The 70,749-nt window shown below is 50.5% G+C and overlaps 1 protein-coding gene across 2 annotated transcripts; it reads left to right on the top strand.

The window, feature by feature from the left end:
- Positions 1-30,569: 30,569 nt before the first annotated feature.
- On the top strand, positions 30,570-51,856 carry MEOX1 (mesenchyme homeobox 1). Of its 2 annotated transcripts, XM_077853418.1 has the most exons (4): positions 30,570-30,588; positions 31,605-32,122; positions 48,402-48,574; positions 50,213-50,476. In XM_077853418.1, the coding sequence occupies exons 2-4, from the start codon at positions 31,654-31,656 to the stop codon at positions 50,333-50,335; spliced, it is 765 nt and encodes a 254-aa protein (XP_077709544.1). In that variant the 5' UTR covers positions 30,570-30,588; positions 31,605-31,653; the 3' UTR covers positions 50,336-50,476. The 2 variants fall into 2 exon arrangements, with proteins under 2 accessions (XP_077709544.1, XP_077709545.1); XM_077853419.1 differs by lacking the exons at positions 30,570-30,588; positions 48,402-48,574 and having other exon boundaries at positions 31,209-32,122; positions 50,213-51,856.
- The last annotated feature ends 18,893 nt before the right edge of the window (positions 51,857-70,749 follow it).

Raw genomic sequence — 70,749 nt, 5'->3', positions numbered from 1 at the left:
TTTTTTTTTTCAATCCTGCCTGATAAACTCTTCAATAATCAGGATCCCCAGGGAAATTGCCCCCCCTACACACCTCACCCTGCTGGCCAGGACTCTGAAGTCAGGTAGGAGAGATGAAGCTGTGTTCTGGTCAGACAACAAATGCAAGCTTGGGATAATGTGAGGGTCTGGATGTAAGAGCTGGCTGAGCTTGAGAAGCCCTGGAAGCTTCTTCCAGAGGATCCTGAGGGATGGAAGTCCAGGTGAGCAGGGAGAGGGGCACACTGGTTATCCAAGCCACTAGGAACTCAGTGCAGACAAGAGGCTCTCATGCCTTCCTACAGCAGCAAATCCTTAGGCTGGATGGACAGGGGCAGGAAGCTGGGTTAGGGAGATGGAGAGACAGTCAACCTTGCAGGCACAGAAGCTGAGAAGAGAGGGACAGACTTGTCATCTGAATGCTAAGTGGTTGATTTGTATACTCACTTAGCAAGTATTTATTGCACCCTTGCTATGAGAGGAGAGGTGAGGATAAAGCTGGATACAGCTGCAGCCCCCCGCCCCATGGTGTTTATGTTTTACTGGGAATGTGATAGTTTGGATTATTGTTACAAAAATAGTCACTCCCCTACCTGCTCTACCTGTCCCCACCCACACGTTTGCACACTTGTTGTGGGGGGAGTATACTTCCCATTCCCCTGGTGTTAGACTTGTTTATGATGCTTCTTTGGCCAGTAGGATGTTGGCAACATGGTTTGAGCACCTTTAAATGTGCTAAGGCTTTGGGGCGCCTGGTTGGCTCAGTTGGGTTGAGTGTCTGACTCCTGGTTTCAGCTCATGTCATCATCTCATGGGTGGTGGGACAGAGCCGACATCGTTCCGTGCTCAGCAGGAGTCTGCTTTAAGATTCTCTCCCTCTTCACCCCCCCATACGTGCACATGCTCTCTCTCTTTCTCAAATAAATTAATTTTAGGGGCACCTGGGTGGCTCAGTGGTTGAGCATCTGCCTTTGGCTCAGGTTGTGGTCCCAGTGTCCTGGGATTGAGTCTCACATCGAGTTCCCCACAGGGAGCCTGCTTCTCCCTCTGACTGTGTCTCTACCTCTTTCTTTCTCTCTCTCTCTCTCTCTCTCTCTCTCTCATGAATAAATAAACAAAATCTTTTTTATTAATTAATTAATTTTTAAAAGCTGTGACTTTTAAGTTCCTGACATTCTTGGTGAGAAGAATATACCCTGGCCCAAGGAGAATGAAGAGCAGACCTGCACCCAGGTCTGGAGCTGTGCTACCCCAGCTGACTAATAGACTCATAAATAAGATGAATAAATGTTCTTGCTTAAGCCCCTGAATCTTGGGGAGGTTTGTTACACAGCGTTATTTCAGCAACAGCTGACTGAGACGGGCAAAGACAAAAAGTAAGCCACCTAGTAAATGTGATGTCAGGTAGTGACAGGGACAGGCATGCAAAGAAAGCTGGAGAGTGGGAAGAGAATGGCAGTGTGTAGCTGGGCAGCCAGGGAAGGCTGTTGGGTGAGGGAGCAGAAAGCTGGAGGAAGTTGGGAATGAATCATGTGGTTACCTAGAGCAGAACATTTCAGGCAGCAGTAACAGCAAGTGCAAAGGTCCTGAGGCAGGAATGAGTTGTATAGGAGCAAGCCTGTGTGGCTGGAGCAGAAGGAGGCATCAGAGGCAGGGTGGGAGTGACAGGAGATGGCTCAGGGAAGGAGCTGGGGGCACATCCTATGGGAAGGACATGGAATTTTATCAACATCATCTAGTATAATTTGTTTCTAGCTCTCTAATGAAAGCCTGAGAATATGTGAAAAGACAAAATGGGAGTGGGGGGGTCACTGGCTGAGCACCTCCTGGTTTGGGATCTGTACAGTGTAAGCCACACTCCAGCCAGTCCAGAAACCTCTTTCCAGCCCTCATTCTCCTGCTCTTCCTTGAGGTTCTCCTCACCTTGTCTCAGATGACCCTTTTACCTTGTCTCAGGGCTGCCCTGGTCGCCTCTCCAACAGTCCCTGCTGCCTTCTCTGCTTCACCTTCCCCAAACTGGAACTTCCCCAATGGCCAGAGCTTCCCGCTCCTCCCAAGAGCCCCCAGCGGAGCTCTTGAGGTGGGGACAACAACCAGCTCTCCTCCCCCATCCTGTCCCTGGGACCCTGGGCACTCTGTCACTAGCTCCCTGCTTAGACATGTCCCTGAGGTGGCCTGTGGTCCTCTCACACTGCACTTGGCTTGAACTAAGCCCATCAGCAGGTGAGGGGCTCTCCAAGGACTATCTAAAACCTAGGAGTTTCATAGACCCTTCTCCCAGGATGCATTCAAGTTCACAGGTCAGCACTGGCTGGGCCACTGGCTCCATTTTCCTAAAATGCTGACTTCGAAAGGTCACTCCTCAGCCCCTGCCTTGGGTGGCTGCTTTTCTCCTTGGGATGAAGGAACCCTCTTAGGCACTTTGCCCCTAGGTCTTCACCTTACCTTGTAATTAATAGAGCTTTACTGAGGGCCTACCTACTGTGTGCAGGAACTGTCCAGGGTGCTGAGGGACAGAGGGGCACCCAGCAGACCTGTGGCCCCTGTCCTCTCTAGAGCCTCCATCCCCCACCCTGCTCTTCCACCTCCTGCCCCTCCCTCAAGGCGGGGCCACTCAGGGCCTCAGTGACCAATGCTTCTCCTGCCACTTGGCCATTTGGCACTTAAGCATATCTTGTCTTTTTTATTCTTTAAAATGATGGTTTACTTTTTTAAAAAATTGTAGCAATAATGCATGCTTATAGTGGAAATATGGAAAATACAGAAAAGAAAGGGAAAAACCTGCATAATCTAAGAATACTTATGACTTTCTTTAAAAAAAAATTACGAGCGTCTTCAGCTGCTGGCCTTCTATACCCCTTCCTAGCAGAGAAGGGCGAGGCAGCCTTGGTTTCTCCAGTGGGAGATATGGCCGGCTCTAGGGACCCCTCAGTAATTTGGGTATGGGCTATGATCAAATCAAAGCTTTTTCTGGAATGGGAAGCATTTTCCAGGGATGGAGAAGAGAGAAGAGCAAGAGAATTGAGTTCTTCATGCAAAGTGGGCGGGGGGAAAGGGGGTCCCATGGAGAGGAGACCCAGAGTCTGGAAAGTCCAAGAAAGCAGGTTAGAATGAAGAGCAGAACCCTGAAAAGGCCCCAGGAGGCCCCAGCTCCTTCTTCACTTATGAACTGTGTGACCCCAAGCGAGTCTCTTGGCCTCACTGAGTGGCCCTGCTTCCCCCAGGAGAATGGGCACTGCCACACTTTGTAGGGAACAGCAGGCACGACAAGAACCCTTTGTAAACTGTAAAGCTCAACACAAATGGGAGGGTGTGCTGCCCTCCTGTACGAGGCCCTACTCTGATGGCTCACATCTGGTCTAGGCACTGAGCCTCTAGGGGACAAGGACCACATGTATTCATATTTCTCCTCTGTGCCCTCTAGTGCCCAGCACCGAGCAGGACAGCAATACAAACACATTTGTTATGCACCTACTGTGTGTTAGACACCCTGTGGCATCTCAGATGGAAGCCTGGAGCTCAGGTCCGCCCTCCACAGGACAGGGAAAACCCAGGCTCAGGTGACTTGAGCTCCCAGGTAGTGCCAGGGCCAGCACTCACCCGGATGGAGTGAGTGAAACAGGGAATACACGAAGTGAAATGGGGCAACAGTCAGCACGATCAACAGCTAATCTCTGGTGAGCCTTCACTTTGATTCTGCTCAGTGGCCAGAGCAGCACCACTATCTCTCCCTGGCTCTTAGGAATCCCCAAGGGGCCCCCCCAAGGTGCAGGGCATGGAGGGCAGACCCCAGGGCCTGGGTGTGGGGGGTGCTGGTGGGCTGCATAGCTTTGCTACCCCTGCTCCACGGGCTGCAGCCTCTCCCCCAGGGCACAGGACGCCACTCCTGGCCACCCTGGACCAATTTCTTACAGGCTGCTCTGGGATGGCAGCGTCCCAGCTCTGCTATAAATAGTGTCTCTCTTGGGCCCCAGACGGCCAGTTGGCAAACACTGTAATTTGCTGAAAAGTTTGGAATGTGTCTAAAAATGAAGAAGGCAAATGAGACCAGCCTTGAGGGGGTGTGACCGGTGTATCCATTTCAGAGGGGGGCTGAGCAGTTCTCCCTCCCCACGCCAACAGCTCTACGAAGGCACTGCAGGCCAGGCTGTGGGGAGACGGAACAAATGCAGTCTAGGAAATAAATATTATCATTTCCACCACCAGCGGCCAGGTCCTGTATTGGCCCTCACCCCTGACCTTCCTGTCTGAAGAAGGAGAAGGGGTTACTACCTCTGGGAAGGAGCTGCCCGCTGCTTAACCCTTTCTGGGGCTGTGCTAGCGACATTGAAGGGCTTGTGGTGACCATGGAAGGATGGTGAGAGCCAGAAGGAAACTCCCCAATCATTTTATCCAACTCCCCAAATTTGCAGACGAGGAAGGAATTTGACAAAATCTCACCAGCAAATTATGATAGAACCAGAACTCAGCCTAGGTCCCTGGGCTCCCAGTTTGGTGCCAAGTCTTGGTCCCAGAGTCCCCTATGAAGGACCACCTCTCTTAGGAGCTGGGGAAGGGTGCCGTAGCTTTCCAATCACGCTGAGCGCTGACACCTGTCACATCGCTATGCCTTTCCGATGTTCTGACCGGAGCCCCTTTGCACTCCCGGAGACTCAGCCACTGTTCTCCTCATGGCCCCAGGGATTCAGACTCATCCTCACCCACAGGCCAGAGAAAGTGGAACTCACCACTCTGTCCCCAAGCCAGGATCAGGGCTTTTCCCGACTTTGAGTGGAACTCACTGCCTCAAAAGCCATCTTTTACTGTTCTTTATGCTATCTTCTGAGGTTTTGGTGTTCCTAAAGGAAGAATCAGAAAATTGAAAATAGGAGTAGACTAAGAATGAGGAATTCTGAGATGGATCCCAGGATCCAGATTACTCAGATTATTCATATGTGAAACTATAAAAACAACAAAAGCTTCCATTTCCACACATTTGTTCTCTTTGTCCTCCTAACAACTGTCCACACAAGATACAGTCTTATCCCATTTGACAGATGAAATTGAGGCAGAGAGTAGATAACTTGTCCAGGACCATACTATGTTTTTAAAAGTTTGCAGCCCACTGTACTGGATGTTCTAAGGTCCCTTTCAGCCCTAATAATTCTGTCTTTGGTGGTTCCACACACAATAGGAATCAGTAATAGCCCAGTTGGTAGCTTTCGGCTCATGTCTGCTGAGAAGCTTGGTTTGAAGCAAGGACAAGCAGGGAGTAGGGACAGTTCACAACTGTGGAGACACTGTACATCTAGAAGGAGCCAGGATGCCACGGACTTGACCCATCAGCCAGGGCCCATCAGAGACAGCGAAGGCCCAAGCACCTGCCTCCCTGCTGGTCCACCCACTACCTGGCGGGGAACTATGGCTGAAAAGCGACATCTCGTGGTCAATAGCGGAACTGCACCCCAGCAGAACGCCGGGCTTCATTTCTAGCCTGGCTCAGGAGGACGATGAAAAATGGGGGGAAATATTATATTAAATACTCTGGACTTGAATGGTCCTCTAAATTACTTGTAGAGCTTCAAAGACACACAGGCACCAGGGTCTCACCCCAGACCGAGAGACCCAGAACCTCAAGGACAGGAAGGGCGGAATCTGTTTTTTAGGCCAGGGACTAGCTAAGAATCCCAAATATAGATGGCTTTTAAGGGGGTGCCAGAGTGTTGGTCAGAACCCAGTTGCGGACTGGTATTTTACTTCTGTAGGAGCTACCAGAACTTTCTAGGCAGCCAACAAAACTAAATCTTTTAGGCATCAGTTACAAAACGAAATTTAGCTGTAACTTCAGTTTGATTTGGTGCTATGTTAAGAAATAAAAGGCAGCTAGCAAAAAAAAAAAAAAGAAAGAAATGTTAATATGGAAATGGAATTGGTCATTTTAGATCAATGCCAATGAAATTTAGTCCACAAGCAGAGAATACAGAAGTCTCAACTGGCTGCGATTTTGTCCCCCCACCGCCCCCCACCCCCACCCCCAGGACACTTGACAATATCTGAAGACATTTTTGGTTGTCAAGACATGGGGGTGCTACTGGCATCTAGTGAGCAGAGGCCAGGGATGCTGTTGAACATCCTACAATGCACAGGATATGACAAAGAATGATCTGATCCAAAATGTCAGTACTGCAGAGGCTCAGAGTTCTGTTTTAGTTAGCACAAAAGGCTCAGTGGCTTCAGGCTCCTGAAGGTAGGGACTCTCAGACTCCTTCATCCCCCCCAGCATGACCTGGGGGCAGGTTGTCAGTACATACTGGAGTGGAGGGACAGTGACTTTGAGGAAAAGTATTTGATGTGGACACATCTGAAAACCTCTTCAATGTGCAATTCTGGGTGCATTGCTACATGACACAGACTTCCTAAAGCTGAAAAATCTCATTCTCTAGGGGGGGCAGTGCCCAACTAGACCAAATACGACCTGGGATATGGGGTAGAGTGGAATGGTAAGGAAAGTTCTGATCCCAGGATCAAGCAGGTTTAATCTCAGTTTGTCCAAGTTGTGTGACCTTGGGCAAGTCACACAACTTCTCTGGGCCTTAGTCTTCTCTAACAAGAGGCTAACACACCTCCTCAAAGAGTTAAATGGCATCGTGTACAAAACACGCTAAGCCTGGAGACTGACCCTGTAAGTGCTCATTAAAGGTTACTTGGTGTTACCATTATTCTTGCCTGGACTTGGCAGTGCGTGGCTATTGCCAGAGACAAGCTGTTACCCACGTTGTATCTGAACATGAGCAACCGTGAAGCATTACTAGCAAACGCAGCAGATAGAAGCAGAAGGCTCCTGGACCCACTGATTCAGAACCTCTGCAGGAGGGGCCTGGGAATATACATTTGTGATAAGCTCCCAGGAGATTCTTACAGCTGGGCACATCTGGGCAATCTGGCTTTAGAAGGACTTTGGAATGAGTCTGCCTGGCTTCACATCTAGGCTCTGCTACTTACTGGTTGGGTGATCTCAGGCAAATCACTTAATCTCTCTGTGCCTCATTTCCCCCAGCACTACTGGAGCATCCGGCAGGACGCAATAGATGAGAGCTGCACCCTCCCCTTCTCTAGCTCCGATGATCACTGATTTCCACCTTTATCTTCTACACAAGGCCTGGCTCCTGGTCCCAACATCTCCCTCGGATTTGTCCTTCTCTCAGCCCCCACTGGCCCAAGATGGGTGTATTTGTCACCTGCTGGCCTCCTCATGGGCCTCCCCAGCTCTCCTCCCCATGCTTCGGTGAGCCCATCGGGCAGTAGCAACAACAGAACCCGCGTTGAGGTTTATGATTTTCAAATCACTTTTCACCCCCTTTGCCTAATTGATTCCTCCCAATTGTCCTGAAGCATCAGCACCATGATCCCCCCGGAAACAAATAAGCCTGAGTCTGAGGCTTGGGGCAGTTTTGAGTGTCCCAGGCCACAAAGCAAGTTAACAGGAACATCTGTGACAGTTTTCTCATGTGAGCTGCAGCCTCTTGCCTCCTCCTCCAAACCCTAGCTGGATTCTCATCCCGCCCTTCTGCTATTCTAGCTCCCCTCCAGCGTGATCAAGTCCAAGTGCACAGGCCTGGTTTCAAGATCCATACAGCATGAAAGCATCTTCGCCTCCTGGCCTCTCCCTTTGCCCTGCTGGGCTCCTCTCTCTCCAGCTCATCCTCTCTGCTTATATTCAAGCTGTTCCCCTGCAGAGCACCCCCTGGAGAGAAAAGATAACACAGGGAGGAATGGAGGCAGAGGACTTGGTGGGTCCCCTTCATAACACCCTCCAACCCGCCCCCACCACATCAGGTCTCACTCCTTCAGCCTCTAACAGCCCCTCCACCTCCTCCAGGAAGCCTCCCTGCCTTGGTTGAATATTCACTGCTCAGCAGGGCAGTCACAGGTTCTCTGGGCCTCCTTTCTGCCCCACACAGACACCGCACACAGACACCTGCCATTGGCCCTTTCTGCCCGGCTCCTTCATTTTTTTCTGAGTTATTTCCATTTTCCCATCTGTCACATAAGGGAGTGAGTGGAGAGTGAGTGCCCCGTCCCTCTGTGCTAGAACCTATTCTGAGCCCATGAACAGAACACGCCACCTCCTGTCACCCCACCTGCCAAGGCATTGGCTGAACTCATGGCTGGCTACTCTGACCTCTAGGGGCACTTGTCAGCACTACAGAGTGACCCCAAGGTCTGCTTCCCGGGTCTTGTCGCCAGTGTCTCCCTGGGCAAACTGTGAATCCCCAAGTCGGTCCATCTCGTGCCCCCTTAGGATCCGCCCCCAGCCCCCATGGGCAATCAGTGTTAAACACACGGGTAGATCCTGGGGGTGGTGGCCGGCTGCACAGTGCTCCAGTGTGGGAGTCGTAGACTAGATGTGATGCAGGAGCTTGAAAGCTCTGTTTCTCCAATGACAGCTGGCTCTGGCTCCCGTCTGTGTCTCCCTCTGCCACGTGGGAGCTCCGCATTTCTGAGCAAGGGGCCTCACAGCTGCAAAGTGGGAGTGACCTCATCAGAGCCCCTCTGGGGTCAGGGGGCCCCCAACTGGGAGTGAGGGGCTGGGGGGAAGGCGCTGAGGAGCCGGGGACATTGCCAAGCGCTGCACTCAAACCAGGCTCTCACAGCGCCAGACCAGATAGTCTTACCCACACCCTCCAGGGGAGAAACTGGTGGATTGGGGGCCAGAGGCAGGACTGGAACTCACAGGCAGCCCTCCCTGCCTTCACTGCCTGAGCTCGGCCCTGAGGCCAGGGGCTCTTGGCCCTGGCAGCACAACAGAACTAATGGGCAGGATGGGGGGGAGTGGAGAGCTATAAACACCCCAAGTCCTAAGCAGGGGTGGGGCGGGGAGATGGGGACCCAGGTGACAGTATTTTTTTTTTAAGATTTTATTTATTTATTCATTCACGATAGACACAGAGAGAGAGGGGGCAGAGACACAGGCAGAGGGAGAAGCAGGCTCCATGCAGGGAGCCCGACACGGGACTCGATCCCGGGACCCCAGAATCACACCCTGGGCCAAAGGCAGGCGCCAAACCGCTGAGCCACCCAGGGATCCCAGGTGACAGTGTTTTTAAGGGTCCCAGGTGAGTCTGGTGTGCAGCCACAGGGAAGAATGAATGCTGAGAGCTGTGACAGCATTTTGCAAACCATCCCTTCGTGTCATGTGTCATCGTGTAGCTTCTTATCTGCCCGGAGCCTCTTTCCTCATCTGTGAAATGGGGAGAGTTGGGCTGCCCTGAGCTGGTGAGTTCAAGTGCTCCCCTGATTAACATCACAGCCCGGCCCAGGCCCACGCTGTGCCTCTGCTCCCTTCACCCCGCCCTGTTTGCTAAAGCCCCTCCCTCTGCAAATGTACCCCATCTTTTCCTCATTTGTGGTGCTCGTGTTTTCCCGCTTGAGCAGCATCTTCATCTTTGCTTCATTTTGGGTTTTGTGCTGTATCCCAATCAGTAAGCGACACACCCAGCACTTGGCACATAGTAAGTACTCAATAAATATGTGTTGAACTACCGAGTGAGTAAGTGAGTGACTGAGTGAGTGAGTGAATCACTGTACCTGGCACCACAGCAAGCCTCTGAGAAATGTCACTGTTATCGTTGCTGCCACCGTGACTGTGGTCCCCAGTCTTTGAGCCTGAACTGCTCACCTCCCAAGCTGTTCAAAAATCTCAGGCTACCCCGAAATCAAGCTGAGCGTTCCTTTCCCCTGGAAACATGCTTCCAGGCCTTGGTCCTCAGGACCTCTCCATCCCGCTGATTCCCCTTGGCCGGACAGTGCCCAGGCACCAGCCAGGAGAAGCAGCAAAGTTTCAAGATACCATTTGTAATTCTTTGCAGATGAAATGTCAGAAATATTGGAAAGGCAGAGTCATAAATCTGATCCTAATATAGCATAGAGCTTATTAATGAAGAATAAATCACAGAAGGAACCCTCCCCGGAGTGCTTCACCAGGGCCTGTGGGGAGGATGGCATATTTATGTGTGAGTCTATGGGGTCTTTTACTTTCTCAGATATATGGCCAAGGCAGATTTGTCAGGGCAGTAGCCTTAACATCAACCAATTATATTTTTTTCTTGTAAAAATTAATCTATTCTAGAGAAATCTCTTAAGCATTTATTGGATTAGGACCATATCCAAATGTAGAGAATTAAACATACACATGCACAGCCTGCAGCACGCGCCACAGTAAGATTTTGCCAGGCTCTGAACTGGAATGACGATACACCCTCCCCCGTGTGCTCCCCCATAAGAAACTTAAGAGCCCCACCGTCGTTGCACAGGTGGATGCACAGGTGGATGTCCTTACTCATGCTCACCTGGATTGAAACCAATGGGAGACAAGAGCCCTGGGTTCTTTTTTTTTTTTTTTTTAAGATTTTATTTATTTATTCATGAGAGACAGAGAGAGAGAGAGAGGCAGAGACACAGGCAGAGAAAGAAGCAGGCTCCGCAGGGAGCCCGATGCGAGACTCAATCCTGGGTCTCCAGGAGCACACCTTGGGCACTAAACCCCTGAGCCATCCAGGGATTCCTGAGCCCTGGGTTCTTATTCCCATCCGCCCAAAGATGACCACATCCGAATCCCCTAAATTCCCTAATGCGAATATGTTACCTCACATGGGAAAAGAGACGGTCCAGGTGTGATTAAATTATGGGCCTGATTTTTTTTTTTTTAAATGATGGGCCTTAAGATAGGTGATTATCCTGGATGGGTCCACTATAATCAAAGTGTCCTTAGAGGGGAAAGAGGGAGGCAGGAGAGCCTGAAGAAGAAGTGACACCAGAACAGAGGCCAGAATGATATGGAGCCCTGGGCCCAGGACTCCGAGAGCCTCTAGTTGCTGGAAGAGGCAAGGAAGTAGATTCTTCCCTAGAGCCTCCAGAAGGAATGCAGCCCGGCTGACACCTGGAGTTTCAGACTGCTTACCCCAAAAGCGTAAGATAGTGTATCTGTGTTGTTTTCAGCCACCAGACTTGAGGTAATTTGTTGCAGCAGCGAGAGGAGAGTACCAGTGTTAGAGAGAAGCTTTGTCACAACAAAATTCACCCGGGAGTGCCTTGCAGGCATTCCTGGGGGGGGGGTGGGGACTCCCCACCCTAAAAGTCACCCCACATCATCCCTGGAAGGGCAGCACCTGCTGTGGGGGTGTGCATGAAACCATTCCTCCCACCTGCTGCCCCCTAGTTTGTGACCCCCCCCCCATTTCAAACTGCGCTGTAATGGGATGGGGGTGGTTCTTCCATTTTCTTGGTCCTTTGCAGCTTCTCTGCAGCCTGACCCACCAGGGTCTTAGGAGAAGAAGCCACTCCCCCCAGGGGTTATCACTTCACCCTCACCTCTCCCACTTCTTCCCAAGGACTTCTCTGACCTCAGAGAAGCCACAGAAACAGCAGCCTTGTCCAAGGGCGAGCCCCCCACCCCACCCTCTCCCCTTCTCAGCCACTATCTCCACCACCCCTCATGGCCTCGGGAGCCAGAGAGTGGGGCCACCCGTTCTCAGTTCAACTTTGGGGGTCTGGATTCCTCTCTCCATCCCTGGGCCCGCAGAAGCAGACATGTGGTCAGAGAGCACCCAGGGGGAGCACCCAGGGGGAGCACCTGGGGAGCGACCCAAATGGAAGGGAGGAGGGAATGTGGCCATTTGTGACAAAGAAGCCAGCAGTGGCTGCAGTATAGTCTTTCTCAAAGTTTGGCTGGTGGCCTGCCCAGCCTGGCTGGCAGCTCATTAAAGCACATATTCCTTAATGCCTTACCCCATAAATGCCTTGCCAGAGTGGAGTCTCAGGGAGGTGGGGGGAGGGATGTGCAGCTTAACACACTCCCCGGCTGTGTCTCACTACACAGAAATTATGGAGCAGAGGGGCGCCTGGGTGGTTCAGCCAGTTAAGCATCTGCCTTCAGCTCAGGTCATGATCTCAGGGTCCTGGAATCGAGCCCCGCATTGGGCTCCCCACATGGAGCCTGCTTCTCCCTCTGCCTATGTCTCTGCCTCTCTCTTTCTCTGTCTCTCATGAATAAATAAATAAAATATTTTTTAAAATTATGGATCAGAAAGGGCAAAAATTGTGGAGCACCCTCCTAGCTGGGCTGAACCCTCCTAGTGTGGGGAAGTTATTGAACCTCCCCAAGCCCCGGTCTCTTCCATAAAGCAGGAGCTCTGATATGCACGTGATGGGAATTATGAGGATTAACACAAACCCATTCAGCACAGAGGCCGAGGCGGAGGCTGTGGGTGCCTTGCCCATATCCTCAGGACTCCATCCTGTTGGAGCTCACAGGACCAGAAGTCTGACTCCCTGAGGGCCTGGAAATGCCAGAGAACGAATGCCCCCATCCCACCCAGTAGGCTCACCCTGTGACAGAGTAGAGTTGGTCTATAAATCCCCCAGCTCCCTCACCCTTCAGGTGGGATAACTTGGAGGTGTGGCTCCCACACTGGCTCCCTGAGCTTCCCCCTCTAACCCCCACCACCCCATGATGAAGCCCTAATCACCCACGGGAACAACTTGCCTAATATCAGGCCTTTGTAAGATGCCTTCCCTTCCCTGCCACACTTTCTGCTCTCCTCCCAGAGTTTACTGTGAGCACCTCTCAGATAAACAGCTTGCCCTTAAATATTTGTCTCAGGTCAGCTTCTGGGGGACCCCAGGCTCAGGTGAGCCTTCATACAGAGTCTGACAGCCAGGAAGTGAGTCCTCTTTGGCTCTCGATGTGGACACCAGGTTAGCCCAGCCCAGGAAGTCACCACAGGGCCTTGGCTAGTGCTGTGGCCTCATAGAGAGGAACATGCCATCAGTGCTGTCCAGGGCTCAGCAAGGCTGGGCACCCACCTGACTGGAAGGTGGCCATCGTGATCTGATCCCAGGGGAGCCAAGTGGCCCTTTCCTCTCCCAGATCCCCAATACCTGCTAGCTGAGGGCACAGAGCTATATTCCAGCTCTAATAATCCCATCTGCCCTCATCCTGAATGCAATCACCCCAACTTCGACCATCTCTCATCCCATCTCCTCCTCCTAGTTCCTCCAACAAAGCAAACACCCCTTAGAGACACCTCGCCTCTAAATCTTGAAGCTGCCACACCAAGCCCCAGCTGCCTAGGCCCTCCGCCACATGAATTCAAGCCCCCAGGGGCATTGAGGTCACCTCCCAGAGAAATCCCTATGATTTCATCTTCTATTTAATCTTTATTTCTTCTCATACTTTTTAGAACTTCAAATAATTTCTCATTTGTAGTAACTAGGAAGCCATAAATCGCCCCTTTATGTCTGAGGAAAATCAATTGTTATTTGACATTTTACCTTAATATTCCCGACTTCCTTCAACTGTAATAAAGCTTCCATCTGCCTTTTATTTTACAGGCAATTAGTAAGTCACCTTTTAAAAATTTCTCCACATTTTCTATCAAATGAATGCCAGGATCGAAAGGGGAGAGCTGTTTTATGGGATTGAACTCACTGAGTAGAAGGGGTTTATCTGTAGCCTTCGAGGTACCAACACTCATTAATGGGTTTTATTGATTCGGGGGCTTTTTAACCCTTAGCAATAATACAGGTGTCACCCTGGGAGGGGGCGGGGATGTGGGAGGAGCAGGGAGAAAGAAGCCCACAAGGTTCTGAGCTCTGGGCCCACGCTGGAAATGTCGAGAAATGAGTTCTAACCCTTTGAAATGTGATCAACCACACTCTCAGAGGTAAATCACAGTGCAGATACCCTCTTTCTCCCTAGAGAGAAAGGGGGTTTTGTGGGGGTTTTTTGTTTGGTTTGCTTTGGTTTTTCTCAAATTACCCAGGGGAATGTGATACTGTTGCCCTCCCTGCCATGGGATCAAAAGAAAGGCTGGTTTGGGGGTCCAAGGACCTACACGTGGTTCCTAGGTCTGCCTCTTTGAGCCCCGGGGCTTTGGGCAGGTCATGGAAGGAAACTCTGAGGTTCAGTCTCTCTGACTGCAAAGTGGGGGGAAGAATCTCCTCCCTAGCACCCTACAGAGCCCCCCGGGTTCTGCCCAGCAGACCACATTTGTGAGGAATGCTTGGAGCCCTTTGTGAGGCATAAGAAGCTATGTAAGGAATTAGCTGTAACTCTGGTCACAAGCAGGAATCTCAGTCCACAAACTCTAGAGTGACACCTCCCTTGGTATTCTAGAACTAGCCTAATCTGTTCTGCACCTCCATTCCACAGGGTTGGTAGAGCCTTGGCCCCCGCCTTTCCCCAGCAGGTTCTCCAGAACCTCCAGCAGCCTTCTCTCCTCATCCACAGCACCCCTTCCTGCAGGCCACCATCTGATCCTGGAGCCCGGGAGGCCTTTCTTGGGCCAGAGAGCAGGGCCAGAAGTGTGAGAGCTGTCAGCAAGAGATGTGAGTCCAGTACCTGAGAACAGCCCAGAGTGAGTGCAGGTAAGGTGGCAAAAGCCTCACCATAGATATGCAAGGAAGCAAGTACAGGAAGGGTTCATGGTAGGTCCATGTAGGTAGCAGGTGTACGACGTTGACTCTAAAATTCTTTGGACATTGCTATATGCTTGAACTTTTTAACTAAAATGTTGGTGGGGGAGGAGGCTGGGGCAAATTCCTCACATGGGGGGGCCCTGCATCACATGACAAAAGGGAGCTGGCGTGAGCAGAGGAGGAGGAAGGCAAGGGACCTTCAACATCCAGAGGAATCTGCTCACAGGAACTGCTACATTATTTGCGGGTCCAAGTACGAAATGAAAGCGCAGGGTTCCTTCTTCATTATAAAAAATATCAAGGCGTACTTGGGTGACTCAGTCGGTTGAGCAACAGACTCGTGTGGTTTCTGCTCCAGGTCATGATCTCAGGGTTGTGAGATCAAGCCCCGCCCTGCATACTCCTGGGGGCTCTGAGCTCAGCAGGGAATCTGCTTCCCCTCTGCCCCTCCACTTCTCCCTCCCCGCTTGTGTACACACACTCTCTCACTCAAATAAATAAATGAATCTTTAAAAAAAATCAAGATGGCAACAGCAGAGCATTAAACTAAGTGTGAGGCCCTTCTAGGGTGGGGCCCTGTATGCCTGCACAGGTCCCTACCCATGGAACCAGCGTGTCTGCTTAGATGAGAGATCTATTTTGAGTAGCACTTTCCACCCATCTCTTTATGCCTAATCTTAAAAGAACAATACTCTGAACCTAGCATCTGCTGCAAGTGAACAATAAGTGAGTAGTTGGGGCCTTTTCTAATAACAGTAAGAGCTAATTAATGTTCATGTAGCCCTCACCATGCGCCAGGCACTGATTCAGCTTAATACAACTTGAAGTTGTATTAAATCATTTAATCCTCCCAGTAACCCCATGACATAGGACTATTATTACTCCCAGCAGGGTGCCAGCGAATATCATCACAAGGTGTGTTAGGGCAGTAGAAGCGACAACTGCAGGTCTAACCATATTAACACGGGATTGAACCAGCGCTGATTTTTTTTTTCAAAAGCAATGATTGCTGTTTCCTGGACTCCCACGCTCAAGGCAGCTGCTTTGGGGACACGACTGACACCTGGTGGCCGTCCATGAAATTGCAGACCCAGTGTCTGGGAGGTGTCAGGCAAAAGCTTCCCATAACGGCTAGCCAGGAAAAGGACTATAATCCCAACCCAATCATCCCATCTCCCCTAATCCCAAATCTCTCAGTGTGAAAACATCCCCTAACTACTACCTTCTCAAGCTCCATCTCCCTTTCCTAGCTCCTCAGATGGTTCCTCAGAGCCATTTTCATTCTTCAGAGTCATCTTGCCTCTAAATCTTAAAGCCACCATACCAAAGGGTCCTAAATGCCATCATGGAAAGAAGCAGGAGCTCATCTGTACTTGGTGAGTCAGAAAACCCCTTCCCCAACCCCCCCAGGGAGGAGGCCCTTTTGCACGGGTAGGAGTTGGCCGGAGAGACAATAGGGGAAAGACATACAGGAAAAGGAACAGAACTTGAGCCACTTTGAAAGGTTGTAAGAAAAGGACACAAGGCGGGGTGCTGGGGTGACTCAGTTGGTTAAGCTTCTGCCTTCAGCTCAGGTCATGATTCCAGAGGTCCAGCTCCCCATATTGGGCTCTCTGCTCAGCGGGAAGCCTGCTTCTCCCTCTCCCTCTGCCTGCCACTCTGCTACTTGTGCACTCTCTCTGTCAAATTAATAAAATCTTAAAAAAGAGAGACAGAAAGGAGAGGACACAAGGCATGCTTTGTACCAGGATACACTCCATGATTATTTCATTTCACCCTCACAAACAACCTTGCCAGGGAGCTGTTGTGGCTCATGCTCTAATCCAGCTAAAGGGCCAGCTTGTCTTATGTGAGTTGTGGAGGATTTGAGCTGGTAAAGGTCAGGAAGATTTCTAGATCACCCACAAAAAATAATAATCAATGTGCAGGATGGCTTTCAAGTGCCTTCCTTGGTACTGAAATCTGCCCAGTCCTCCGAGGCCCTGCCAGGATGGATCAGGGCCCATCAAAGCAGCTGGCACTGGCTGGGCTGTGCTTCCACGCAGGACAGAGAGGGCCGCAGAGACTGAGATTTACGATGGCCATGGCCTTCATGACTTAATGGTCAGGAGTTGAGCTATTTTATCTCATCTTATGGTTCTGCCTAGAAATAGCTGCAAACCTTCATTTCAGGATGGCTTTTGGTCATGAGACGGTGACCTGTGTATCTCCTAAATCATATTAATACTCAGGGAAGCAGGCTTGTGCTTCCTCCCTCTGCAGAGTCTTTCCCCACAAGCCAGCCATTTTCTTCTCTGGAGGGAAGTCTCTCTGGGCAAGTTCTCTGAGCAGCACAGAGGAGGGGCAGGAAGGCCACTCTGGTGGGGCCCAACTCTGAACCATGTGCCCACCCCAGCAGAGCTAGGCTAATGGTGGAGGAGCAGCAAAATTGCCTGACGTGTCCCCACACTCTCTGAAGATTGACATACCTCCACCCCTCTCTCTCCACCTTCCTCCTCTTTTCTCCCCTCTCTTCCCTCCTCACTCTCTCAGCCTCACCCAGCTGCTCCTCCCCATCACCCTCTAGCTCTTCCCTGGGGTGGGAGCAGTTCAGATGAAGGCATGACCCTTCCTTCCTGGGGCTGAACTCTTGAATTAGAGGATTCCCTGTGTTCCCCAGAGACCTCGTCCCAAGTACAAGTGTGGGGACTCCTTCCCACAGCCACAGCTTGCTTTAGGGCTCTAGGGGTCCAGGGAATGGGTGAGAATAGAGCCAATCTCCCAACCTGGACGCAGACTGGACAATTCAATGGCAGGGCCCTGGGTACTGGCAGTGCATGGGACAGTCTCTGCCGTGGGCACTGGCTAGTGATGACTCTTGCAAAAGTGTCTTCACTGGTCCTTCTCACTGTCCACTCACCAGCCATATCTAACTCAGGAAGGGGCCTCATGAGCCACCTGCCCATATCTGTCCCTCAGTCCAGCACCCCACCAGCACCTCATTATTTACTCATTTTCCCCAGAGGTCCCACCCCACACCCTCTTGGCTCTCCACAGAAAAAAACTCCTTTACTCCTCTTTCTTGATGGCCCATTAAAAGCCAAATCCAAATCATTAGCAGCAGACTCTTGCCCTTCCTTAAAACCAGGGAGGGCTGGTCTTCAGACCCTCCCTGGGAGGGTAGATGCATTTGTATCCTATCCCGTTGGAATCGTGCCCTCCTCAAGTCTCCAAATAAGCAGTAAATAAAAGGAAGAAAAACAAGAACAGACCAGTGTCCATAACAAAACAGAGGATGGCTCCTAACAGCCCCCAGAGGGCCCACCGCCTCAGGAAGTATTAGTAACACACCAGCTGCCTTACATCAACATTTGTTTATTTTTTGACCTTTTTAAGAAGTATTCTGGGGCCTCATCTCTTTTACAACCAACACAAGGTGGACATTATTATTAATAGGAGATTAAAAATCACCCATTGGGGGCTAGGCGCTTTCCATATGTTCTGTGTAATTCTCAGGCTGACCCTGAAGAGGTGAAACTCTTATTCCCACTTCGCAGGTAGGGCTCTGAGAGGTCAGTTAGCTTGCCCCAGGTCATGCCTTAGAAAGGAGCAATGGTCCAGGTGGGTCCTCCTTCCGCGACCCGTGACGCTTGCTGATTTCTGCGGGGTTTGCGGCAGACCGAGGTCCGGCGGGGCTGCGGTTCTGAGCTCGGCCAACAGAGGGCGGTCAGGGGCCGTGCGCGGCCGAGGGGCCCGGAGTCCGCCGATTCGCCCTAAAGGCGGCTTTGCCTGGAGCCGCGACCTCCGGGACCTAGGGCTCCCCTGTCGGCGGCCACCATGGAGCCAGTCTCTGGGCACGTGGGGGCCAAACACCGCCAGGGGGTTTCTCCTGCCTCCAGAAACTGGAAGTGCCCTGGACAGCGCCGCCCGCGGCCCCTGGGCGCATCAAGCCAGCTGCAGCAGGTTCTGGTCCCAGTCGGTGATGGAAAGGCTGAGGATTTCTGGGTGCCTCTGTTGCAATCACAGGGTTAGGGCATCCCGGATCCTGAGTCCCTGCAGGCAGTATGTGCGGAGGAGAGGAGGGATTGTCCTCTGCCATTTCAGAAAACCCAAGGGAAGGGACACATCCACCCTCTAGAAGTCCACCCTGAGTAACTGAGTGGCCAAGGTTGGGCACCCTGCGGACATTGGTGGCCTCTGATCCAAAACTAAGAGACATCGTAGGTGCCCAGTATGAGGGAAGAAATTAAATGCGAGTATATGCAGCTTCTTTGGTAAATAAGAATGTCAAACCAGAGTCCATGAAAGTTGGGGGTTGGGGTTGGTGGTCAGTAGAGCTGAGGTTCCCTTCCAGCTCCTTCAACCCTGCCAGTCGTTGTTCTGGCTGTCTTCTCTCTCCCCTAAGGAGGAATTGGCAGGTGTTCGGGGTCCTCCCCACTGCCTAAGCCATCAAACCTAATTATTAGAAACAGGGCTTTGTTCAAAGAAGAACATAATGGGGCAGGAAGGTGAAGTCCCTCAGAAGTGGCCTCCACTGGAGGACAATCAGGATGAATGGTTGGGATGTGTCAGCGAGGAGCCCCAGGCATTGACTTCCAACAGCCTCCCCCAATCAAGGAGGGATTCAAAGTGCAAACTCTTCTCCAGGGGAGAGACAGATGACCCAGGCCTCTTGCAGCTACATGGACAGCGGTGGGGAACCAGAGGGACTTAATGTGGCCTGGGACCCAGGAGCAGTGGCCACGATATCTTCCTCTGGTGGAAGAAAGTAGTTGCAGATGCCCTGGTCACCTCAAATACTTCCTGCCACACCTGGGGACAGCCTCTGCCTTGGCTGCCCAGGGGCCTCCGAGCCTCCCGGGAGCTGCCTGGGAATCTGCCCCTCCACCCCAGGGAAGCAGGAGCAGCTCACCTATTATAGCCTTTCACCTTGACCTTTCACTGCAGCCTGACCCCTCTGAGGCAAGGGTGAGCACAGAAGCACCAGGAAGAAGGTCTCTATCAGGAGAAATGGCTTTTAAACAAGGGAGGTAAAGCCAGCTGGAGAGTGGTAACAGCCCTCTTGGGTTGTGCAGCCTGTGTAGCCTTCAGCGTGTCCTCCAGCCCCAGGCAGCGGGCTCCCAGGAGTCAGGGGGCAGTTGCAGAGCCTGACCCTGGTCACAAAGCCCGTGATAGGCAAAGCTAGGCTTTGAACTTTCTTTTCCTCTTTTTTTTTTCTTTAGGATTTATTTATTTGAAAGAGAGAGAGAAGGGAGGGCCAGAGGGAGAGAGAATCTCAAGCAGACTCCTCTTGCCAAGTGTGAAGCCTGATCCCCCGACCCTGAGATCACGACCTGAGCTGAAATCAAGAGTTCGACGTTTCACCAACTGTGCCACCCAGGCACCCCAGGCTTTGAACTTTCTTTGCTGATTTCCAAGTCAAGAAAGAAAGAAGCGGGGAGGGAGATAGTGAAAAAAGAAAAGCAAGACATGTTAGAGGCCCAAGTAGCACCTACTAGCTGCTTCCATCTCATGCTGGGGGGGGGGGGGGGCATGGGAATTGACTCTGTCCTCTGTCTGCCTGGGATTTGGTTGCTCTGCTAGTTCAATGACTGTTCTGTTACTGGAAGGTTCAGAGCAGGCTGGACTTCTCTGGTCCAAATACAGGTGCCCCCCAACCCCTGAAGTTATATAAGACCTAGAGAATAGGGATCCCTGGGTGGCGCGGCGGTTTAGAGCCTGCCTTTGGCCCAGGGCGCAATCCTGGAGACCCGGGATCGAAACCCACGTCGGGCTCCCGGTGCATGGAGCCTGCTTCTCCCTCTGCCTGTGTCTCTGCCTCTCTCTCTCTCTCTCTCTCTCTCTGTGACTATCATAAATAAATAAAAAAATTTAAGACCTAGAGAATAATTCTAAGAGCTTTCTGCCCGCCCAAGAGCATTCAAGTGCCAGATCCTAGAGACATGTTGAACCTGGAGCCACTTCGCCAGAAAGCATGAAAAGACAGTGTGCTCCAAGCCTCTGTCAGAGTCCTTGGGGTCCCTGGCGTACCCCCACTGCCTTCTGCTCCCCACCTGCAGCAGCCCACCCCAGGCCACTTCTCTCCCTGATTCCCCAGTGGCCTTCTTGACCTGGAGGCCCTGCTTCCCCTGCCCCCCCTGGGGCAGCCCAGCACCCTGGGGCAGCCCAGCACCCTTGTGTAAACACTCATCCCTCACCCCCACAAACCCCAGTCCCTTCCACTGCCCTCCAGATTCCTTATCCAAATTCTCCATTCTGCACTCTGGCTCTCAGGGACACTGAACCTTCCCTTCTGGTTTTGTTTCTGTTCCCCTCTGCCTGGACTTCAGGCTGCCCCGTGAGCCTTCTGGCTTTGTTCTTTCCCATCTCTCCCAACACACAGCCCCACCACTTAAAGCTCACAGACTTTCCTCCCTCCCCTGGGCCTTCTGAGTCCTACCCCTCCTTCCCATCCCTGATCCAGCCACCCCCTCTGGGACCTTCCAAGGCCAGCACTGCCTGGGGAAAACCCGCCACTGGAGACTTTCAGACTCTGGATCTGGTTGGGTCCTGAGACATCTACATCCTGACACACGGAACTCAGCACATGTTGGCTTTCGGCAGCATGACAGTCATTATCAACTTGCTAACACGGAATCCTTGGAATTCCAACTTGCTAACATTCCATCCTTGGAATACTACGAGATTTTTCCAACATGGAGATCTGATCATGCCTCACCCATCCCAACAGCCCTCCAGGAGCTCCCTACAGCCCGGGCCACGCCTGCCCCCCAGACTCCACGCAAGCCACACTGCTGCTCATTCACCTGTTGCCTACAGTGAGGAAGGCTCCCAGTGAGGGGCTGCGGAATCAAGGAATGATGAATCAGAGAATCTCAAACCATCCGCATTGATCAGGGGTTCCTTGGCCAAGCCAACCCTGTACCCAGGGAAGACCAGGACTTCCTCCAGTCCAAGGGTCTGCCCTGGCAGTCATTACCTCGAGATTCAGGGGGAAGATGTGGCCACTCTTTGATGGTCTATCTAAGAAACCCAAGCTCCTTGGGTCACATTGCAGTATTTTAAACCAGAAAAATACATTATCATGTTTCATTCTCAAACTTAGTCCTTGAATTTGGTAGGACAGGAATTCCTTTTTCCATATTAGAGATGCATCTTTATGGTAGGTATTGCTGTAGGAGCTTTCTTTTATGTGGGCATGAACAAGGTGAAGGCAGGCTCTGATAGCATCTGCCTTGCAGCTATACCACTGGGTCTCACTGGCAGGGGACATCGCAGGGCTGTACTGAGGACAGTCAGTCCAGCCCATTGGCTTTCACATGTCTTCCATTTAAAATCCAGAAAATAGAAGCTGGGGCAGACAGAAGTCTGAGGCTGTGTTGGAGGAGAGGGGTTCGCTAACCTGCAGGTAATTCTCTCCCCACCCTCCACGTCTTCATGCAAGTATGAGGCCACAGGGGCCACAGAGGCTTGACCATCCTAGGGTCAGGAGCAGGTCCTCACACTCTGGAAGAGGTTGAAGCTTGGGCCCCGGCTCATTGCAGAATGTGCTGTCATTCTGCCTCGGACCACCAGATGGCGCCTCAGGGCCCATCATTTTGTTTCTAGCGCTAAAATGTTTCAGGCTTAAATTCTGGAACCGGGTTTTCTTCCTCTTCCTCTCAGTGTGGGGGGAAACTCCTCCAGAGGCCATAAGGCAAGACCCTTTGACCGGGAAGTGAGAAGCTTTGAACGTCCAAGAACTGGGACATTGGGCACCAAATGTGGGAGCTGTGATAGTGAGTTAAGCGGACAAATACTGTTGCAGACTAACCCAAGGCTGAGGACGTGCATCAGTGTGTGCAGGCGTGTGTGTGCTGGCACGTGTGAGAGGCCAGAAAGCCTGTATGCCTCAGAGTTTCAGAGCTCATCTCTGTGTCCCACTGTCAGAATTTGAACTGATAAAACTGTACCCCACGGCCCCTGGTAATGGTGAACATCCCTTTGTGTAGAGGGAGAAGGATGTGGGGACACTTCTGTCCTGGTGTGCGTCCTAGCACGTCTATCTGTGTGTGTGTGTGGTTGGGAGGACCTTGATCGAGCATCTGTGGCTATGCTGTGTGTGCACCTGCCCCAGGTGACAGGGGCGTTGCCACAGGGGTGAGTGAGTACTTGCAGCAGCATCCCTGAGAGCTTCTGTCACAGACACACGTGCGGGTGCTGGTGCCCTGAACCTTTCTGCCATTTGATTTTGTGTGACATACAGTCCGAATATCTGGGCTTCAGATAGGGAGACTCGGGGCCCAGGCAGGAGGTGTGTGCATGTGTCCGCGTGCTTCGAGGTGTCGCATACCCCTTGCGACCTGCCTGGCCCGGGGCTCAGGCGAAGCCGACTTGCTCTCCATCTCCTCGGACATGTTACTTCTCCGCAACAGAGTCCTGCCAGGCTGCGCTGCTCCCCTCCTGAACACTGCACCTGCCTTTCTCCGTGGCCGAGCATGCCTTAGGGGGGATTGTTTATTTCTTCAATTAAAAGGAGAGAGGCCCTGGGAGGCTGCACACTCGAAATTACCACATTTTAAAATGCTTCGACATTCATGAAACCATAAACCTCATGGTGGGTTCACCACTTCTCTGGACTTGAACAGCCCCTCTCCTGAGGCCTGGGGCGCTCTGGCCTTCAGCTCTCTGTGGCCGGAGAGCTCCTGGGTGTCCCTGTTTGCACCTGTCACCATGCTAATCTTTCACTTCTCATAGGTCTCTTTGGCCTCAGTATGGTGTTCAGGAAAGTCTAGGAAGCTGGAAACCCAGATTGAAGCAGTGACCTTGGGCTAGACCATAACCTCTCTGGGCCTCAGCCTCCTTGGAAGTAAAATAAAGCTAGTACACATTACGATGGGAAGCTCCTTCCCGCTCTGATACCGGAGATCGGAGGCCCTTTGTTAGGTAGAAGCTTGTATGGTAAGTACAGAAGGAAGTTGGCATTAGCTCCATTTTACAGGAGAAGACGGGGAGGGTTGGCAAGATCCCTGCTGGGACACGGCTCTTGCCACCACATCGCCCTGAAAAAGACAAAGACAGAGCGAGCAGCACAGAGCAGACATGTGCTCTCCGCCCCAAACAGCCAGGGGGGATGGATGAGAGCTCGTCTCCCAGCCCTACGCAGTAATTATTGGTGTTCATAACGATGCCCTGAGGCATTACATTCCGTCAGAATCATCAAAGAAAGATTAAACCATGCCTCGTATAATTGCTCTTTGAAATACCTCCTATTCTCTTGCTTGGAAAATTGATAACCTATGGATTTTCAATTAACTTTAAGTTACGACGAATATTCAGTTTACCCAAGTACCCCATCCATTTTCTGTTCCTTGTAGGAGGAGTTTATTATCCATCTCGGGCCATATCCCACAAGGATGACAGAGTGTGGGGGTGGAAAATTGTAGATCTGGAATTGGAGGCTCTGGCTCCAGCCTTTCCTGACACTGTCACTCGGCCAGGCCCCCTAGTCCCTCTGGCCTTGGCCTCCTCACCTGTAAAATAAATAAAATAAAATAAAATAAAATAAAATAAAATAAAATAGAATAGAATTAATGCTGGACTCACTCCCTCGGGGTCATTGCCAGAATCGAGTCGGTTATGGATGTGTTTGTCAATGGCATGTCTGTACAAATGAGAGATGGTCAGGAAGCACTTGAGAACTGCCTGGGATGACTGTGGGCTCGGCCAGCAAGACTGCTAGCTTGAGCGAAGAGCACTGGGCAGGTTTCCTGGCCCTGTGGTTTACCCCCGGGGCAAGCAGTACAGCCTTGGGGGAGCCCCTAGGCCTCCCTGGACCTCAGCTTTATCATCTGTAAAATGGGAAGCAGGCAGACTTGGAGAAGACCAGACATTTGGCAGTTCGAGAACTAAATTGTGCCCAAAGGCCTTTCTTAATTGACCAGTAGGGTTTTAAATTCATTAGCAACATTTAAAAATTGAGAGATTACTTGTAAAAATCTAGAATCATGGCTTTTTTTTTTTTAATGGCAAAAATAGGCCTACATTCTTGCAAGGCAAAATGGGCAGTACCAAGTAGCTCTTGAGACCCCTCCATCTCTCACTGCACCCCTCCCCCTTCCCCCTAGCTTATGGCTGCCTGCCTGGCTCCAAGTGGGTTCGTGACCTCTAGAACTGTACAGATCTGTGAGGCTTTAGGCCTCACCCATCCCAGCTGCCCCAGGGATGCTGGCCTTTATCCCAGGGCAGGGGGAGCCATCAGGGACCTGCGCCACCTTCCCACCTAGCCCCTGGCTGGGGAAAGGCACATGCCTTCAGCAACTTCCAGGTCCATGCAGAGCAAAGCACTATGAAGGAGGCCCCCACCGCCCCCCCCCACACACAGCCCTCACAGCCAGAGCCAGTAACTCACAGCTGTGGTTACCCTCGCGCTGATTTCTGTTTTAAAAAATACTGCTGGATAAACAGTGAGGGAAATCCGAGCTCTTCCCACACCACATAAATCCCCAGTTTGCTGTCCTATCTGGTTAGCTGGTCCCCCCCACCAAAAAAATAATGGCACTGCTGCCTCATAGGCAAGGGCTGGAAAAGTGCACCCCGGGAAGTGGGCGGCTCTGGAGTCTCCAGGGCTGGCGCCCAGCCCAGCACTGAGGCCTCCCTCCTTCTCTCTTTCAGCACTTCCTGCCCAGGGGCACTCACCTTTGTCCTCACTCCCTCCACCTGAATGTTCTCCCTCCTCCTTTCTGCTTTGTCTCACCGGAAAGGCCTCCAAGGGAGACCATCCTGGGAGACCCTAGGCTCCTCCAGCAGTCAGAGGGCCCCAGCCAAAGGCAGAGACCTACTGCCTGCCTGCAAAACCTCCCCCTGGCACGCTCCCTGATGGAATCCTTCCAGAGAGCCTTCTGTCAAAATGCAAACATCTTGGCTTAGAAGGTAAGGCCAGAGCCCTCTCCGGCCCAAAGATGAGTTTTGCCTTAGATTGAGGTTGCCAGGGTAGCCCGGGTGGTGCAGTGGTTTGGCGCTGCCTTTGGCCCAGGGTGTGATCCTGGGGACCCGGGATTAAGTCCCGCGTCGGGCTCCCTGCATGGAGCCTGCTTCTCCCTCTGCCTGTGCCTCTGCCTCTGTCACTGTGTCTCTCATGAATAAATCAACAAAATCTTAAAATAAATAAATAAAATGTAAAAAGATTGGGATTGTCAGATTTGGGTGGGGCGGGAAGGGGGCGCCCTGTTAAATTTAAATTTTAGATAATCAACAGATAATTTTTAGCGTATGCATGTCCCAAACATTGCATGGAACATACTTAACTGGGCACCCTGTATTTTATCTTAGCTGCTCCACCTTCACACCTTTCTCTGAGGAAGGAGGGGCTCCGCCAGGGAAGGAGAGACAAGGGTTGGGGGAGCCAGCCTCCCTTGAAACTATAGGTAGCCAAGTGACTAGTGCCAGCCAATGAGGCTAAAGAGCAACTGTTGACCAGGATTTCCAGAAAGCCTCTCTGAGTGGGGCAGAGAGATGAACTCTCATTTGTCCTTCCTCCTTTCCGCCACTTGAAATGCCAACATGACAGTTGAGCACGAACTGCCAGGTGGGTGAGGAGGCCCTCTGGGGCATGAGGTAGAAAGAGTGACAGTGCGTGTGCCCCTGATAACTCTGAAGAATGGCCATCCCAGGCTGGACTGCCACCTCTGACTCCTGTTCTTGGAGAGAATGATAGACTCTGTGCATTTCCTCTTTTGTTATTTTGATAAAGCTGCCTCCACTCCTAAGTGACACAAGTTCCCCTGTCCCCTCTCTGCCAGGGGCACCATCCTGCACCTGTGCGAGTCAACAGGCCCCTAAATCCTTCAGGCCCAGAAGCCCAGAAGCCCAGAAAAGGCTGTTTCCTGAGTACCTTCTGGATGTCTGTACATCATCTATTCGGTGAGCTTCCACTTTTCAGCTAGGGAAACTGAGGTCACCTCACCTTCAAAAGGAGGGTCCAGAGGCAGGCCACTGTGTGTACTATTGTGTTTTCCAGTCATATGCTCATAATCTTGGTAGCAGACAAGTGATGGTCAGCGCCAAAAGTTGAAAAGAGATGCACACAAGAGAAAACTTTCATCTGAGGTACCTAGCCTATTAAACTCAGTGTTTTCTGGGATGTAGGAAAAGACCTCATTGTTGGTTCCCCAGGGTGGAATGTCTTGGTCTCACCTTGCAGGCTTCACAGGGGCATCTGTGACAGTCATGAGAACTATACTCTGGTTTATTCACTTCTCTCCCAACCATCCTGTTATTTGAACCTCACAAAAGTCCCATAGGGTGATAGTAACCCTGCTGCCTCAAATCTTCTGAGAAGTAGGGGTGCCTGGGTGGCTCAGTCAGTAAGCATCCAACTCTTGATTTTGGCTCAGGTCATGATATCAAGGTTGGCTCTGCACTCAATGGGGAGTCTGCATGACTTTTTTTTTCTCTCTTTCTCTCTCTCTCCCTCCCTCTGCCCCTCCACCCCACTCCTGTTCTCTCTCTCTCAAATAAAATAAATAAAATCTTAAAAAACAAAAAACCTTCTGAGAAGCAAAGGGCATATACATTCCAGATATATCTCAGGCCCAGGAGCAAACATCTTTAGTCAGAATGATTTCTGCCACATTCAAAACTTGTCAGTTTCCTGTCCCATCCCTTGAGGTCTTGCTTAGGAATAGGCATCTTGGGTATTCACATATTCTACTATGTGAGTAAATGCTAATGGCTTCATCTTGTCCCCCAGGGTGGCATATAAATATTTCTCAAGGCCTTCTCCAGTTGTCTTTAAGACATCAATCACAGGATCATCACCATCATCACCATCATCATCATCATCATCATCATCCAGATACTACCACTAAGCACTGTAAACCAGTATATAGCGAGAACTTTCCTAGATCACCTCAAACATTTCTCTCAGTAACTTAATGGAGAAAGAAGTGGAAAAGTTTATTCCCACTTTACAGATGAGGCTCAAGTGATAAAGTGAGTTGCTCAAAGCCATTCCGTTTATTCATGGCTGAGTTGGGATTTGAACCCATACTCTCCTGGATCCCAAGCCCAAGTTCATGATCCTCTGTTGTGTTGCCATAGAACAAGGTACTGAGGGGCTCCTGAGTGGCCCAGTCAGTTGAGCATCCGACTCTTGGTTCTGGTTCAGGTCATATTCTCAAGGTCCTGGGATTGTTGGGCTCCACACTCAGTGGGGAGTCTGCTTAGTCTTTCTCTCCCTCTTCCTCTGCCCCTCCTCTTGTTCTCTTTCTCTCTCTCTCAAAATAAATAAAATAAAACTTTATTTTTATTTTTTTAAAAGATTTTATTTATTCATTCATAGAGACACACACAGAGAGAGAGAGGCAGAGACACAGGCAGAGGGAGAAGCAGGCTCCATGCAGGGAGCTCGACATGGGACTCGATCCAGGGCCTCCAGGATCACGCCCTGGGCTGCAAGCAGTGCTAAACCGCTGAGCCACCACGGCTGCCCTAAAATAAATCTTTAAAAGGAGAAGAAGAAGAAGAAGAAAGAAGAAAGAAGAAGAAGAAAAATAAGAGGAAGAAGAAGAAGAAGAAGAAGAAGAAGAAGAAGAAGAAGAAGTAGTAGTAGTGGGGGAGTTGGAGGAGGAGGAGGGGAGGAGGAGGAGGAGGAAAGAAGAAAGAAAATGGTATTGAGGGGCTAGGCTGGACCATCTTCATCCTCCAAGGAAATGTGACCTGCCCAGTGTTCCAGCCAAGTAAGGAAAGACAAGGCATAATGATCCTCACGTGTGCCACCCGTGACTGTCAGCCAAGTCTTGTCACAGACATCAGTTCATTTATCCCCCAACAGCCACATGAGGCTGAAACTGTCATCTCCCTCTTGCCGGTGGGGAAACTGAGGCTCAGAAGAGGGATGTGACTTGACTGAGACCCCCCACCTTGTGCCCAGTCTTCTGCCCCCAGGCCCCAAGCTCCCCTCGGCGGCCCTGCAGCTCCAGGCCCAGGTGGGTGGGGTGGCCAAGCACGCACGCACGGAAGCAGGTCTGTGGCGCCAAGGACGCGCCTGCCTGTCGCGCACAATGGGGGAAATTCCGAAAGTTCCTTGGGATGGCTCAGGTGTGGCCGCCGACCATCCTCCTGACGCACGCTCTTCCTCTTCCTCCTCCTGCCACCCCAACAACAACCAGAAGCGGGGTCCCCTCCCTTCCTGAAAGCCCTGCTCCCCTTGGCCGCGCAGCCACGGGCCTTTCTTCCACCAACAGCCGCCTCCATCCATCTCTGTCTGGGGCCCGCGGGGCCGGGAGGGGGAAATGCTGACTTTGAGGAGGTTAAAGGTGCCGGTGCCCGGCCTTCATCTAACAAATGGGCTGCCGCGAGGGGAGGGACTGTTGTTTTTTCCTGGCCTCCGAAGAGGGGCCTGTCAGGAAGATGTAGAGGCCAGCGGCCCCCGGCCGCGCCCCGCAGGGCGGCTGACAGACGCGGGCAGCTGCGCGGGCGCCGGGGTGCAGGGGGCGCAGGGGGTGCAGGGGGTGCAGGGGGTGCCGGCCCGAGGAGCGCACCGCACCCCCCGCCGCGCCTCCCGCTGCCCCCCTGACCCCTCGGCCCGCCCCTTCCAGGGGCCAGGGACCGCGGCTGGGCCTCCCCGCGCTGGGCCTCCCCGCGCTGGGCCTCCCCAGGGCCAGCTGCGGAGGCCGGAGCAGGAGTCCGGTTACAGCCGCTGGGGCCAGGCCCCCGGGAAGGTTTGCCTGGGGAAGCTGACAGGCCAGGGCTTCCTCCCAGCCTCCTGTGGATCCTTCTAGAGCCCCCACAGCCTGGAGCCCCTCTAGGGACCGCACAAGGAAGGCTGTGCTGTAGTTTCCTCAGCGCTCCTCCCTCCGTAGGCTTCTTTTTGGAATCCTCCAGTTAGGGAGACTGAGATAGGCAAGGAGGGGAGGTGTTTATCTATTACCTACTCAGAGCTCCACTTCCCAGAAATGACTCACTGAGATTCTCAGATGTTTGTGGGGTGAGCGTTCTGATGCAGCAGGGCTGGGCTGCCCGGGTTTGAAGCCTGGGACCTCCACCTCCCAGCTGTGTGTCCCCGGGTAGGTCACACAGCCTGTCTGTGCTTCTGAGTCCTCTTCTGAAATGTGGGGCTGATGAGAAAAGCACCTGCCTCACAGTGCTTTTGTGGGGATCCCTCGGGAGGTTATGTGTGAGGTGCTGAGGTCACTGGGTGAAGGTCAGCAAGGACGATCGTCCCAGAGGAGGCAACAGAAGCTCGAAGAGATGCCGTGACTTGTCTCAGGACAGGCAGCTGGGAAGTGGCAGGCCGAGGATCTGAACTCACACCTGTCGAACACCTCAATCCGTGCTCCTTCCTCTGTGTCAAGCTGCCATAGACGGGATGCCCGAGGGCAACTCCTGGTTCTGCCCTTTTGGAGCTGTGTCATTCTGAGCTAAGCCTCATTTTTCGTTTGTGAAACATAGAACGTAATTCTTAATTTACCCATAATAGGAAAGTCATTTCGGAGGAGAAATGTGTGTGCAATAGCTAAGTCCCAGGCAAAGCAGAGAGATGAGTCTGGTTGGTGGCAGTGATCCCATCTCCTCTCCTGGCCTACGATACCCTGCCCATTCCAGAAACTCTTTGCCAATTCCATGAAGTGTGTGCGGCCTCCAGGCTGCCGGGCAGAGGCCCATGGGCCCTCCTGGCGTCTTTGGAACCAGCCAGCACACGGTTATGTCCATGCGCATGTCGGCTCTGATCCTGCTGCTGTGGGCCGTGGAAATATTCAGTGGGAGGGGACCTCTGGCCCGTGTGCTTGGAATGTCATCCTCCCAGAAATTATATTAACCCTCCTGAGAGACCAGCAGGGCACGGGGATCAAGTAGATGGACGGATTGACCGATTGAAATGGCAGTTGGCCCTCTTGTGACAGGCACCGGCCAGGAAGGCCACACGATAGTTTGCCAAAGAGAACTCCTTCAGGAATGAGAATCTCTGATTCCTGTTTCCATGCCCCAGATTCCACAGAAGCCGTGGCCTCTGGGGCTGGGGTAGGGGAAGCAGGTGTGGGTAAAAGTTAGAGGGCCTAGGGAAACTTCAAGAGCTTTCTCTAAGAGCCTTCCCTTTGCCGTGGAGAAAAATGACCTGAAAGCCCCCTAGAGAAGAGTGTGGCTAATTGGCATGTAAGTCGGGGTTAAAGAACGGAAGGAAGAATCTGATTGTTTTTTTAAGTTACTGAGAAAGTGAGAATGTCACTTTGGGCAGAGAGAAATAATTTTTTTCTGGAGTGTGTCTTTCTTTATGCTGCAGACCCTAGTGGGCCGCTGAGACTTGCAAAAAAAGATTTCTTTTAATCCACCTTCCTTTTTGCAAGCAGCAGTAGAAGGGCCTTTAAATCAAATGCAATCAGCAAACTTGTCTCTTGCACTTATTCCCCGCTTCACTCCCTGGAATTTGGCACTTGATGGATTCTGGATCTGACTTAAGGCTTTTTCCAAATCCAAGACTTGGGGAATTTTGTTAACAGTGCAATAAAATAACTTCATAGCGTACAGGAGGCCCATTAAAGAAGTGGTGTGCGTGTGTGTGTGCTGCACTCTCTCTCTCTCCTTAAAATTAAAAAAAGAAATACAGACAATGTTTCTTTAAAAGTCTCCATCTGCAAATCCCATTAGATGTGCATATAAGGTTTCTGATGATTAATAGTTGCCTGCTCGGGTTTTGGTTGGAGGGGATCGTGTGTGTGCTGGTTAACCCCTCCCTCTCCTCTCTCACGTTTCACTTCAGAAATTTGTCACTCTCTCCCCACCACAGGATTTAAAAGTGTGTCTCACAGCCCCAGTCCAGCCCTCTGCAGGCATTTGCTGCGGGCTCCAGGGCAAGCACTCATCAGCTGGTGCATCTGGGCTACAACAGTGAAAATGTTTAGTGTCATCGGAGACAAATACATGTACAGGGGACCCCAATAGGCAGGCTGGTGTGTCGGGGGGGCAGGAAGCCAGGAGTAAAGTCTGACATAGGTGTGTGCACACACATACGTGTAGCTGGCCACATGTGTGCATACTCCAAGGAGAGACTTTAGTTTTGGTTTTTGTTTTGGTTCCTGGGGTGAATTTTCTACTGAACATCTTCCCCTCTTATTTATTTATCTTTTCTTTTTTTTTTTTTTTTGCATTTTTAAAATTTTGAATATAAAAAGTGTAAGAATCAAAACTTTGAAAAGACGGAGGCTCAGCGGCAGACGGCAGATGGATCCTGTGGCCAGCAGCTGCATGAGGAGCCCCCACCCCCCAGCCCCAGGCTGGGGCTGCCTTCGAAACCCCCACTCTGAAGGCAGTGGGGCCTCAGGGCTGCCCCATTACCCGCCAACACCGTTCTCCTTCCACCAGAAACCAGACTTCCCGGCGACAGCGACAGCAGCATACCCCGACTTCTCGGCCTCCTGCCTGGCAGCCACCCCACACAGCCTTCCCCGGGAGGAGCGCATCTTCACTGAGCAGCACCCCGCTTTCCCACAGCCCCCCGACTGGAACTTCCCTGTCTCAGAGGCCCGGCGCAGGCTCAACCCGGGCCCAGCTGGAGGCTCCAGGGGCTTGGGGGCCAGCAGCCCAGGCCTGGTGGACACCACAGGAGGCCCGGGCGAGGACTACGAGGTCCTCGGGAGCACTGCCAGTGAGATGGAGAAGAAGTCATCCAGACGGAAAAAGGAGAGTTCAGGTATGTGGCTGAGGAGCAGCTGAGCATTCCTTGGTTAGGTTGCTTGCCCTCTCTGAGCCTAGCTGCCCTAACCCTGAATTGCAAACATTATCTAATCTACTCAAAGGCTCAAAGGCAGGAGCTACCTTTGGGGTTTCTTCTATTCAGAGTTCTAGGATTCTCTGGTTGCATCTGTGCCTCCCAGAACTCCCGGACCCCAGACAGGTTATGCCAGCAAGTGAATGAAATAAGATCCACAGAGATTGAGAGGACATGTGTGATGGAGCCTCGGTGCAGGCCGGCAAGGACTAGAGAGGAGCTTTCCTGAATCTGGGAGGCCTCTGGGTCATGTTTCTCCCCACCCTGCCCTGGCAGGCTGCAAATGGTCCCAGAGCCAAAGGGTTTGCTCACAGGAGAGTGAGCTGAGATGGGAGCTTGGAGCACTAGGACCAAGGCTGGGACCCTCTGTCTCCAGGAGCCTAGAGGCTGAGAAGCAGGCCTAGGGCTGGGATGGGAGAGGCAAGGGGCAAGGAGGAGATGGAGTGTGGAGATTTGGGGCAGATTGCCCACGAGGTATCACTGTGCCCATGCCTGGGCCAAGAGGGCAGCTCAGCGTGCTAAAGTCTGGGCGACCCCCAGGGGAGGCATCCCCTGAGGGGTCCTCCTGAGGGATCACCAGCCTTGGCAAAGTCAGGGAGGCTGGCAGCCAAGGACTAGCACTGCACCTCAGAAAGCAGGTGGAGCCCCGCTCCGTGTTGGAGCCCAAGAGGATGGAGCCAGCCTGCTCATTAGGATCCTAGCTATGGGGCAGCCCCGGTGGCTCAGCGGTTTAGTGCTGCCTTTAGCCTAGGGCCTGATCCTGGAGACCCGGGATCGTGTCCCATGTCAGGTTCCCTGCATGGAGCCTGCTTCTCTCTCTGCCTTTGTCTCTGACTCTCTCTCTCTCTCTCTCTCAATGTGTCTCAAATAAATAAATAAATAAATAAATAAATAAAATCTTAAAAAAAAAAAAAAAAGATCTTAGCTATGTCCATCTCCTCCCTGCGGTGGTGACTTCTCATTTCCTCATCTCCCCATGACTTCTTCTCTCTACCTATTCACCTTCTATCTGGTTCCTTGTCCCCTCCTTGCCCAGAACAAGGCAGCGTCCATTCCTGCTGTCCCCTTGGCCCACTGTGTCCTCCTGACAGCTACCTCCAGAGCAGCCTGTCTGTCTGTCTGCACCTAGAGAGGACTTTTCTCACAGGGCTAACCAGAGGCAGGCAGGAAATGAGAGTGCCAAGCAACCAATGAGAACACTCTGTGATTTGCTTTTCAACGTAGCACAGATTTCCTGAGCATCTTCTTTTTGCCAAGCACTGGCCAAGGCCCCCCCCCCCCGGTGGAGGGGGGAGGGCGATGAGGAGATGTATATGGAGGCCTCTCTCCCAGGGGGCTCAGGCTGAGAGGGAGGAGAGGCCCGCGGATGCCTGTGTGGCAGTGGATGTACTATGATCTGGGAGGTTCACAGTGCTGCAGGAAACACACATTAGCTTTTTTAGGTCCCACCGGTGTGCAAAGTAAATACCGCAGGTCTTACCAGTATCTCTGTCCTATATGCATGGAAAAGGAGAGGCAGAGAGTTTTGAGGACACTGCTAGGATGGGGTCGAGGTAGTGCCCTGCTCATCGGGATTTGCCCAGGACTTTTCTGAGTTTAGCACTGAAAGTCCAGCGTCCCAGGAAACCCCTCAGCCCTGGAGCAAATCAGGACAGTTGGTTAATCTTGGAATGGAGCTCAAACCCTGGACGTCAGATCCCAAATCCCCCACCTTTCAGCAGATTTCAAGCATAATCCTCATTTTGAAATGTTTGGTCTCCATGCTTAAAGGTGCTTACAGTGGATGGCCACAGCCTTCTTGGCTGCCTGATAGGAGGGCCCTTTAAGTCCCCAGCTGATGAAATCCTCAAGTATTCCTAGCCTTGGCTGGAGACGTGGGGAGATGGGGCACTTTCTGCTTCTCCTCGCTCTCAGTGACTTGGCTCTGCGCCTAATTGAAGAGCTCTCCCCACCGTGGCGCCTGCCCCCTTGCTCCTCCACCTCTGCCCAAATCCCCTTCTGCAGCATCCAGCCACTTCCAAGGGAGCTGGGAGCCAAGGCACTAGAAGGCACAGGCAAAGGGCTGGGCTTAGGCAAAATCATTCTGTTCCAGCAAGACCCACATGTGCCATCTTTCCTTTGGGTCAGTGGCCTGTGGCGCTGCATTAGGGAGTGAGCCCCAGTGCCAAGCAGCTGGCCATCCCAAGAGCACAGGAACACCCTGCACTGAATGTCCTGCAACTCTTCATAGGGTCAGCCACCAGTGGGGGCGGGGGTGTGGGGGTGTGGGGGGTGTCGGGTATTCTTATCCAGGAGCAGCCCTGGGCTCCACTCCCCTCCCGGGCCCCCTCAAGAAGCAGTAATGGCAGCAGACAGGCAGGGCAGGGCAAGCTGAGTTTCATTCATTCTCTGGGATTCCAGACCTACTCCCCATCTAGCATGGGAATCTCTGTGTCCCAGCTAGATGCTTGAGTCTTCCCTTGTAATTTAACTGGAGGGGGAGGAGGCAGGAAAGATGAGCTGGGTAAAAGCTGGAAGAAAAAGAAAAGTAGAGAAGGCCTACAACCAACTCTAGGAATCTGGAGTCCAGCTCACAAGAAACAAACCCATGGGAAAAAAAAAAAACAAAAAAAAACAACCCACTCCATCAGTCGAGTCACGCTTAGATTCTCTACGTAACATTTTGCTATCTTGTTCATCACAGAATTTTTGGCATCAATTTTGATTTTTTAAAGCAATGCGTTACAATGTTACTTCTTTTGGTGACTGAGGACTTTGACACCACTTGCATTTTGTGCCCAGCGTGAGTGTGTCCCATTTCTCACCTGGGCCCTTGCTCAGCTGTCTCTGAATGTTAACCAGCCATCGATCAGAAAGGTGTTTTTCATAGTTCTTCACGGGCAGGCCAACAGGTTGGCATGTCGGCACCACGACTGTGGGCTGGGTAACTTTAGAAAACTTCTTTAAAAAAAAAAAGAAAACTTCTCAATTTCCTGGAGCCTTCATTTTCCCAGTTGCAAAATGGGATCATAACAAAAGCACCTTCCATACAGAGTCACTGTGAAGATTAAATGCAGTGATCCATGAAATTAGCACTGTGCCTGGCATATGAGCTCAATAAATGGCAACTGTGAATGTTATTAGAACGATATTTCCAGAACCAACCAGGGGAAGGGGAGTAGTCAGTGGAACTGAATATTTCAAATCCATTGACTCAGGAATTCCTGAATCTGGAGTATAACTTCTTGCAGTTATCATTGGTCCTAAAAATCCAGTTATTTGTCATCAGGTAGGAACTTGGAGCCCAGAGATCTTCTGGAGAGGTTGGAGGGTGAGATGTGCCTGGCAAAAGGGTCCCATAGTGGTTGTCCGAGGAGGCTCCAGTAACAGAAAGTTACTAGAAGTTTGTTTCAGAGAGGAAAGTTCTCTCTTCCCCCCTCTCCTTCTGCCAGCCCCAGCAGCTCCCCTGTCATTCCCGCTAGAAGTGGAGCTGATTTGCTCAAATAAATGAATAGGAAAGTGGGGGTCCCTGGCTCCCGCTCAGAGACCTTCTGTTGGTCCACGGCACAGAGCTGATTTAGGAGACCAGTGTGATGTTATCTTACCGCAAACACTCCCAGCCCCGGGGCCCATGGGTGTTAAAGACCCCTGCTGGCTGGGACAGCTGCGAGGCCACTGCTGTTTGCCCCCAACCTGCCGATCTGTCTTGCTACCGTGGTTGTCTTTAATTTATGGGAATGAGAGATTTCGCGGTGATTTCCTGGTGGGGTTCAAGGGAAGGTCGCGCGTGATCTGCCTGGCTGTAGGTGAATCCGATCGCCCCCCTGGGAAAGCCCCCCCCCGTGCTGGGGCTCAGCCCTGCTCGCTGATGCTCTCACGTTTTTCCCTTCCTCAGACTCGCTTTGTCCTGTCTCTTTCGCCTCCAACACACGTGCCCCCCAGGGCTGAGCCTTCACTGATTTCTCCCCTGCAAAACATGATCCCCACCTGCCCTTGTGCAACCACACGCACCCCCAGTTTCTCCTGAGGTTTATAAACCCTCCACAGATCAGCCCCTTTCTCCCACCTGTTCGCCTGCAGGCCACCCTTCCCACCTCCACGCCTGCCCCGCCACACCAGTTCCGCTAGCCTTTTGCAAACACACACCCTTTTTCTTCACCCAACCCCATTTGCCAAAGCACTTTCCCTTGCTTCAGGCTTCCTTCCCTCCCCCCACTCTCCTGCCTGTTGAAGTCCTTATTTTCACAAGCTGCCCCCTCCAAGAATCTCTCCTCTTTTTTTAAAAAATTAATGGCTCTACGTGTACGTAGCATCATGTCAGTGAAAGCTGTAGTGAGGAAGTTTCAAGTCTCAGTAGCCACTAGAACCTGTGCTGATCTTCTAAATAAATATCTCCTAATGTCATAAAGGAGCTCTTCTGAGATTTCTTTTTTTTTCTTCTTCTTCTTCTGAGATTTCTTATCCTGGGACATCTTATATTTGAAATCTCCTTTTTTAAAAATTATGACCAGGGGCATCTCGCTGGCTCAGTCGGTGGAGCATGCCACTCTTGATCTAGGGGTTGAGTTTGAGCCCCACATTGGGTGTAGTAATTACTTAAAAATAAAATCTTTGAGAAAAGTAAATAAATAAATAAAAATTATGATAAAAAAGACATAACAAAATTTACCATCATGATCGGGTTTTAAAAAATATTTTTAAAAAGTTTTATTTAGAGGTGCCTGGGTGGCTCAGACAGTTAAGCTTCTGCCTTTGGCTCAGGTCATGATCTCAGGGTCCTAGAACTGAGCCCCGCATCTGGCTCGCTGCTCAATGGGGAGTCTGCTTCTTCCTCTCATCTCCCTCTGTGCTCTCTCTCTCAAATAAATAAATAAATAAAATATATTTTTTTAAGTTTTATTTATTTAAGTAATCTCTATACCCCACACGGGGCTTGAACTCATGACCCCGAGATCAAGAGTCACATGCTCCTCCGACTGAGCCAGCTGGGTGCCTGAAATCATGATCACTTCTAAGTGGACTGTACAGTACTGTTAATGATATGCACATTGTCCCAGAACAAGTCTCTAGATCTTTTTCATCTTATAAAACTGAAACCCTACCCATTGGAAAATAACTCACCTTTTTCCCTCTGCCCAGGCCTGACAAATAGTGTTCTACTTTCTGTTTCTAAAAGTTAGACTTTTAGGTTAGTGCCAGTCTTCCTCAAGCTTCACAGGGGTGGTGACCAGGGGAACAGGGTTAATATGTGACCGTATCATTATATCGGATGAGGAATAAATCTAAACAGAACACAAAGTAGCTTTAGGTCAAAGGCAACCCATCTTACTTTGCCTTTTAATATGAAGTTTCTCTACACCCTCACCAATACGTGTTCTTTTCTGGTGTTTTTTTTTGGGGGGGGGGTTGTTTCTTTGATGCTACCCTTCCGAACAGACATGAAATGATACCATGTTTTGATTTGCATTTCCCTAATGTTTGGTGATGTTGAGCATCTTTGCATATGCTTGTTGGCCAGTTGTAGATTTTCTTTGGAGAAATGTCTATTCAAGTCCTTGCCCACTTTTTAGTTGGATTGTTTGACTTTTGTTGTTAACTTGTAGGAGTTCTTATATATTCTGGATATTAATCCCTTATTAGTGTGTAGCTTGCAAATATTTTCTCCCACTTTGTGGGTTGCCTTTGCATTCTGCTAATTGGTCCCTTTGCTGCACAGATGTCTTTAAGTTTGATGTAGCCCCATTTCTCTGTTTTTGCTTTTGTTGCCTGTGCTTCTAGTGTTATATTCATGAAATCATTGCTAAACTTAATGTCATGAAGCTTTTTTTTATTTTTAAGATTTTATTTATTCATGAGAGACACAGAAAGAGGCAGAGACATAGGCAGAGAGAGAAGCAGGCTCCCCACAGGGAGCCTGGTGTGGGACTCAACCCCTGGACCCAGGATCACACCCTGAGTTGAAGGCAGATGCTCAACCACTGAACCACCCAGGCATTCGTGTCATGAAGATTTTTTTCCCCATGTTTTCTTCTAGGAGTTTTATAGTTTTACATATTTTTTAAAGACTTTATTTATTTATTCATGAGAGGCACAGAGAGAGAGAGAGAGAGAAATACAGACACAGGCAGAGGGAGAAGCAGGCTCCACTCAGGGAGCCTGACGTGGGACTCGATCCCGGGTCTCCAAGATCACACCCTGGGTTGAAGGCGGTGCTAAACCGCTGATCCACCTGGGCTGCCCTATAGTTTTAGATCTTATGTTTAGGTCTTTAAACTATTTTATTCTAGAGACAGAATGTGTGTGCTGGGAGGAGAAGCAGAGGGAGAGACAGGATTAGCAGGCTCCACATTCAGCTCATAGACCAACTCAGGGCTTGATCTCACAACCCTGAGATCATGGCCTGAGCTGAAATCTAGTCAGATGTTTAACCAGCTAAGCCCCCTAGGTGCCTCTTTAAACTATTTTGAGTTAACTTTTTATATGCTGTAACATGAGGGTCCAACTTCATTGTATTGCATGTAGATATCCAGTTTTCCCCACATCATTTGTTGAAGGTTGTCCTTTCCCCAATGTGTAGCTTCAGCACCTTTGTTGAAGATCATTTGACCATATATATGAAGGTTTACTTCATAAGTATTCTGTTTCATTGTTCTATATGTCTCACTTTATGCCAATACCATACTGTTGTGATTATTGTAGCTTTGTAATATGTTTTAAGCTAGAAAGTGTGAGACTTCCATCTTTGTTTCTCTTCCTCAAGATTGTTTTGGCTGCTCAGAATCCTTTGAGATTCCATATGAATTTTAGGATGATTTTTTTCTGTTTTTGCAAAAAACGCTGTTGGGATTCTGATAGAAATTGCACTGAATCTGTAGATCACTTTGAACAGTAAGGACATTTCAACAATATTAAGTCTTTTGATCTATAAACATAGGATATTTTTTCATTTCTTTGTGTCTTCTTTCATTTCTTTCAAAATGTCTTGCAGGGTTTTTTTTTTTAAGATTTTATTTATTTATTTGAGAAGAGAGAGAGAACATGAGTGGGGGAAGAGGCACTTGGAGAGGGAGAAGCAGAGTTCCTACTGAGCAGGGAGTCTAACACAGGGCTCGATCCCAGGACCCTGAGATCATGACCCAAGCTAAAGGCAGACGCTTAACCCACTGAGCCCTGTTTTGTAGTTTTTAGTGTACAAATCTTTTACCTCCTTAGATAAACTATTCCTAAGTGTGTTTTTTTTCTTTTTGATGTCGTTTTCAATGTAAATTGTTTCCTTAATTTCCCTTTCAGATTGTTCATTATTCATGGATAGAAACACGCTGGTCTTTGTGTGTTGAGGTTGTATCCTGCAACTTTGGTGAATTCATTCATAAGCTCCAAAAGTTTTTTTGTGGAATCTTTAGGGGTTTCCATGTACAAGATCATGTCATTTGCAAACAGAGATTATTTTACTTCTTCGTTTCTGATTTAGACACCTTTTATTTATTTTATTTTGTGTTTTTTTCACCTGATTGCTCTGGCTAGGACCTACAGTATTATGTTGAATAGAAGTAGCAACAGTGAGCATCTTTGCTTGTTCCTGGTCTTAGAGGAAAAGCTTTCAGTTTTTCATCATTGAGTACGATGCTGGCTGTGGGATTTTCATATATGGCCTTTATTTTTTAAAAAAATATTTTATTTATTTATTCATGAGAGACACAGAGAGAGAGAGACAGAGGCAGAGGGAGAAGCAGGCTCCGTGACGTGAGACTCGATCCCGGGTCTCCAGGGCCTGATCCTGGGCTGAAGGTGGCGCTAAACTGCTGAGCCCCCCAGGCTGCCCATATATGGCCCTTATTAGGTTGGGATAATTTCCTTCTGTTTCTAGTTTGGTGAGTATCCAAGGATCCTCCCTCTCCTGACACACAGATCATGCCTTATTTGTGCCTCCATCTCCACATCAAACCCAGTTGCCTTTCATCCAGAGTTACAGCATATGGCTGCCTTTCTCCTGAAAACTGAAGTGTCTGGAGGGCCAGAATGGTCTCTGATTCACTCTGCAATCTCCATCACACTTAATGGAACATTTACCCTAGGAGGAGCTCATTCTTTTTTTTTTTTTTTAAGATTTTATTTATTTATTCATGAGAGACACACAGAGAGAGAGAGAGAGGCAGAGACACAGGCAGAGGGAGAAGCAGACTCCATGCAAGGAGCCTGAAGTGGGACTTGATCCTGGGTCTCCAGGATCACGCCCTGGGCTGAAGGTGGCGCTAAACTGCTGAGCCACCAGAGCTCCCCCGGAGGAGCTCATTCAATGTCTAATCAATAGCCTCCATTACAGCCTGGCATTCATTCATTTATCTTCTCCCCTTCTTTCTGAGAGGGGCTCCACTACCTGGCCTGAGGGTTCCCACCATGTATGATGTACTTCTGTAAAATGCATCAGGACTTTTATAGTCTCACTCATGAGAGTGTGCAGACAGCCCGATTTCAATCATAAAACCAGCCCAGGTCAGGGCTAGTGCTGGGGTCACATAAACACATAAACACATAAACAGTCACATATGCAGGCTGGGCTGACTACATGATCCCCCACGGGGTACTGAGGTCAGCTCCCAAGTACCAGGGCCACCATGGCTGCTGTGGCTGAGCAATGAGGTGGACCCACCATGGCAGGACAGTTAGAGGGGCTGCTATGGCCGGGCAGCCAGAGGGCCCAGCTGTCATAGGGACACGTGGCTGTTTTTCCGGTCTAGAGGAAAGGGCACATTTTTCTAAATTGCAGAGAGGTTTCCTGTGGACAAGCATCAGCCTTGCCAAGCACCCCTCCTGGACTCACTCTTTCTCCTTAGTGGTGAGCACTGGCTATGAAGATTTGGCAGCGGGGGGCGGCGGGGGGGGATAGGAGAGTGTCTTAATCCACCGAGGTTACCATAACAAAATACCATAGACTAGGTGGCTTAAACAGTAGATATTTATTTCCTCATAGTTCTAGAAACTAGAAGTCAAAGATCAAGATGACAGCAGGTTTTGTTTCTCTGGAAGCTTCTTTCTTTGGCTTGTCCTCTTCTTGCCATATCCTCACTTGGTCTTTCCTCTGTGTGTGGGCATCCCTAGTGTCTCCTTATGTGTCCTAATCTCCTCTTCTTATAAAGATACCAGTCAGATTGGATCAGGGCTGCGTTTTAACTCAATCATCTCTTTGAAGATACTATCTCCAATACAGTCACATTCTGAGACACTGGGGTTAAGACTTCAACATGTTAATGGGGGAGGCAATTCAGCCCATAAACAAGAGTTCTAGGGACAAGGACAAGGTTCTAGAGGTGGTATCAATGCTCCAGTCAAACACTCCTTTAGTGAAAGCATCTCAGAGGAGTGCATGACCTCAGAGCTTTCCTGGCTCTGGGTCCCTTCAGCCACTAGGGCTTTCCCACACAGAGCATTGTTTCTGGCTACAAACAGATCCCTGCATTCTTATCTTATACACACAGAGAAAGCCCACTATAGGAATGTATCTAAAGAAGTGGGCTGTTTGACAAAGGAAGAAGGAAAGGAGATGATCATTAAATAAATGGACAACTTCAGTGTCACTTGGGTAACCAGAGTGACCCTGAGTACTGTGCTCGGTGATCTCATATCCATGCCCACCATCCTTGCTGGGCTGCAGCCTAGTGAGGTGAGAGGGGGGCAGGGTTCAGGGACAACTGTTAAGTGCACCAACTGGGCAGATCTGGACCAAGTCCCAGATCCACAGCTTCCCAGGCTGTGTGAGCTCAGAGAGTTCTCCCCTTCAGAGTCCCCGTCTCTGAAAAATGCAGATCACGATGTCTACCTCACAGGAGTTGCTATGGGACAAGATGAGATCATAGACGTAAAGACACAGCCAGCCCCTCAATCCATTGTTCCCAAATCCACACATGAGCACTCCTCTCTTCAAAGTCTTGCCTGATCCTGGCTGCATCCCAGGTGGCCTGTGCTCAAAACGTGGCAAGACAGTGACCCGAGGTCAGAGGGAGCCTTTGAAGCCTGCCACCAGCTGGACCTGCCTGTCTCTGCAGGCTCACTGGTCTGGGGTCGGGGCATTGCCGGTCAGGGTGTGGTTTGTAGGGCACTCGGCTGGCCGGCCACTGGAGCCCCTCTCATTCCAATTCCAACCCCAGAGCCCCCAGTGAGGAAGAAGTCTTAGGGAGCCAGAGTGACCAGCGTGGACGGAGAGACAGGAACTCCACATTCTTCCTGCCTCCTGCTTAGGGCTCCTGCCCCTCACTGTCAGGCAAAGACTGGGGCCTTGACCACTGTCTGACTCAGAGGGATCAGCACAAAACTTGTGTCTGAACCCGCTCAGGCCCCATCCAGATACAGTCTGAAAGTTTTGCAGAAAGTCAGTATCCACCAAAGCAGTAACATTCTGACCAGCATCTAAGACCTAAGGGTCCAGAGAGCCCTTGGGCTGTAAGAATGTCAGTGGGGAGGCAGCCTCAGCCCTGCTTGCTGCCCTGCCAGGCTAGGGGCTTAGGAGTCCCACCCGACTCACCTTTCCTCTTTTGAGTAAGTCAGGGCATCTGGGCCCAGGGAAGTGGGGATGATCCCAGAGGCAGAGCAGCTCTTTCATTTTGAGGGCAGGACTTGAGGCCCCTGTGGGCTCTGGGAGGCAGCCCCTTTCCATGCTCCCCCTCCCTCCCCCCGTGCCCCCCCTCCCCCCCGTGCCCCCCCCCCAACCTTTCTGTTCACTGAGCTGGGCTTCCCTGGCCTCTGGCCAGGATTCCTCTCCCACCCCCCCACCCGCCACCCCCAATCCCAGCCTTTTCTATTTCATGTTTTCCCTGTTTTCCTTGAACACAGTGGTGGAGGAACAGTGTGAGCAGTGGGGGCTGGTCCTGCGGCCCACACTTCCTTTGGTGACAGCTGAGGGCTACATCTGGAACATATAAACACAAACAAAGCCCAGAGCTGCCTATGCCTCCCCCTAGCCCATTTCAGAGGCTCACTGTGGCTCCCCACCTTCATTTCCCTGCCTCCCTCCACCTTCACCTTTCTGCTCCCCTCTTCCAACCTCCCTCACACCCCATTTAATTGCCCATCCATTCCCTTCTCCCTCCATACTGCAGGGCCTCACTGCTCCACCCCACAGGGGACCTCAGCAAAGACTACTGTAGCACCAGCCATTTCCATTCCAGAAGAATCTGCTTCTCTCCCAGAAAACATACTTTGAATTCCCCAGCCCCACTGCTGGGTTCCTCAAAGAGGCTGGGAGCCCTCCCAGTGCTCTTCGGGCATCTAGCAGACAGGGAAAGGGCCCAGTGAGAAAGGAAGCCAGGGAGGTCCTAGGTGCAAACGCCCAAACTGGTCTTGGGCTGGTTCCATCTGGGTCCTGTCTATTTTGAAGGACTTTGACTCCTCCTGAAGTTGAAAGTATCAGAACTAAGAAGGATGCAAAAGGCTGGCACCGTGACAATCTAGGAAGCCACAGACACAGTTTTCAGAGGGTTTGCCAAGGTCTCACCTGCTAACATTATCCCCCAGGTATCCCCTCCACTTCCCCGCCCTGGACGCACACATGGACACACCCCTCAGGTGAGCACAGCCTCTATGCTCACCCCCAACCCCAGGGTAGTGTGACATAATAGCTGTAGCCCCAGACTGGTCCCAGGGAATTCCAGGAAGCCTTTTCATCTCTGGGTCTTCATTTCCTCCTCTGTTGAATGGGCTGATGTGTACCTTAACACCCTACAGTACACTTTAGAGGACACAACAGGAAAAAGCCTAAGATGTGGGAATAGCCTCCCGTCATGGCAATCTGGGTTTGCGGTCCAGTGCTGTCTTGAGGCCCTCTCTCACCTACTCTGGGCTCCCCTGTAAAGTGGAAAGGTGACCAGAGATCAGTTCTAAGCCCCTTCCAGCATTACTATTCTATGATTCTGTAATATATGAAACCCCTAAAGACATTTATCTCTGGGGAAAAGAGATCCATTGTCATCTGGGAAGTGTTATTTGAATGTACAGCATGTGGCTTTCTATCTGGTCTTGGATAGAAATTTATGTAAGACGGCTGTGACAATTAGGGAGTAAGGATACAGGCCTCCAAAAAGGCGTGTTCCCCAGCGTCTGTCTGAACTTCCTTGTAGCTCTGATAAAGCTGTCTGCTAACTTGAGGAAGGCCTGCCAAAACTGACAGCTATTTATGAAATAATTTACCTTGGATGGTGTAAAAGCTCACAGTGGAAACCGCAATCACACATACATCCTGTTTGCATTTCTCTGGGCACGACAGTTCCATCCCAGCCCTGCTGGCTGGCTCTGGCTCCGAGGGTCAGGGGTCGTGCAGGGGCTGAGGCAGGGCGGGGCTGCTCCTCCTGAGCCCCGGGGGGCAGCCCACTGAGCACCAGCATCCTCCCTCTGCAGTTCTGGAAGAGGCACCCCTGCCCCTGAAAGAGAAGCAGGACCAGGATGGCTGAGATGTGACTCTGGTTAATGCCAGTTACTGTGCCTGGAATCATGCCCCCGCTGGAAGGCTGACATAAGAGTGGCCAGGCGCACAGATCAGAGCAGAGATGCAGAGTAGTAGAGAAGGGAGAACAGTTAAAAGGCCAGACATTGAAAAGACACCCCTTTCACACAGCTCCGGAGATGAGGTACCTTGGCAGGCATCGTCTCTAACCTCCACGGTCAATCAACCTCTGCAATTCCATCTCCAGGAGAACCTCTCCGTATGGTGCTCCAGGCACTGTGCTCGGGGTTAAGACACATTACCCATGGCATTTGACCTCTCTGCAGCCTTCTGATCACAGTGCATGCAGCTATTCTTGTTTTCCTCCTCTGCATGCAGCAGAGGAGGAAATTGAAGTTCAAAGAACTCGAGACACTTGCCCAAAGTCAGAGACGTCCTTGGAGACTGCTAGGGCCCAGATTCTCCAAGCACTCCTCAGACACAATTCCACCACTCAGCTTTGTACATCAGAGGGAGACAGAAACGCTCTGGCATAGCCCTGACCTTTGAGTCGAGGACCTAGGGAAGGCTGAGGAGGGCCTGGGGACAGAGCACACAGCAAGACCCCAGATCTGACTGAAGAACTAGAGGCCCAGACAAGAACCTGCAACTGGAGAGGCCTCAGGTTCAAGACCAGGAGTTCTTAACAGAAGAGAGAGTAGGGAGAGGAGAAGAGGATGTCAGGGCTGCATACTGGGAAAGGACTCTGACACCAGCTCCCCCAGGTCGGGGGGGAGGAAGACCCAGCCAGTCTCCTGCTCCTACACATAGGGAAACCGAGTCCCGGAATAGGAGGGAGGCACGCCAACAGAGGTGTACTCTGTTGGGATCAAACTATCCTGTGGGTAATGTGCAGGACTTTTGGGGGACTGCTCTTTTCTGGGATTTTATAGGCATTCGTGTGCACCTAAGCAGGTCTGGGAGTAGGGGAATGTGGGTGTGGGCATCAATCCAAGACAGGGCCCCCAGGAGCCCTGGGTGTGGAGACAGGCAGAGCTACCATGTGCTGGGTCAGCCCTCGGCCCTGAGCCTGCAGATGCAGATGGAGAACCCCAAGGCCAGCACTGACCACCACACCTCTAGCCAGATGAATCTGGGTCCCAATCTCAGTTCTGCACCACCACCATCCCAAACTGCTGGGCACATCAGGCAAGTTCCTGGACCTCTCTGAGGCTGCTTCCTCCTCTTACGCTAAGTAGGATTTAGCAAACATTTAGCAAGTACTGTGCCAGGTACAGTAGCAAGTGAGAAAAGTTTTATCTCTGGGGGGAGAAAGAGAGCCCTATTAATCAAACTATCACACAAATCCACAAGACGATGCTAAAGAGGACAATAATGGTACCTCCTCCTAGGAGTGCTTTGTGGAAAGGATTAAATGCCTCTGAGTACATAGGTGCCTTCAAGACACCACAGCTGTTACTATCTATCCCAGTCCCTCAGATGACATTTCCCGGAGTCGAAGAATTGGAAGAATGCTTTTTATTTGTCAAGAACTTCAAAGTTTTAAAAGCATTTTCCACACCTAAAAGCTGGTCCAGTCTTCCCAATAATCCCGGGAGGCAGGTGCTTTATTTTCCCCAATTTTTTGATGGGGCCACTGAAGCCCAGAGAGGTTAAGTGACTTACTCAAAGGTCCGCAGCAGGAGATCGCGGCCTCACACCTGGGCGCGCGTCTTGGTTTTACCCTCCCTGGGTCGTGAGAGGGATCAGCCAGGAAGCACCCTGAGCCCTGGGGCACGAACCGGATCTCCGCCGGCCGCGATGTGCTCCCGGAAGGCTGGCCTCCCTCCCCGGCCCGCGGCGGCCAAGGCCGCGCACTCCTGGGGATCCCCGGCCCGGGGCTGCGCGTCCTTCCCTACAGCCCACGCTCCGGCTCCCGCTTTGGGGGGTGGGGGGGTCTGGTCCGGCCTTCTCCCAGCCAGCCGCACGGCAACGGGGCGCCCCCCTCCTGCCCCCGCCCCGCGCGCCCTTTCGGGCGGCAGACCCCGACCCGGCAGCCCGGCATCGGGGAGCCCCCGGGTGACAGCGCCTCTGCGCCTTCTCGGGTCCCCCCGGGGAGCCCCGATCGTTTTTTTTTTCCGTGCGCCCTTCCCCGCGCCTGGAGCCGCCACTCCGGCCTCTCTCCCCGGCTCCCGGGCGGAGGGGCGCGGGGACCCAGGGCCCGAAAACTGAAAGCCAGGGGGACTGAGTGAAAAGCAAAGAGAAGCAACTGCGGAGAAGGGATCCTGCGGGCTGACGAGGGGTCCCCACCTCCCCACCCGCTCCGCCCTGTGGCTGCTTGGGGGTGGGTTGGGGGGAGTGGGAGCGTCCTCCCTGTCCTCCCCCACTCGGTCTAAAAGCCCCAGCGCCCCCCATCCCGGGGCCAGCCCGAGACAACAGAGACTCCCCTGGAGAGAGACACACACAGGCTGGGATGGGGTCGTTAAGGGGACAGAGGATGGGCACACCGCTCTCAGTAAATCGCCTAACTCTGAGCCACCCGGCCCCAGGCCTGTAAAAGGACAATGAAACGAAAGGCTTCCAAATTTTAGAGCCCTGCAGGAAAAGCGGTTCCTGTAGCCATTCCCCGGACACGTGGCGCGCATTGTTAATTGTGTGGGTGTCTTGGTCTCCTTCCGGCGTCCCTCCCCACCCCGACCCCACCCCTGAAGTGGAGGCAGAGCCGCCTCTCAACTTGCTCTTGCTCAGGAAACAGCACAGTCTCTGTCATTGGCACGGCACTTTACAGTTTGTAAACCCACCGTGGATTTTACTTGAAACATATGTGAGTCACACTGCTTTGGGTTTGCTTTCTGCCTCCGCCAGTCACCGGCTGGATGAACTGGAGGAACTTGAACAACTTGCTTTAAAAGTCTCTGTTTAGTTTTCTGGTCTCTACAGTGAGGCTGATACAAGAACTCCCCTGGCTGAGTTATTGGAAGGATTAAGTGGCTGATACATGTAAGGTGCTTGCTCCCTGCACCCCTGTTAGCAGTTATGATTGAGCCCCTGCTGTGTCTAACTCAAGCCCAGAACTTTCCAGACTTGGCCCCTCCCGGTATCAAAAGGGGAAAGAAGCTTAAGGCAGCACTTCTCAGCTTACATGTGCACACAGCTCCCCTGGGGATCTGGCTAAAATGTGATTCTGATTCAGCAGGTCATGGGTAGGGCCCAAGATCCTGCAAGTCTGACCAACTTCCTGGCCCTGCTGCTGGGGCCTCGGCACCCTCTGAGAAGTGAGGCCTTAAGAGCAGTGGTTTGTAAACTTGACTATAAGTCACAATCACCTTGAAGGCTTGGTAAAATCCATAGCTGGGGCCCCACCCCCAGAGTTTCTGATTCCCTAGGTCTGGGATGGGGCCCTAAGCTATGCATTTCTGACAGTTCTCAGGTAATGGTGATGTCACTGAGGACAGAGAGCCTCTGTTTTAGAACCTCTTGCCCCATATGTTTATAGCCACTATTAATATCAAACTGGGGGAGCAGGGCTGGATCATAGAAATCATTAAACAACCAAGAGCAGATTCTCATGCTTTGGGGATAAGAAAAGTTTGGGAGGGGGGTGGATGCACCTGAGGTTGGGAGCCAGAAGACTCCCCGTTCATAGGGGTTAAAGCGCCAGAAAGAATGATCAAGGGACAGGGTGGGTTCCTTCTCAATATCCTTTTAAAAAACTAGAGAGACAAGGAAAGGCTGCCCTGACTCTTAAGGACAAAAAAAGAGGGAATGTCTGCCGCTCACATCTTCCTGTTTGGGATGTTTTCTCCCCAGACAACCAGGAGAGCCGGGGGAAGCCTGAGGGCGGCAGCAAGGCTCGCAAGGAGAGGACCGCCTTCACCAAGGAGCAGCTGCGGGAGCTGGAGGCCGAGTTCGCCCACCATAACTACCTGACCCGGCTCCGGAGATACGAGATCGCTGTGAACCTGGACCTCTCCGAGCGGCAGGTGCGGCCCACGGGGGCCTCCTCTTCTGGCCATCCTTCCTTTCCTCTGCTCTCTCAGTCCCTTCCCTTCCCTGAACCTTCTCTTCTGTCTTCTCCCTCTGCCCAGTGCAGTGGTTCTCCACTGTGGCTCTACCTGAGAATCACGCAGTGGGGAGTTTAATAACAATGATGTCTGGGCTCCACCCCGACGGATTGTTTTCATTGGTCTGGGATGGAGTCTGGGCATCAGAATTTTTCAAAGGTCCCCTAGGTGCTTCTCACCTGCAGCCAGGGTTGGAACCTCTAATCTGGTTACTCTCAAACTTGGGTGTACATTGGAATCACCTAGGCCCTCGTTTAAAAGGCAGATTCAAAGGGGTGCCTGGCTACCTCAGTCAGTGGAGCAGGCAACTCTTGATCTTGGGGTCATGACTTCAAGCTCCACGTTGGGTGTAGAGATTGCTTTATTTTTTTTTTTTAATTATGATAATCACAGAGAGAGAGAGAGGTAGAGACATAGGCAGAGGGAGAAGCAGGCTCCATGCACCAGGAGCCCGATGTGGGATTCGATCCCGGGTCTCCAGGATCATGCCCTGGGCCAAAGGCAGGCGCCAAACCACTGCGCCACCCAGAAATCCCAAGATTGCTTTAAAAATAAAACTTAAGGGCAGCCCGGGTGGCTCAGTGGTTTAACACCGCCTTCAGCCCAGGGCCTGATCCTAGAGACCTGGGATTGATGGAGCCTCACATCAGGCTCCCTGCATGGAGCCTGCTTCTTCCTCTGCCTGTGTCTCTGCCTCTCTCTGTATCTCTCATGAATAAATAAAATCTTAAAATAATAATATTTGATAGCTTTCAATTGATGAGGGACTCTGCCAGAGTACTCAGTCTACAAAACTAAGATTCAGATCCTGCCTCTACCACTTCCTAGCCCTGTGACCTCTGGGACTGTCTCCTAACCTCTCTGGGTCTCCATCTGTAAAACAGGGTCATGACCCCACCCTGCAAGTAATGCTGAAGCTCAGATGAGAAAATACACAGACCAGAGCTATCTAAACTGCCAAGAGCGTTTTAAATGTGCCTAAGGATGAGGCTGGTGATTCTCTGCTCCCAGACCCCTGGGTTCTAGAAGCTAGAGGGAGGAGGTGTTGGCACAGGAGAAATGGGGCATGTGAAAGCGAGAGGGGCCAAAGGCCCAGTGACTTTTAGACCCTGCCACCAAACTGTCAGGCTTTCAGACGCAAAGACAAGGAGACTCAAGACAGGCCTCTGGGCAGATTGATGTGTCCTCCCTTCTGTCTCAATGCCCGGTGCCTTTAGAGAAGCAAGGCAGCACAAGCAGGGGTTCAAGCTGGGCCCCCTGGAACTGCAACCTGCTGTCTTGAGCATCAGTATGGGGAGGTAGGGACTGCCTGGGTGGCTCAGTCGTTTAGCACCTGCCTTTGGCCCAGGGCATGATCCTGGAGTCCTGGGATCAAATCCCACATCACGCTCCCTACATGGAGCCTGTTTCTCCCTCTGCCTGTGTCTCTGCCTCTCTCTCTCTCTCTCATGAATAAATAAACAAAATCTTAAAAAAAAAAAAAAAAAAATATATATATATATATATATATATGGAGAGGCAGTTGAAGTGACCGGGTTCCTCTGATTCCTCCATCAGGTCAAAGTGTGGTTTCAGAACCGAAGGATGAAGTGGAAGCGCGTGAAAGGGGGTCAACCTATCTCCCCCAGTGGACAGGACCCCGAGGATGGGGACTCTGCTGCCTCCCCAAGTTCAGAGTGAGATTCTCCATGGAGAAAGAAAGACTGACTGAGACCCGTACCCAGCTCCCCTCATCCCAATCCTCACCCCAATCCCGCCTTTACCTTCTCCCATCCCTACCCCCCCAGAGCAGCCTCTCCACATCTCTCAATGACTCTTCAACACAAAGCAGTCTGGCATCTCTGGGAGCCATGAAGTTTCCCAGAAAGTTCTATCCAGCTTTGCTCTGTCTTAGCAGTCTCTTCCCCAAGGCGTCTGCTTCCCGTAGCTCTCATAGCATCATACAGCAGCCAGACTGGACCCAAGTGAATCTGGGGAACAGCTCCAGGCATACTGCTGCTTGGGGTCTCTCGGCTGCCACCCACCCATCCTGCTACCACCTTCCTCCCACACCAGCCAGCCCCCCTCCAGGTCTAGACACCACCTGGCCTTTTGGGAGAGGACTCTTGGGACCAGCTAGTGACCTGTGGAAGCAAGTGCTCCAAAGGAAGGAGATGACTAGAACCCCCACACCCCTGGATCACCCTTCCTTTCTCGGCTCTGTATCTGAGGCTCTGGGGAGCCTTCAGTTGTCCCAAGACCCCAGGGAGAACTAGTATGAGGAGGATTGAGGATGGAAGGTCCTCAGCTGCTGCCAATCAGAAACCCAGTCCTTATCTTCCAAAGTTGTTGGCTGAGTGGGCAAGTTTATAACCCTGGCTGGAGGAAGACTGTGGGAAAAACAGCCAGGGTCCCTATATGGACCCATTCACACTGGCTTGACTGGGTGGCTGAGAACGGACCTCTTCTTTTCGAAGTCACTTCGGGGATATAGCTGGGTCTGCTGAGCCGCGCCCCTGAGCAATGGACCAGCTGTTCCTTTAAATCCACAGTTTTGGGATTGAAAACCTATCCAGATGCTCACATTATTGAGCTGAGGGCTGGAAAGTGTCCCCTGTGTTCCAAGGATGAAGAGATCATACTAAGCCCAGTGAATGAGCGCCTAGAAATGTGGAACCCTGGAGTGGAAGTATCCTGTGTTTTCAAGGGACTCTCTCTGCAAAGGAGGACAAAAAAAAAAAAAAAAAAAAATCTCTCTTTCTCTGTGGGATGCATCTGAGCCCTTCCAATGTGTTCCACACTTGCTGTTATGACAGGAGGAGCTGCTAAGTTTATGTACATGGACCGCCCAGATCTTCTGGGGTGACACTCCGGGAAAGATGGCCAAATAGCCTGGGGTGACCAGAGCCTTGGAGAGAGACCCCCGCCCGCCTCAGTGCTCTGTTTCCCAACACCAGCTGGTGTTGCACAGAGGTCAGGAAGAGTTTGGAGCTCTTGTGTATAGATTTAATCATTCACATTGTAAAAAGAACCCCACCTCCCCATCCCGAAAGGACAAACGCTCTGGAAAATGATTGCCAAATGAGATGGCTGGTTAGAGCATGTGTAATTTTTTTCTAAAGCGTATTTCATATATTTTCTTAAGATTACATCAAGTTAACTGTGCAAGATTAAGTCACTTAGTAAGAAAACTCTTGGAGAAATAAAATCAATAAAAAGCAAGTTTCCAAGGCCTTTTTCTTTGCAGAGCTAAGAACCACATTCTATATGCAACCTTCTGGTGTTCGTGTGATGATCACCGGGACTGTGTCTGAAAACAAAGAAAAAAGAGAAGAAATCACTTAGACCAAGGGACCCCCTTTTAGGTTCTTCAAAATGGGGGGGGGCAGATGTCATCATTGTAAAAAATATGTTGTTTCCAGGCAACTGCATTGTTTTCATTTCCTCTTATAAAATTTTAGCTATCGGTTTCCCCCAACCTGTGGCATATCAAATAATCGAAGTTCTGTAGATAAAAGATGAATTCTTTTTAATAAAGGAATCTTGACCATAAACTAACTACCCCTGATTTGAAGGGGGAGTGAGAAGCAAAGGGAGAGGGAGAGAGAGAGAGAGAATCTCAAGCAGACTCTGAGCCAAGTGCAGAGTCTGGATCAGGGCTTGATGTTACGTCCTTGAGATCACAACCTGAGCTGAAATCAAGAATTGGCCACTCAGTAGACTGAGGCACCTGGGGCACCCCTCTAATTTTTAAATTCAGAGTTTGGAGGTTTTGTTTCTCAAGGTAAAACAATAAACACCAATAGTAATAACAATGCCACAAGAAGAAATGTCCTCAGTCCTGTGCCTTTTTAATTTAAAAAGATTTATCTCACCAAGATGTTAACCATGGACAAAATAGAACTGGCTATGGAGAAGGGAGGGAGGGATCCAAGAGAAGAGACCAGGCCAAGATTTGCCCTTGAAGCAGTCTGGGCCCAGCATGGGCATTGGCCAGAAATGACATCATCAGGAGCTGGTGAAGGAGGGCAGACCCACAGAATCACGGGGCCATAGAGATTCAGGTTCAAAGACAAGCAAAATAGACACCCTCAAGCACTCCAATACTCCCTTCTCACCCTACTTCCCTGGCTTCAGAGGATATCAACATCTCCTGTTTTTCCTTGTCTATCCAGAATGTTCCTTCTCTGTCTCTCATGCTTTAGCACCCACTGCTGGTTCTTGAGCTTTCCTCCTTCTGCCTACCACCTTCCCTACTCTTCACACTCTACCCAGATAATCCCATCTACCTACATTTTCTTATTGGGGTAAAATATGCATAACATAAAATCTTAACCATTTTCAAGCACACAGTTCTGTGTCATTAAGTACTGTCCCAGTGTTGCACAACCATTGTCACTATCCCTCTCCAGATTTTTTCATCTTCCCAAATGGAAACTCTGTACCCATTTGAGAAGGAGCTCCCTCTTTTCTCCACCTACATGTATATAGTGCTTACTCTGTACAGTGTTGGACACTATTCTAAGTGCTTAACATAACAATCCCAAGAGGTCATACCAAGTATTCCTCTTTCACTGATGAGGTGACCAAAGCAGAGAGCAGTTGAATAAACCACCAAGGTTTTATAGCTGGTTAGTGGTTGTGGTAGAGCATATGATTGGGCCCAATTATTTCCTCCCTTCTTTGTTAGGGGAATACAGCTCCCTGATCACTGCCATATGCTGTACCTCCCATAGGAGGAGTGTACTTCCCCACTTCGTTGACCCCAGGCTTGTCCAGGTGTCTGGCTTTGGCCAGTAGAATGTGAGCAGAAGAGCCAGGTGCCCAGTTAGCAGAAGTTTTAGAGTCACTGTGTCTCTGTTATTGCTCTTTTCCCTCTGCACAAAGCTGAGATGGGGATTCCACCATGAGCCTGGGATCCAGAATGAGGAAGATGTGGAACAAAGCCAAAGCCGATGCACAACGTTCAGCTTGGAGCGAAGGTTGTCAAAGAATAACCTGGAAGTTCTGATATACAGGGACTCAACAAGTATTTGTCAAATAAATGAATGGACCCATGGACCCAGATTGAAGGAAACATTCTTATCACAACGCTTCGTCATGGGGAAGCTGGTGGACAAGGAAGTCTGACTCTGGTCCCGGGGTTGCATCTCTTTTCTGCACTGTGTCCCAGATATCTGGCCCCCAAGACATGTTGTCAGCAGTAGGAGACTCTGACCCAGGTGCAGCCCTTGGGCAAGAGACCCTGTCGGGGCTCAGACTTGGAGTGGTAGCTGTGCATAAAGGGTTCCTGGAGTTCCTTAGAGATGGATCCATGTGGCGGGAACAGGGGGAGTATCACAAAAAATCTAGAAGAGAAGATGAGGCCTCAACAGCAGAGCAGCTGGAGAGGAGATTGCACGTTTAAGGAATATTTAGAACGTAAATTAAGCAGGACAGGTGATGGATTGGTTTTTCAAGGGAAGCAAACTGGGGCATCAGGGATGATTCTAAGGCTTTAAAAGAATTAGTGCCAAACCATCTGTTTCTGGCTTGCAGATTCTTCCAGTCTATGGAAGTGAAGACATATGTCAGAGAAGACATAAAAGTTTGTCTTAAGCCATTAGATGTGGGGATCATTTGTTACTACTGCACCACCTTGTGAGAACTGACCAAAGCTGGGATTTGAACCCAGGCATTCTGGCAGCAGAATTCTAAGCTCATAGATCTACCAGGATATGGGAGCTTAAGTTTTTATATTCCACTCCCTACTACTCATACCACCTGGGTGACTACAGGCATCTCAAACTCAAAATATTTAAGGGACAATCTCCATTACCCTGATACTCTGAATTCCATATTCTGTATTCTGAATCCTTCGTTTTAATTGGTGACACCATAACCTACTCATTCACTCATACCAGAGACCCAGGATGTGTTGGTGACACCATTTTGCTTTGCAGAGCCAGTCAATAGTCAATTACTGGGTCTTGCTCATTTCACTTCCGTGTCAGTATTCCTCATCCCTACAGCATTCTTTGTCTTCTCCAGCATTGCCTTTGTCCAGGCTGTCAACATCTTTCACCTGAATTAAAGCCCTCAATAGCTCTCCCTCCTTCTGATCTGAGACTTCTCAAAGTCCATCCCCTAGAACAATCACCCACACACAAAAAATCCAACTTTGTCACCCTAGATTTAAAATCTATCAATGGCGTCCCATCGTCTACAAAGTTCAAACTCTTCCCAGCCTCCAAGGTTCCCATGCTCTGACCCCTGCCTACTTCCACCACCTTGTCCCACCACCTCTGCCACAAATTCTGTGCTCCAGCAACACCAAGCTGCTCACTCTTCTGTGTACACACACTGGCCCAATGTGTGATTTCTCTCCTGCATTCCTTGTTAATTCCTTTCCTAAGGACTTAAGCATCTAGGAGCACTAAAGGGACTCCTGGAAAGGAACACAGAGCACATTTTAATGTATAAATATAGCCCAACTAATTTTCAACATCAGACAGCAATATGAACATTAATTTCCAAAATCAGTAGGAAAAAAAGGCTCAAATGTAAGAATTTAAATTTCCCCAATAAACACAGTTAAGAAGTTTGTTGAGGAAAGTCTTATGGAGAAACTGGAGGTACATTCACACATCAATCAAGTGTTTTCTGGTTTCTTTTGAACACTCCCTGCGCTCCTCTCACATTTTAGCATTGGCATTTGATTGACCAGTCAACAGTAGCTGGGGCGGCTGCTCCTCAAGTGAGTAAAAATCCTCTGCTTTGTCTTGGGTACAAAGCTGTACAAGAGAAGCAAGGCCACCCACTGGCGACTCCCTGATGTGAACCAGTGATTGTGACAGAGATGGTGACTTGGTAGGAATCCAAACAGCCAAGAATTCCCATACAGTAACTTCTCGGTAATGGTTTTCGCCATCCTTGAGAGAATATCAAGGACAAGCAAGTGTGTAGCTGCCCTTCAGAGAGAGGCAGAAAGGAAGCAAAGCGAGTAGGGGATCCATTTCCCAGTGAAAGGGACTCAGTGGGGCTCAGGGCTTCAGAAATCTACCTGCCTCAGCCCGGGCCTTGGGAGGGATGCCTGCATTTCTGAGGGCTTATCTATTCAAAGAAAAGAACGGGTGTGTGTCCGGCAGGGATCCATGCTTTCCTATCTGTTCCCCTAAATCACCATAGTTCCAGTAACCAACAGAGCTCATGGTGGGTGGCTTTCTTTCCTTCCCTTGAAAGCTATATATTCTCCAGCCAGGCAGAGGCCCTGTGCCAGCTAATCCCTTATAGTTACCAATGCAGCAATTGCCAATCATGTCATCTCCTGGTCACCACAGCACTGGGCTGTAACCATGTTCCTTCTCTCGCTGGTTGCACCCTCTCAGTCCCATTTGCTGTAAACCCTGAATAGACACCTTCAAAAATATCTTGACACTTTTCTCCATAGGCTCTCCACACCGTTCTCTACTGCTACATCATCCCCGGCCACTACTATCCTTTTATCTCTATCTTCCCACTTGTGTTTCTTCCTTGGTGGCCATTGCCACAATTTATAATTCTTAGATTTGTTGTTTGCTTATTCATTTGTGGTCTGATTTCCAAGCTGGAGAGAGGAAAAGATGATGTGTTTCTCTGACAGTTTTTACTTCCAGCTGCTAGCATGACGCCCAGCACATAATAAATGCTCAGTAGATCGTTATTGCATGGTGGACAAGTGAGTGCATGGACGCATAAATGGAAGGATGGAAGAGGGAATTGTTAAACTAATGGTGTCACTTAGCTTCTCAGCTCACGAATGACCATTGCTGGCCACATGGCCCACGTAGGAGAAGCTGTGGCCCAGAAGTGAGTTAGACTGGCTGGCTTAATGGAGTCCCAGTCTTTTGAGCCCACCAGGTCCAGCATGCCAGGCCAAAAGAGGGACACTGGACACCTACCTTGTTTCTGTGACCCAAGGGAGCTATCTCTGATTCTGGCCAAAGGACCAAGATTCTCTGACACCCACTCCCCGACTCTCAGCTCCAAGCCTTATCTGAAGTCTAAATGAACTTCTCCCCCTTGACCTGCAGTTGGCAAAGAAGCAGCACCACGGCTCGGCCTCTGACAACAGCAAGCTCAGAGGCATGCCTGATAAGAACCTTGTGAGTTCACGCTCATTTCTGAGGGTGATGTTTAATAGCTTGAAGGTGACATCAGGGTTGAGACTAATATCCGATTGAACAGAAAGAGACATGACCTAACTCGTCTCTCACCGTGGGCCTGGCTGCAAGAGCTTCTCTTTCTTTATTAATTTCCTAGCCGGAGCTGCTGGCTCAGGACTCCAGCCCGTCCCCAGAGCTGGGGCCTGTGGCTGGGCTTCACTCCAGTATTATTGGGAAGGGAACAGGCCCAGCTGGGTCTGAGAGCCCCCACGAAGAGCTGTGCTCATCTCAGCCCGAGCCCTGCAGTGGGATTTCTCTACCATCCCACGGATTTACCGCACTTTGAGAAAATCCAGTAGGGCAAATTCAGAGTCTCTCAAGAATCCCTCATGGTGTAGAAGAAAATGAGCTACAGCCTTCCGTCAGCTGCAGGCTTCCCCAGTGTCTATAAAGGATGGTTTTATTTGTGTTTTCAAGAGTGATTTAAAACCAGTTTTCCAGGAACACAGACCCCGTCTAAAGTACCCGGCACACCTGGCTGGAGAGGAGTAGACCTGCGTCTGAGTGGGGCCTCTGCCTGGTGGGACCATGCTCCCTTCACATTGTTGGCCCTTACTGCTCTCTGCATTGCTGGAGGAGGAATCCCTTACTCCTTACCACCTGCCTCCTCCATCCCCCCAAGCCATCTCACTCTCGGCCTCAGAGACTGACACACCGAAGCTCCCACCCTGGCTCTGCCACTACCTGGCTGTGTGGCTTTCACCAAGTCACTTAACTTCTCTGGGCCTAGTCTTCTCATCCCAGGGGGCTGCAGAAGTGGTGGTGCTTGAAAACTTCTGCTGAAAAATGCTTCTATGAAGTAGAGATCGTGTCTTATTCACAGGTTGATGGGAGGATTAGCTTCATTCATTCATCCATACACTCATTCATTCATTCCATGAAAATATTTCTTGAGTGCCAATTATGTGTAAAGTCCTTGCATGGTGAGTGGAGACAGAAGTAGCGTGTCCCCAGGACAGCGGGGTCCAATGTGCAGAGTGCCTAGCACAGGGCCTGGTGCAGAGTGGCCCTCAGCAAAGTCCTCTCGGTCTCTCTCTGTCTCTTAGCTCTCTTTGTCTCTGTCTCTGTCTCTCTCATACACACATACACACATATTCTACATTCTGGACAGAGTTTTCTTCTCCTTCTACAGGAAGGCTACAACCCGGCAACAACAAAGTACAAAGTAGAGAGAGGGAGCCCTGAGTCTCAGTATCGGCTCACCTACTTGTTTGCTGTGTGACTTTAAGCCAACCAGTTACCCTCTCTGGGCCAATCTCCTGACTCATAAAAAGCAGAACATTCTAATCATGCTCTGCCTTGAGTACGACAGATAAATAGACACTTTGGGCAAAATGTTTTCGAAGCACCAAGCTGTCCAGATGAGAAGCACCGCTGAGAGGCCCTGGGGCATAGTGACAGAGGTCAAGGACATGGAGGATGCTGGATCCGTATTTGCCTCTGATGTGTTGGTCCAGAGCAAAGCCTTGTCCACTTCCATGCTGTGATCACAAACAACACCCCCAAGTGCACCCTAGGACAGCAATTCAGCTATTAAAGCATCTCCCCAGCCAACACACACATACTTCCCGCGGAAGGCCCCCCCCGCCAAGACTTGACCCAGTGGCCTGGCATCTGGAGAAGACTAGCCTCTTGGGAGGTGTCCGCAGGACGGAATCAGAAAGTGGACACCCAGAGCACTGCTCGCCCGCATTCTTGGAAGTCTTGCAGTGGCTCTTGACCCCATGGCCCCCTCTCACCAGCCACTCTCCCTTCATCTTGTCGTGCCTCAGCACTGCCTCCCAGGACCCCCATTCCCTTCCCAGAGTGTCCAGCCTGTGAATGATCAGGAGCAGGGAACACCAGGTACAACTGCCTCTTCCCGGCAGCCTGCCCTGAAGGCCCCCACAAGCCTGCAAGTGCCCCCCAGAAGGAGACACTAAGGGTTTAAGGCCACATTTCTTCCGGGAGAGAGTAGGGAGACCCCAGGCCCCTCCAAATGCTTTCTCATCCTCAGCCACTACCTTGTAAATGTTTTCCTCACCCACCTCTTCCCTGAAGACCTAAGGAGAAGCTATTCCAGAGCTTGGGGGTTGGGGAGAGGGCACGGAGGTTCTGGAGGACCCCGCAGTCCGCTCCAGGCTCTTTCTGCTCAAAAATTTGTGGCCCTTATGGGGGATGTGGCGCCTTCATCCCCCAAATCCCCTCCGTGCATCCCCCGACGGATCTCTGTGGAGCAGATGCCAGGGGTAGGGAGGAGGACACAATGCCCCTCTTTGTTGGGGGGATCTGGGCCAGCAGTCAGGGGAGGAAATTAGAAGCGCTCCTGACAGCAGGCTCTGTCTGGGGTGTCTGTGAAATATGGGCCAGAGGGGCTCCTTCTCCAGACCCGCTCCTGGTTGCCGACCCGTCCCCACCCCCACTTTGGGCAGAGAGGACACTGCCTGTTTGGAGAGAAAAGATATATGACACCCAGCTTCCTTCCCTCCTCCCTTGAGGGGCTTGAGGGGGCTCTGAGGGCTCAGGGGAGCTCATTTTTGCTCTTGGGAGGTGTGGGTGAGTGTGCATGTGTGTACACACATGTGCATGGTACTCATGCATGCATGTGTGCACATGTGTATGTGTGTGGGGGTGTATACCTCATGTGTGTGTTCACTCTGTGAGTGAAGGTGTGTCTCCCCGTCTGTTCATTCTACAGCCAGAAGAAAGAGCTCAAAATGCTGCCCCTCCCCACAAAAACCAACTAAACAAACAACACGCTGGCCAAGACGGCTCCCTCCCCGACACGCCTGCTTTGGCCCACAGCAGCACGAGGGCCTTTACGACCCTTTACTTAGATCCTTACTTGGGCAAACTTACTTAGAGACCCTTTATTCTAAGCAAACTTACTTAGAGAGTCGTGCTATGAGGAGAAGGAAGGCAACTTACGGATCCCAGGCCCTCGGACCGCTTCCTCCCAGTGGCCACCTCACATGTAGGAGCTGTTCTCAAGCTGAGCACAGCTCCTGCCTCACGGAGGCTCCGGGGAGCGGCCTAATCCAGCCACAGCCCCCGGAGCCTCCAGTGGCCCCCGAGCCATTTGTCTTCGAGGGAGGAAATGGCAGGATGTTCCCACCCACCCACCTCCTTTGTGGCCAGCAAGGCCTCCACATCTGGGCCACAGCTGGTTGCTGAGCTACCCTTCCAGGCCTGTTCTCTCCAAATGACAAGAAGACAGCTGTCGGTGAAAAGCGCCCAAACCCCTCGGCCCCGCTGGGAACCATAAAAGATGGGCCTCAGTTTCCTTGACTGTAAACTAAGGCCAAGAGCAAGGACAGTCCTGCCTTCTGAAAGATCTGTTGGGAGAATGAAAGACTACAGAGTGTGGAAATATTGGGTAAACTTTAAAAGGCTGTCCCAAGGCTGGTGGTGACTCGTATACATCCAACAAATGTCGGCCAGGCTGGGACTCCAGGTGACCCTTGGGAAAGGCACCATGACAGAGTGGGAAAAAGAGCATTTTTTACGTCAGAGCCAATGGCGTCTCTTCGTGATCACTGCCTATTGAGACGGGTGCATGATTATGCTCATCATGGAGATGTGGAAGCCAAGTTCTGAGAATTGGAGGGATGCACCGAAGGTCACATACCCACCCTGGGTTGGAGGTAGTGGCACCTTGCCTTATGCCATTGGGGCTGTCATATGGGACTCATTACAGAGTTGTCTCTGGTGAGCCAAGCTGGTCAGCGAAAGTGGGCCTGGCCTGAGATGGAAAATGGAATTGGTGAGAGGTCACATGCAGTGGAGCCTTGGGCTCAAGTCCGTTATTTTCATGTCTTGACCAGTTTCGGAGATTTATTACTTACCTCCCTCTTCCCCTGTCTATTTGGAGGCAGTCTTTGGAGGAAGATTCCATGCTTGGCCCACTCTATCGTTCTGCCCTCAAGGAGCCTGGAGCCTCACCCAGGAAGGAATCTCGCCCAGGAAGAATCTGGGTGGCAAAGTGACACCGGGAAGGGGTTGTATGATGCAGCAGAAAGAATCTGGCCTTTAGAATCAAACCAATCTCATCTGAATCCCAGCTCACCTCTTCCTAGTGCAGGAGCTTGGCCAAGCCATGGTTTCTGAGCCTCAGTTTCCTCATCTGAAATGAGACTCATCCATGGTTCTGAGGGGCTGCAAAGGTTAAATGAGCTAACGTGTATGAAAAAGCCAAGTGTGGGCAGCCTGGGTGGCTCAGCGGTTTAGCGCTGCCTTCAGCCCAGGGTGTGATCCTGGAGACTTGGGATCAGATCCCACATCAGGCTCCCTGCGTGGAGCCTGCTTCTCCCTCTGCCCGTGTCTCTGCCTCTCTCTCTCCCTCTGTGTCTCTCATGAATAAATAAATAAAACCCAGCCTGGAGCCTGGGTTTTGTCGGGGCTTAGGGAGAGTGGATTGCCTTTCTCTTTCTCCAAAGAAGTGACATATGAGATACAAGACTAGAGAGTCCAGGGGAGGAAGAAGGCTGGTGAGAAGGTGAGACCCCCATCAGCTCTGGCAACCAAAGAGGGAGGGTCTGAGAAACAGAGTGAAGCTTCAGGGAGAGACAGGTCTTGAAAAATGGCAGAAAAGACTTCTGACGCATGGGTGGGGTTATCGGCAGAAGCAGAAAGTGCCCACTTCCTCCCTATTGAAGGAACACTATGAAACACCTCATGGCAGAGATGACAGGATCTTGGAGACCATCTCTCCAGTGCCTTTGACCCATGGCGAAACTGAGGCCCACAGAGAAGGACCTAGTTCAAGGTCATACAAGGCACTTATAACAGGTTCCTGACTCCCTCCAGGACTCAGTTCACCTCCAGGAGGCCCGGGAGGGTCCTGGAGAGGTAACCTGCTGCCATCAGTTGGAGGTCAGGAGAGGGCCAGGAGGGAGAGCTGGACCAGGGACGGCAGCCAAAACCTGGGCTCCCCCCGTTCTGTCCCAGACCTGATGTCCTCTCGACAGGTCAGGTCTGCCAACAGAAGCCAGCTGGCCAGCCCTGGAGGTCCCTATCTGTCTAGACTGTTTGTTGGCCCATCCTACCAAGAAACTCGACTCAAGGGGGCCGGGCCGGGCAAGATGGCCTTGGAGGTCTCCGACAGCTCCGGAAGTCTGCACACACAGTCTCTGGAAGACTGAGAGGTGTTGTCTCTGCAGAAAAGCCGTCGGACATTTCCATGTGATGGTGACACAAACCATTCCTTCCTCCATAATCACCCTCCCCGCAGCCCTGGCCCAGGGCAGACAGCCTGCCGTGCATGGGCTTTCTTTTCAAATCCCTCTTGCTTTTTTTTTTTTTTTTTTTTTTTAAATCCCTGTGAATGCCTGAACGTCCAGGCAGAGGCAGACTCAGATCTTTGAGTGTGCTGGTGGTGATGTGATGGCTCAGACGGGACCCTCCGAGCTCTGTGGCGGCAACAAACTCCCTGCTGATGTCATTTAAAAGGATAACCTCCCAATTTTCTCATCTCCCTTTGCTGGATACACCTTATCAAATGACAAAAGAAGCCAATGTTTGGTTAAATGGTTCAGAGGTTAATACTCAACAGATGGGAGATTTTTTTTTCCTTCCTCCCCCCTTCTTCCAGGAGATCTTGTCTGCTGACCCTTGCTGGATATATGAGGCTGGGGGACCCAAGGGCATTCTTCCCATCATGCCCTTGGAGGGAGCCCATGTCCCCTCCAGCTGCCACCAGCCCTCACGGTGTCACAGGGTGTGTCCACAGCCTCCACAGGATCTCTGTGGGGCAAGGCCAGCAGAGCGGGACTCTACACTGCAAGGTACTGAGGTGGGGCACAGGCAGGAAACAAACCCATTTCCCCACCACCAACGTGGGAATGCTGTTCTCCTGGTTTAAAAAAATATTTCATCCAGGGTGGGTGGGAGCAGGCAGGCAGGACCCTTGCCTTCTGCACCTGGTTCTGCCACAGGCCCACAGGGGGCCTCTCAGCAGCTGTCTGGCCCTCTCTGGACCCCAGCATCCCTTCTAAAGAAAAAGGGGCTTTTCTTCCCAGCTTCCCTGAAGTGGTGAGAGGGTAAAAAGATCCCCCCACCCCTGTTTGGGGCCACATTCTCCCAGAAGCAGACCCTGGAAAGAGGCTTCAAGGGCAAATGGTTTATTTGGGAGGTAAGGCCAGGAAATGCCAGTAGGGAAGTGGAGGCTGGTGCAGGGAAGGCCAAGAGGTCAGTGGACGGTGTGTCATGGCAGGATGCCTGCACATGGCAGTCAGGGTGCAGGAAACTGGGGGAACCAAATGGGCCACACTGTCCAGTGCAGTCCCGTTGGCCACAGGGCAATCCCTGAGCATTTGCGATATGGCTAAGTCTGCAACCAGATGCATTGTGTAGGGGCACCTGGGTGGCTCAGTCAGATGAGTGTCTGCCTTCGGCTCAGGTCATGATCTTAGGGTCCTGGGTTAGAGCCCCCACAATGGGCTCCCTGCTCAGTGGGGAGTCTACTTCTCCCCCTCCCTTTGTCCCTCCCCCTGCTTGTTCTCTCCCTCTCAAATGAATAAATAAAATCTTTTTTTAAAAAAAGATGCACTGTGGGATCCCTGGGTGGCGCAGCAGTTTGGCGCCTGCCTTTGGCCCAGGGCGCAATCCTGGAGACCCGGGATCGAATCCCATGTCGGGCTCCCGGTGCATGGAGCTTGCTTCTCCCTCTGCCTGTGTCTCTGCCTCTCTCTCTCTCTCTGTGTGTGTGTGACTATCATAAATAAATAAAAATTTAAAAAAAAAAGATGCACTGTGTGAAATACACACCAATTCAAAGATTAAGTATGAAGATAATGCATAATATCTCCCTAATTATCTTATTGTTTACACATCAAAATGTTAATATTTTACATATATCAGGCTCAATAAAATATAGTATTAAAGTTAATTTCACCAGTTCAGTTTTACCCTTTTTATTCTTTCTTTTTTTTTTTTATAGATTTTATTTATTTATCCATGAGAGATACAGAGAGAGAGAGAGAGGCAGAGACACAGGCAGAGGGAGAAGCAGGCTCTGTGCTGGGAGCCCAATGTGGGACTCGATTCCGGGACTCCAGGATCACACCCTGGGCCGAAGGCAGGTGCCAAACTGCTGAGCCACCCAGGGATCCCCAAGTTTTGCCCTTTTTTTTAATGTGACTATGATACAGTTTAGTTTACATGTGGTTCAACTTTTGTTGGTCAGAGCTGATATAGACCTTGCCACGAGGTATCTACTCCCATGAACTCCCATTCAGAGCTGTTTCTAAAAATATTAGTCAATCTAATAAGAAGAATGTTAAAATGCACAACATGATACCTGTAGTTAAGACTGTTGTGTGGTATATTTGAAAGGGGCTAAGAGAGTAGGTCCTAGAAGTTCTCATCACAAGAAAAAAAAATTTTTAAAGACTTATTTATGAGAGAGAGAAAGAGAGAGCTGTGTGGGCAGAGGGAGGGGCAGAGGGAGAGGGAGAAGCAGATTCCCCGCTGAGCTTGGAGCCTGACATGGGACTGGATCCCAGGACCCTGAGATCATGACCTCACCCAAAACCAACAGTCAGATGCTTAACTGACTGAGCCACCCAAGTGCCCCCAAAATATTTTTTCTTTCTTTTTTTTTTTTTTTGTATCTATATGAGATTATCGGCATTAATGAAACTTATTGTGGTGATCATTTCACAATATATGTAAGTCAAGTCATTATGCTGTACACCTTAAACAGTACTAGGTGTCAATTATATCTCAAAAAAACTGAAAGAAATAAAAGAATGTCAACATTCATCAAATGCTCCCTCTGGACCAGGTGCAGTGTCTCATTTCACTTTATCGTCACGGTAACACCACGAAGGAGTTGTAACCATTATCCCCATTTTGCAGCTCAGTATACGGAGGCACAGGGTGACTAGGCATGGAAACGCAGCACACAAAGGGCAGAGCTGGCATCAAAGCCAGATGTGTGAGACCCCAGCTCGGGACAGCTGAAACTAGGGCTGCCCCAACACACGTTGACCCCAGCCCTGGAGTGACTGGGGCTACTGAGCCTCTTCCTCTTCATGAAACAAAGTGCTGGGGTATGTTTAAGAGCCCAGGATTCTGGGGGAACCTGGGTGGCTCAGTGGTTGAGACTCTGCCTTTGGCTCAAGTCATGATCCCTGAGTCCTGAGGTCAAGTCCCGCATCAGGCTCCCTGCAGGGAGCCTGCTTCTCCCTCTGCTTGTTTCTCTCCCTCTCTCTCTGTGTCGCTCATGAATAAATAAAATCTTAAAAAATAAAAATAAAAAAGAGCCCAGGACCCTGAAAGCATCACATCAGTGCTCTATCACCCCAGTGATCTATAGCCAGACCCAAAGATGTGGGGTCTGAAAGAAAAGAGGCAGGTGTTAACAGAAAGCAGTCCGTAGGCAATGAAAGTGCTCAGAGAAATGCAACATCCTTCCCTTCACTGGCCTCTTAGCTGAGGCTGGTGGGTGGTTTCCTGGCGTAGATGTGTGGTTATCAGTGGATACTTCCAATGCCATCTTGGGGTTAATCTTTATTGCCACCATATTCCAGGAATAGAGTCAGAGTCTAATGGGACTGTGAGGTGTTACAGATTAATCCCTGACCTGGGAATCATGAGATCTTCTTTAAAGTAGGCTGTCCGGGTGCCTGGGTGGCTCCGTTGGTTAAGTATCTACCTTTAGCTTGGGTCTTGATCCCAGGGTCTTGGGATCAAGGCCAGTGTCAGGTTCCCTGTTCAGTGGGGAACCTGCTTCTTTCTCTTTAAAAATTAATTAACCAATTATTCAATTTTTAAAAATTAAATTAAGTTAGCTAGCCAACTTGAGCTCTGTGGCCTTGGGTCCAGTAATCTCACCTTTCTTGTTCTCTCTTCCTACTCTATAAAATCAGGTCCCCTCTGCCTAGCTCCATGAGTCTGCAAAGATGACCCATTCACAGTCTATACTCATTCCCTTCCCCTCCTCCTCTTCCTTCTTGGGGTAACACCCCTCAAACCAGGATTACAAAGTGAGGTGAGAGATCTGTTCCTAAGTCCCTCACCCCAACTCCACATTCCCCACAGTGTACCCTCATGGTCCACCCACAGAGTCAAGATGTTGGAGACAAAAGCCAGCCTCTGGGGAACTATTACTTCTGGGGAACAGAGGCCCAAGCACAAGCAGGGCCACACAAGCACAGTAGCCAGGCAGAGACCTTCATCCCTAGCTCTCAATTCAGCTGTGGTAACCTCCCTATTGAGCATTAGTTGAGCAGTAACCAAGGGCCCACCATCCTGCCAGAAGACCAAAAGTTATCAAGACCCCCTCCCTGCCCAGTCCCTTTTAGCCCAAATCGATACACTTCTCTAAAACACCTGCTGTGTGCCAGACTTTAGCCTCTGAGGCTGAACACAGCCCAGACCCTGCCCTCAGAGGCTTCCGAACTACTAAGGAAAGGGACATGGGGCAGATATTTGTAACACAAGTGACAGCAGGTGCAGGAGATCAGCTGTGGTTTGGGAGTCAAAACACCTGGCTTCCAGTCCCAGCTCCACCATCTACCTCTTCAGGAGGCGTAACTATCAGACTCCAAACTTCAGAAGGGGAGAAGGGAAGCTTTATTTTCTTTAACTCCCCTGTCTCTTCTCAGACTTGATCCTGACAGGCTGCTGAGAACTTTAACCTTAGTGTTTTTCTTTTCTTCCCCACGTGCCAAGCATTTGTGCCACAGAGCCAGCCTCTCAGCCAGAGAAATGAGGGGCACGCGGACTTCAAGTGCTCAGTCCCCCAGGGGACCTCCTGGGATGCCCATTCCTAGTGCCTGCTGTGCCCATGGCAGGCAGGGCCCTGGAATCTCTCATCTATGTGTCCATGGGTTTGCTGGTCTACCGGCAACAGCCAGCCTTCTGCCTGGGGGCTCAACCTCTTGCATCTACCACACTATCAAGAAGTTGTTTGGGGATCCCTGGGTGGCTCAGCGGTTTAGCACCTGCCTTCGGCCCAGGGCATGATCCTGGGGGCCCAGGATCAAGAACCCATCCAGCTCCCTGCATGGAGCCTGCTTCTCTCTTTGCCTGTGTTTCTGCCTTTCTCTGTGTGTGTGTGTCTCTCATGAATAAATAAATAAAATCTTTTTTTTTTTTTTAAAGAGTTGTTTAAAAAACAGGTATTGATTTTGGCTCAGGTCACTATCTCAGGGTCCTGGGATCGAGCACCGCACCGGGCTCCCTGCTCAGCAAGGAATCTGCTTGTCCCTCTCCCTATGCCCCCCACTCATTCTTTCTTTTTCTCTCTCTCTCTTTCTCTCTCTCTCCCTCACAACCCAGTGTCTCTGGGGTCCACCTGTCTCAGAAGCATTGGGTGCTGGTTGAAGGGAACTTCCTGGTCCCTACCCTGGAACTATCTAAAGCAGAGCCTCAGGAAATGAGGCCTGGGGGTCAGCATTGGAACCAAGCTCCCCACAGGCAGTCTAAAGGGCCACTGGCCCTGCAGAGCAGATCAGTTCATCTACAGATGAGACATGCTTTAACGGGTCCAATTGGCTAAGGAAAGAAAAGCTTCTCCCTCCCTCCTCCCTAATCCCCACTCAGGGTATAAGTCTGGATTAAAGATCAGAAAACTTCTATACAGGGCCTGAAAGTGAATACTTCTGGCTTGCAAACCACAGAGTGTCTGGAGCAACTACTGAGCAATATGTAATGATGGGTGTGGTTGTGTGCCAATAAAACTTTACTTATGGATGTTGAAATTTGAATTTCATATAATTTTCACACATCACAAAATATTATTCTTTGTTTGCTTTTTTAAGAAAACCACTTAAAAATATATAAATCATTCTTAATAGAGACAGAAAGTGGGTGCCTGGGTGGCTCACTTGTTGAGCATCTGTCCTTGCCTCAGCGTGTGATCCCAGGGGCCTGGGATCGAGTCCTGCATCAGGCTCCCTACAGGGAGCCTGCTTCTCCCTCTCCCTCTCTCTCTGTGTCTCTCATGAATAAATAAATAAAATCTTTAAAAAGACAGAAAGTGGACTAGTAACGGCTTAAGACTAGGTGACTAGGGAACTGGGGAGGTATGTCTGGTTAAGGATACAGTTTCTTTCTGGGGTGATGAAAATATCCTAAAATTGATTGTGGTGATGACTGTACATATCTGTGCATATATTAACAACCATTGAAGTGTACACTTTAAATGGGTTAATTATATGGTATATGAATGGCATCTCAATAAAGCTGGGTGGGTTTCTTTTAAAGATTTTATCTATTCGTGAGAGACACAGAGAGAGAGAGAGGCAGAGGGAGAAGCAGGCTCCATGCAGGGAGCCTAAAGTGGGACTCTATCCCAGGTGTCCAGGATCACGCCCTGGGCTGAAGGCAGCGCTAAACTGCTGAGCCACCCAGGCTGCCCTCAATAAAGCTGTTTTAAAAGAAAGTGTTCTTAGCTTATATGGGGTGCCTTATATGGGGCTCAGGAGGTTGAGCATCTGCTTTTGGCTCAGGGCATGATCCCAGGGTCTCAGGATCGAGTCCCACATGGGGCTTCCGGAGAGGAGGCTGCTCCTCTCTCTGCCTGTGTCTCTGCCTCTCTTTCCGTGTCTTGAATAAATAAATAAAATATTTTTTAAAAAGAGAAAGAAAGTATTCTTAGCTCACAGACTGTATGTACATTGATGGTAGCTTGCTGACCCCTGGCCTAGATAGGAAACATTTAGCTTAACAAGATTTAAGTGCTCTGCATAATAAAGAAACAGTGTGGGGTGGGGGAGGGGTAGATGAAGAACCAGTGGAAAGAAACACCAGAAAAAGACAATTTGATGACAGATCGGGCTAGCTTGGGAAGCAGGGGATGGCTGATGAATGTCTAAGCCAGATCTCACAACCCATGGTCCACAGGCCAAACCCACCTACCACCTGTTTTTGTAAGGCCTGCAAGCTAAAAATGATTTTTACAGATGACCATTTGCAATCAATTTTATGACTTGGAACACTAAGCAAAATGCTTTACTCTTCTCCCTCAAAATAATTCCGTTCCAAAAAAATAATAATAATAATAATTCCGTTCCTTTCACAAGTAGACCTGTATACAAGGAAATTTACTCAAGTATTATTGTTATTTTTAAAGATTTTATTTATTTGAGAGAGAGAGAGAGAGCACAGAGAGAGAGGAAGAGGGAGAAGCAGACTCCCCACTGAGCAAAGAGCCCTATGTGGGGCTGGATCCCAAAACCCTGGGATCATGATCTGAGCCGAAGGCAGACACTTAACTGACGGAGCCACCCAGGCACCCTACTCAATTATTATTACGCTTTGCATTTCATTAATTTTAAATATGTGGAAATTTGCTTTCTCTGTTGTTATAGAAGTATATACCTAACATGCTTGCTTTTGCCTTTGTCCACAAAGCCCTATATGTTTACTCTTTGGCCCTTTACAGATAAAATTTATTGACCTCTGGTCTAGCAATGGATGACTTTCAATTTCAAGTGGCTTCCTTTCTGGAAACCCCACATTATCTCAAGCCTAGAGTGAAACTCTGTAAAAGACACACTGGCTCGTTAGTGGGGCTCACAAGGACCAGCAGCTCCTGGTGGAGGAGGCTCCAGACAGAACTGGGCAGGTTCAGGGATGGAGAGGGGAGCACGCAGAGGAACCACAGAGCCCAGGTAGCAGTGCACTTGCTCTGAGTATTCTAGAAGAAGGTGGTTCTAGAAGGAGGAAGGGAAAAGGCTAGATTCTTCTGTTACCTGAATGGGGCCCTATGGGAGCAATCAGTGAATGACTTCCCCACTAGGAAGTCAAACCCCTGAGAGTGGAAACAGTGTCTTATTCGTACACTGCATGCCCAGCCTGGCATTGAATAAACATTGATGAATGAATGAATGATTGAACTTAGTTAACCTGAGTGAAGAGGTTGCTCAAATAGTGACTTGTCCTCACCTCTGGTAGGTGTTCCCATCCCCTTCCCAGCCACAGGCAAGTTTTAACAGCATTGCCCAAGCTATGTCCCTCAAGACATTAAAGGGTGGAAAATAAAATGTTTTGAGAATCAAAATGTTTATAATGTGCTGCCTAGTGAATCTCCTTTCTGGGCAGTCTCAATATACACTGCACAGCAGTTTATGAAAGGCCCTGAGAAGTCCTGCACCACCAGGTGTTCAGAGTACAGCAGGGATCTGACACCGTTTCTCAGGTGCCAACCAATCACTCATTCATATCCCCAGAGGTTCCAGGGGTTCCCAATGTCCCTGTCCTCCCTCCTATCCCCGCCCCCCTGCCCCCACCACCCTGACCAAAATCCAGGAGGTGAGAATCAGATTGGTTCTCAGCTTCTTTCCCCCCCCCACCCCCCCAAGCTGATGTAAGATTGAGTTTTCCTCTGTTGTGTGTTGTTTCCTCTCCTGGTCTCTTTGTTCTTGTGGGCTTATGCCTTTAAAAATGCACATTTTGTTGTTGTTGTTTTAGTGTGACTTTGATTTGGAAGGGAGCAAAAGTTGACATGTGCACATTCATCTGCCCTCTTTTTTAATTATTATTCTTTTTTCTTTTTAAGTAATCCAACATAAGGCTCGAACTTACAACCCCCGGATCAAGAGTCATATGCTCCGACTGAGCCAGCCAGGTGGCCTTCATGTGCCCTCTTTCAAAGGGAGAAAGGAAGGGCACTACAGTAGGGTCATGGCAGGCAGCAGGAGAGACGAGGGTGAACATAAATGAGGAGGTGGAGGGTTATGGAGTAGACAGCTTGCCTGGCTTCCCTGAAGCACCTGAGTCAGGGGGTAGGGATGATGGCCAAGACCTCTGCTAAGGCCTGGGAAAGGCAAAGTGTAAAAAATGTGGAGAAAATTATCCCCTCAAGGTGCTTAGTGGGTGAGAGATAAGTGCATGATTAAAAAAAAAAAAAAAGCAATAAGTGTACATAACAGGGGCAAGCATGGAGCTATAGGAGCCCCCTACGGGTGGGTGGGTGCAGCCAGTGTGTGTGTGTGTGTGTGTGTG

Source organism: Canis aureus, chromosome 16, assembly GCF_053574225.1.
Source record: "Canis aureus isolate CA01 chromosome 16, VMU_Caureus_v.1.0, whole genome shotgun sequence".
In the NCBI taxonomy this organism is placed as follows: domain Eukaryota; kingdom Metazoa; phylum Chordata; class Mammalia; order Carnivora; family Canidae; genus Canis; species Canis aureus.
Note: the sequence above shows the minus strand (reverse complement) of the source record. Positions and strands in the feature narration are given on the sequence as shown.

Coding starts and splice junctions, on each gene's coding strand:
- MEOX1 (XM_077853419.1), top strand. CDS start 31,654: ATGGATCCTGTGGCCAGCAGCTGCATGAGGAGCCCCCACCCCCCAGCC. Junction 32,123..50,212: donor ACGGAAAAAGGAGAGTTCAG/GTATGTGGCTGA, acceptor TTCCTCCATCAG/GTCAAAGTGTGGTTTCAGAA.